Raw genomic sequence first — 71,785 nt, 5'->3', positions numbered from 1 at the left:
TTTAGCTCTTATGTTATATACTGTGGGGTGAACACAAATTAAGGTTCTTTTTTTGTTTCTAACAGAGTTAAAGTCCCTGGAAACTGAGGAAACACTAGTGGCACTCGCTAGTCAGGGTGCATCCCTTACCTGGGTGGCCCTGATAAGCCTCCTCTAGCCGTCATGGCGGCGGTGATCGAGCATGTCAGCTGAATATACCGTGAGTACCACACCGTTTCCCTTCCCTGTCTGGTTTTGGTTGTCCATAGTTGTCCAAGCTAATGTTAATCTTTTTGCAGTGTGGTGTGCAGTTGCTTGCTGCGTATAGGTTGCCTTCATTGGCAGCAGGGGGCTTCACCAATTGTGGGTCAGTCGCTGAAGTATTCGGTGGCTGAGGACATGGCTGGTTTATAGAGGCTGTCATGCAGTATCCCGTGTCGGCTGTTCATTTTCTCCCCCTGTGGAAACCACATGTCTGGGTAAGACTGCTGTCCCACTAAAAAATGATTCTAAGGCCATTGAACTAATGGTTAGTTGGATTTTTGTGTGTTCCAGCAGGCCAGTAAATGAGTGCACATTGAGGCGTATCACACGTCAGCACTGATGGACACGCTGCTGTTTTGTCCTGGGTCAGTTTCCACACAGTCAAGTGAACCTCGCCCACCTGTATACTGACTGTTGATTCCTGACTGACTGTAGTATCCAGGTGTGGTGGATGAGTCTAGTCCAGGATTGGAGACTTGGAGAAGCAGCCTGGTTTGTTGTGTCATTGATTTAGAGGGTATTATTGTGTGCATGTGGTTTGTTTTTTCTTTCTTTTTTCTTTTGATTGATGATTGTTTGTGAATAAATGCTGAGACTAGAGCCTGCCTGCCGACAGACCACAGCTCATGCGTGTCTCCCGTTCTTTCCTGCAAAATACAGGTCAGTAATTGGAGTGTGTCAGACCCAGAAGTCTCATAAAGTTGTATAAACGTTGTTTCTATTGAATGCAGTATCATTACTGTCTTAACTTGGCCGTTCGGGCTGGAGAATACTACCGATAGCTCTTGTATTGTAGAGCTGCACGTCCTTCACGTGGGAACGGAGAAAAATGGTGTACTGTAACGTGCACAGTTTAGCGTAGTTTAGCTCCTTGACTAATGTGATGTTTGTCTGTTTGATGTAAATATCCTATGCTGTTAAGTTGTTCTGGCATTAATCAATTTGAGTTGGAGTTCGTGCAGAGTGTACGTTGATATGTCTGCTATTCTATTAACAGTGATATGTACGGATGTTTAATGTGGGTTGGATAAACTGTTCAGGGAAAGCTCTAGAGGCGCAGGTTAATTAATTACTGCATGAGATGTGCCACAATTATAGTTTGTGCTAAAAGTTGTAATGTATGTTCGAGCAAGTTAGATGCTTCAAAGAAAGACCTGTAAAAGAAAACAGTATACTGTAGGCAAAGACTTTTATTTCTGTTGTACAAGAATGAACCACAAAGTTGAAGTAGCTGTCAGAAATGAATGAAAATATGGCTTATGAGACCTAAAAAAATGCATAATGTCAAAGCATATGATTGTTTGTGAATAAATGCTGAGACTAGAGCCTGCCTGCCAACAGACCACAGCTCATGCGTATCTCCCGTTCTTTCCTGCAAAATACAGGACCCATTTGAGGCCTGTAACACATACGTTAACCCTCTTTGTTGCTTTCAGGATTGTATTGTAACTCCTAGTGGGGCCAGCCATTGTGTCTTGGGTGTATGGTAGAAGTGATTTAGTTTAGTCTTAACCTGTGTATTTTATTGTTAATAACATGGTTTTTTACTTGTGAATCCGTCAGTCCAGTCGTATAATTTGAACCTTCGTTTTGTTGGAGATTAATGGAGGGTAGCTTCCCACCCCTCCAGTTGGCGTTGTCACCCATTAGGTTTAAACAAAACTTTAATTGCCTTGATCTTGCCACACAGGTAAATGGAAGTGGGACTTTAGGCTACGTTCAGACTGCAGGCTGGTGTGATGGTATAAGCCAAATCCGCTTTTTTTTTTTTTTTTTTGCCCCTATGTGACCTGTATCTGAGCTTTTCATAACAGTCTCAATGACACAGAGCAGATCTTTTTTTTTTTTTTCAAATGCGACCCAGGCCACTTGGATATGTGGTCCTAACGCCGATATGTATCTGATCTTTTGCCATGCGGCTTCAGTCTGAATGGCCAAGTCACATTAATCCGACCTACACATCACTGATACACATTGATCACATTGATACAAAATTGTTTTTGAAGTTTTCTCTGTAAAGGCCTCACATCACTCTCCACCACTCCTGGCTGCGACTCCATAGCCACGTTTCTCTGTACAGACGTTGCTGCCGCTGCTCCACAAAATGTCATGGCCAGAAATCTGGCTCTCCTCTTTTATAATCTGCTCCCTAAAACGATGCCATTGAAAATGTGCTGGCTACGGTTGGACAATAATTTTAAAATTGCAACATACCTTCGCTGTTACCGCAAACACGAAGATGTCGCACGTACTCTTACTGTCACATCGTCGTGACTTCTACGCAGGCGGGACACTTTTGATGCGCATAAGGTTCATACAGGAGGTCACATATAAGTTGCATTTAAGTGGAAATGTGAACGGACTCTTAAAAAAATCGCATTGCACAAAAAAATCTGATATCCCAGCAGAGTTGTTGGGATATCTGGAGAAGACGGAGGAGAAACTGCAGGACAGGAAGAACGTTTACCTTTCATTTGCTGCAAATCCTGAAAAAGTTGAGGATAACAGCAGTGCAATGATGGGGGGGCATGGTGTCTGTGAAGGAGATCACAATAAAAGAAATTTATTCTTTTGTGTATGTGTGTGTATGTATGCATATATATGTGTTTGTATGTGTGTGTATGTATGTGTGTATCCAAACTTAATTACTTATTTGACCCCAACCCAAACTTAAATAAAGCCAAAAGCCATATTAAACTGCTTTGCAACTTAGGTTAATCTTTATTGCTCAAATAATACAATAATGGTAAACAAGAAATGATATGCCAGACAGTTACTGCTTGTCATGGTTAAAATTCTCCATTAAAGCCGACACAACGTCAGTCCCTTCAACATTGGCTTCATTCACTACCGGTAGCTCCTAGATGGTGAATTTGGATGGGATACACATTCATTAATGAGTGTCTTCTTTAGAACGGACAGCTGTGGTCGGATCACTGATGTACAGGGAGGACTTCGGGGACATACGGAAGTTCTGCACAAACTGCTAAATGGTAAAGTCTGGAACAATGGAATCCTACCAGAATCTTTTCTTTCAAAGGCCTTTTTACTGAACCATTCACAGATAAACATGAAATGGGCAGACAATTAAACAATGACCATTTTCAAATTTTTTCCCTTAATTGGTGTAACACTCAAAATCAAGGATAGGATAACAATCATATACAACAGACAGCGAAGTGTTCACCTCCCCACCCGCCCACCCACCCATAACCCATGGGGATAACTAGCAGGGGAGCAGCTAGAACCAGGTATGGATGCATGAGCAAATGGACAGCGGAGTTCTTCCAACGTAACAGAATAGCCCTACGGGTTATCAAAGAAGGGAAGGCTAAGATCTCATCTTGGGCTTTTGGCAGGCCTTCATCTAGAGGCAGGCCGAAGACAGCTGTCAGGGGGTTTGGTGGGATTTGATAATTAAGGACTTTTGAGATAGAGTAGAAGTATGATGTCCGAACATTAGATAGGGATGGGCAGGACCAGTACACTTCATTGAGCTTCTCACTTTCCTCGACTCTGTAAGACTGAGTGTCTTCATTTCAGGCCCCATTCCCTCATTGTCCCGTGGCGCTGGCCAGTTTAGCAGAATACTTGGACTTAATACTTGGCTCCACTCAATCTTCAGTTCCCATAATGTTAGTTTTATTGACAATTTTCATTTATTTTGGAACCATGCCTCATTGTTTTGTGGAGATGGCCTTCATCCGAACAGGTCAGGTTGTCGCATACTTGCGGCCAATATGCAACACGCGGTGCAAACTTGCACACGTGCATGACTGTTTACGTTTACATCAAATACCCCCACTGTGAGCTCTGCCTCTTCTTCTCCGATGACTGCACATTGCACCCCTGCTGAGGTCACCTCCTGCTGGCCACTGCAGGTATTTCCCATTTCCCAGTTGTACGGGAGAGAATCCATGATGCCATTGGGTCCAAATTAAAATCATTTGTTCCTTTTTGCCTTAGAAAAAACTTAATTCAGGCTAAAATTACTACTCCTTTTCTTCCTCCACGCACAACTAATTTTTGTCTTCTCAATGTGAGGTCCCTAACAAACAAGTCCTTTCTCTGCCAAGAGTTCATCATGTCAAATAATATTGATTTTTTATTTATTACTGAGTCATGGCTCACACCTGGCTGTACTATCCCCTTAACTGAAGCCGTGGAGGTGGAATTGCGGTGATCTATAGATCTGATTACAAATGCGCCGCCCTCCCTAATGATACGTTTTCTTCATTTGAATCCCTGGTCTTTCTTCTCTGTGGCTCACAACCTACATTCTGTGCTGTTATCTATAGGCCACCTAAAGCCACCAATGAATTCATTGAAGAATTCTCAGATTTTCTTGTGTGCACTGTTGCCAAATATGATAGGGTGATAATTGTTGGTGATTTTAACATACATGTGTGTTGACCCAGTTTTACCACTGATTTTTTTAGTCTTATAGATTCTTTTAACTTAGTCCAACATGTAAAAAATCCAACCCATAGCAGAGGACATACTCTTGACCTTGTCCTCTCCCTGGGAGTTGACATTGATAATGTAAACCTCTTGGATTTCTGTGTCTCTGACCATAAGGGTGTCTCACTCAAAACTAACTTGCATTCTGCCATACAAAAGCTTACATCAAGCAGCCGTACTCGCAGTTTCAAACCCAACTCAACAAACAGTTTTAGTACCATGTTTCTGGCTGCACCGATTAGCAATGTGCAAACAAATGTGTCATCAGTAAATGAGCTCCTGGACAATTTCAATAATACATGCCAGGAAATTCTAGATACTATTGTCCGTATAAAACAAAACCTATCAAAAGGAATTTCCTACCCTGGCTTAATCATCATACTAGGCAGTTAAAACAACGCAAATGGAACTTGTGGTATCTTTAGAAAACCTTAGACACCATATGCTTGCCTACCAATTGGCAGTGGAAGAAGCACGTAAATTGTATTTCTCAGAGTTAATCTCAAACAGCAACAACTCTAGAATATTGTTTAAAACAATAAACTTAGTTACTTGCCCTCCTACCCCTCTTATCGATGCTTCTGCTGCAAAATGTGAGCAGTTTCTCACTCATTTTAATAAAATTGCCAACATTAGGAATAATATTCCACCTGCCCCTGGCAACTTTGATGTCCTGAACCAACCTGGGTCCTCACTGACACATTTTAAACAAATTTCTTTATCCAATTTAAAGGATCTTATTCAGCATGCAAATCCTACTACCTGCAAATTAGACATTCTGCCCACTAGATTTTTGAGGGGCATCTTCGACACCGTGGGTCCCCACATCCTCTCTATTATTAACAGTTCATTGTCGTCTGGTTGTGTCCCCCCTGGTCTAAAGAGTGCTGTAGTTCGACCGATTCTAAAAAGGCCCTCACTTAATCCTCTGGACCTGAACAATTTCAGACCTATATCAAATTTGCCTTTTTTAGCCAAACTTTTAGAAAAGACTGTTGCCACCCAGCTGACCGAGCACATAAAAAATAACAACATGTTTGAAAAGTTTCAATCCGGCTTTCGCTCACACCACAGTACCGAAACTGCCCTTATAAAAGTCACCAATGACCTGCTCTTAACCGCTGATAATGGTCTATGTTCAATTTTAATTTTACTTGATTTAAGTTCAGCACTTGATACAGTTGACCACGCCACTCTGTTAAAGCGTCTCAGAAATTTTATTGGCATTGCTGACTCTGCATTATCTTGGTTTTCCTCTTACCTTTCATCCCAGTCATTCTCTGTAGTACTTGGAGAGTTTTCATCTTCCTCGGCCCCCCTATCATACGGTGTTCCACAAGGTTCCATCTTTGGGCCTATTTTATTTTCCATTTACATGCTTCCCATAGGTCAAATCATTCAAAACCACAATATAAATTTCCACCTATATGCAGACGACACACAACTATACGTCCCGCTGGCTATGAACGACCCTGAATCATTCACTCGCATTTTTAACTGTCTTTCCGACATAAAGGTCTGGCTGTCCCAAATCAAAAACAGAAATAATTTTATTCGGTCCACCTCAAGTCACTCAAAATCTCTCTTCTCTTGGTGGTTTATCCAGTCTGGTAAAACCATCTGCCCATAACCTGGGAGTTATTTTAGATTCGCAATTTGACTTTAGCCCTCAGATTACAAGGTTGTCCAATCTTGTTTTTATCAGATTTGTAATATAGCCAAGATCAAACATTTTATTTCCCAGTCTGACCTGGAAAAGGTGATACACACACTAGTTTCCTCCCGGTTGGACTATTGTAATGCGCTATACTCAGGTTTAGGTCTGAAGTTGCTCAGTCGTCTCCAGCTGGTCCAAAACTCTGCAGCAAGACTTTTAACAGGCACTAAAAAACATGAACACATCACCCCTATCTTAGCTTCCCTACACTGGTTACCAGTCAATTTTAGAATTGATTTTAAAATCTTATTAATTACTTTTAAAGCCCTCCATTGTGTAGCCCCCACCTATATTTGTGACATGCTCTCCCCCTATGTCCCTGGTCGGTGCCTGCGCTCCTCAGGTCAGAGCCTCCTGACTGTGCCCCCCTTCCGTCTCCTCACTAGAGGAGACCGGGCCTTCTCAGTCAGAGCTCCTAAACTTTGGAACTCTCTGCCTAAGGAGCTCAGGGTAGCCAACACTGTTAGCACTTTCAAAGCTAAATTAAAAACTTACTTTTATAGAATGGCTTTCTTATTGTGAATTTGTTTTTATTAATTAATTTATTGTCTCTTTTGAATTAATGTTTTATTGTTTTACCTTTGTGTACGTGTTCTTAAATGCTGTGAAGCACTTTGTAACTTTGTTTCGAAAAGTGCTATACAAATAAAGTTATTATTATTATTATTATTACATATGCATGAGACTGCCAGGGACAGACCTACACCTGTTGCACAAGGGGTCAGCGTCTAGATAAATACTTAGGATTTTTGTTGTGCCAAACGTTGAAGGCCTTATCCATTATTTGAGGGGGTGAAAAAATGGTTGGAGGCAATGGGGGACCTAAGTGACATACCCTGCAGTCCAAAGTGTTTGCGAAACTGAGACCAGATGCGTGAAGAGTGCTTATTCACCACATTGCCACTAGGGCATGGTGGAGATAGTGGGAGCGCAGCACACACAAGGGCAGGTAAAGAAACTGAACTGACTGCGCTGACCTCCGTTGCCACCCAAACAGGGGGGACCCAGTGTAACAAATAGCGAATTCACAGCCCAATGGTAGTGCTGAAAATTAGGGAGAGCCATACTGACATCTTGCTTTGGCCTTTGCAGGAACACTCTAAGCAACCTACGTGGCTTGCCATTCCAATTATAGCATCCAAACAGAGTCTAGTGCTTTAAAGAATGATTTAGGGATAAGAATAGGGAGGCATTGAAAAAGCGATAAAAATTTGGGGAGTATTGTCATTTTGATTGAGTTAATCCTGCCAATAAGGTAAAGTGAGAGGGGACCATTTCGATAGAGTGGCCTTGACTTGTTTGAACAGGCTGAGAAGGTTGTGTTTGTAAAGGTGCCAATGGTCCCTCGTAACACAAATTCCAAGGTAAGTAAAGCTTTGTCACCACTTTAAGTGGAGAAGTCCTGTCACCCAGATCGAGTAATTTCCTGCTGATTGGGAATAATTCACTTTTACCCAGGTTAATCCTGTAACCTGAGATGCAGCCAAAGGTTTTATAAAGCAAGAGGACTTCAGGGAGAGAATTTTTAGGATCTGAGATTAAAAGAAGCAGCTCGTCCACATTAAAATTAAATTTTATGTCCATATTCAGTAATGATATGGGCCTGTAAGAAGAGCATTCCATAAGGTCCTTATCCTTCTTCAGCAACAGGGAGATACAGGCTTGATTAAACGTGGGGGGAAGAGCGCCGGATTTGAATGAATCAGCAAATACCAGAGATAGAAAGGGGTACAAGTTTGGGGAAAGTTTCTTAGAAGTCTGACGGAAACCCATCATTGCATTTTGCATGGATGATATTGCTGAGGAAATCTCACTTTGGGTAGTAGGCACCTCCAATTTAGTCTTCTGGTCTTTAGTCAGGGAGGGCATATTTAGGTTTAAAAAATAGGTTCTCCATCATGCCTTCATCCAATGCAGAATCTGAGCGGTAAAGGTTGGAGTAGAAGGAGCTAAACCTCTCAAAGGACCAACCTCTCTTTTGCTCCAAAGAAACCGAGCCATTGTCTATTCGGATGCCAGGGATAAGCTGCCTAGCTCTCGAGCCTCACATTCGATTGGCCAAAAGCTTGCCCGACTTTTCTCTATTCTCTAGAAGGACCACCTGTCTCTCAAAAGTTGGTCCTCCACGAAGCGGGATGAAAGAAGGTTAAGTTCAGACTGGAGTTTTAAACGTTCTTTGTATAGTGCCGTGGAAGGGGAGGCAAATCAATCAGTTTCTGCTTTGACGTTTTGGATTTGTGAGCTGCAAATAAGATGATTTCATCGCTCAGATAAGCTTTTATAGCATCCCAAATAACTTTTTTGGACATGACTGGGGTACTATTGTCTTTAAGAAAGAGCTTAATATGGTTGGAGATGTGGAGTAAAAAGTTTTCGTCCGCAAGCAACACCGGGTCCAGCCTCCAATGCCCCCTCGCCTGCACTGCATCAGGAAAGGAGAGGTTGAGAACCACCGGTGCGTGATCAGAGATAACTATACTCTCGTAGCTACGGTGTTTAAGGTTCAGAAGTAGAGCATTGTCCAGAAAAAAAGTAGTCGAAAGTAAGTTTGGTGGACATGTGAAAAGAAAGAGTATTCCCTCCCAGATGGGTAGAGGAAATGCCAGGGGTCGGAAACTCTAAAATCGGACGAGAACAACTTAACTGAGCTTGCTGATTTACTCAAAGCAGCAGGCTTAGAAGAAGAACGGTCAAGAGCTTCATCAATAAAACAATTAAGATCCCCCCTGAAGATCAAAGAGTGTGAATTGAGATTAGGGAGCTTGGAGAAAAAATTATGGAAAAATTGTACATCGTCAAAGTTAGGAGTATAAAGGTTAGCTAGAGTAATGTGCCTGTTGCCCAATTTACCTGAGACTATAATGTACCATCCATTCTTATCAGAGACAGTAGTAGAGGGTTGGAAGGAGATGTTTATACCAATAAGGACTGCAGCTCCCCTGGCCCTCCCTGCAAAGCATGAATGGAAAACCTGCCCATCCCATATTCTATCCAACCTCCACCGATCGGAGACACACAAATGAGTTTCCTGGAGAAACACAGTTCCTGCATTAAGGTGTTTCAAGTGTGAGAGTACTTTGGCCCATTTCACAGGATAGTTCAGCCCCTTATTGTTCCAAGTGACAAAATTCAAGTCACCCATCTTCTAAGTTGAGTGTGAGCAAAGAAACCAGGTAGGGCAGCCCTTGGGGGAAGATAGGGGAAAAGGGAGAGGGAGGGGAAACAAAACCCCACACATGCACACCCACCCACTTAAACACAAACTGGATCCCACAATATGACTTGAGTGATGAACAACCAAGGTCCCCTCAAGTCTTACCTTGACCATATCAGAAGTTTGCTTCCTTAGCCCTCTAAGTCCTGAATAACAATTAAACAGATCAACCCAAACAAACAGGAACAACACAGGAACGCCATTCTAGCAAGCAGTATGAGCAGCTTCGGTTAGACAGGAATTAACTGTCAGGTTGAAGTAGATGGGGAGGGGGGCCGATAGCACCCTGGTTCCCGGGGTGTGCGGCTGGAACATCGGGGTGTGTGCTGGCCTACGCCGGGTGGCTGTCTGGGGGGGCCTGGTCCTCCTAGGCATATTGCGGGCCCTCTGCCTTTGGGGGGTGGGGCGGCTGCCTCTGGGCTCCTGGGGCCCTGGGCCCTTCGCTTGGGCTGCCCTGGGTGGGCCGGTCCCTGGCGAGGCCAGCGGCTGCTGATCTTGGCCCACTGGGGCCTGTGCCCCGGGACCGTGGGGGGCTCTTGCTGGGGCTCTCCTCTGCCCCCCTTCGGGTGGGGCTGGAGTCGTCTTTGTGGTGGGGTGGCATGGGTTGGTGCCTCTGGCCTCCGTGGAGGCGAGGTCGCATTTGCATGATCTCACTCACCACTCTTCATCACTGATCACTGCTTGTTTCTCATGCTCTGCATGCTGACACAGTCACTGAGTTGTCTAGTGGGTTTTTAATATTAAGCGATAATTATAAAAAAAAAAATAAAAAAAAAATTTGCATTTTTCCTGTGAGTTAGTATCTGGTCGCTGTTATGTCTTTTTGATTTGATTTGCTTATTATTTAAAAACTCTTAATGACTGGCAGCCCTGTTTTTTTTTTTTTTTTTTTTTTTTTTTTTTTTTTTTTTTTTTTGTGTGTGTGTTTCTGCTTTTGTAAAAGTTGTAGGAAACTTTCTGATGTGTTCATGTACAGGTGTAACAGTTTGTTGTCTGGTGATGGTGTGGATTGAAGGGTCGTTTCCTTCTGTCTGTGATCTTTTTGTCTCCTTTCTTCTTTCCCTTTTGCTCTTTTTTGCTATTTTCCATCTTTTTCTGTCCCCTCCGGTCAGGTCCAGCAAGATTACATAGATTCCGTGATTCAAAGTAAATAAATAAATAAATTAATCACATTATCAAGAGGAGCCTTACCCATAGGCCTCCCCTTGGCAGAGCAAATTTGTTCAGCACGATACAGCAACCAGATTATCATTTTGCTGCTATGATGCTGGACAGGACAAGTTAAAGAAAAAAAAAAAAAAAAAAAAAAAAAGACAGGAATTAACTCTCCCACAAAGTCTAAAATCTGCCTCCTATTTCAGGCAGTGAACTGGCAGGATGGGTATTAAACCAGATTATAAACATAACAGGCCTGCTCGGTGATACTGTAAGAACACAATAAAACCAAACCAAAGTCTCTCAAGGATAAGAGGAGCACAAAATCTGTCTGAAAAATTGTCATTACACACAGAGCCTGGAACATGCCGAGAGCCTTGCAGTAGCAGCAAATAAACAAGCTTCTGCACTTAGTCCTGAAGTCGATGGACCACCATCAAGGCTTTTCAGGAAGTGGGTCGCCTGGGACACAGAGCCGAGCCACCTTTTCTTGTCACTCTGAAGAGTAATGTGTAGCTTTGCCGGGAAGAGGAGGGAAGTGTGGAGACCTCTTTTATAGAGCTCGGCCATAACATCCTTGGTTGGCCATGGCCAGAAACCACGGTCTGAATCTGGATGAGTTTTTGATCAAGGGAGGATGACTAAAAATCATTGCCAGCGCTGCGCAGGGTTGCTCCTGAAGATGGGATATCCATTTTACAGTTAAGCTAGCTGCGTTGTTGGCCTTACTGGCGGAGACATGCGGGTCCTTTTGCGACTGCTTTCTGGACTTAGACATGCCCGAACCGTGTCTTTATGCTGCTTTTAGGGGAGGACAAAGAGGGGCAAGAGCAAAAAGAACAAAAAAAAATGGGTTATTGCTACAGAGAAAAACCTGAAAGGTTTTGGGAGCGTGAGAGCTGCGCACCTACTCCATTAACTGCCAAACCAGAAGTCGTCCCACCAGAATCTTGATGTGGATGTAGCCAACAGGCAGCCTCCACATCAGAATCCACTCTAATACCATCTAATTGAAAAATACATTATTAAGCCCATATCCCATGGTCTGAATCTGCCGTCTCATAGGATCTACGTCACTTACAGCATCAGCACCACCTACATCATTTACCTGCTTTGCGTGCATTTTTTTTAATATATTTTATCTTGGGGGGGGCACAGTTGAGGTTCGCCTAGGGCTCCACATTACCTTCGGCCGGCACTGCACAGTGACATTTATTATGCATATTTATGAAGCTGAGAAACCACACAATGCAAATTTTTCATTTGGGACACTGCGTGACGTTGCAGCTGAGTTTCATTTTGTGCACCCATGACATGCTAGCAAGCACATGTAAACAAACCAGCCATTTTGATTGAGACCGTTGCTGATTCAGCAAAGAAACATTAGAAGACATTATCAGGGGGAGAAAGAGAGACAGGACAAGAGATGAGACAAGAGTCAACATGAGGCTGTTTTTCACTGTCTGGAGTCAGCTAACAGTACAGATAGGATGTAAGTACACAGCACATGGACTGAAAAGGTCAATCTACCATTCACATTGTATTTCCGGGGCATCAACCCTCAAAATGCTTCCAGTTTGTTACTAACTGTTCAGGTACGAGTGTTTATCACTGTGCAACAGGGAAGAAAAATCATACAAAAGCCAGTAGTTGTGGACAAGGTCCAAGAGACGGTCTTCAAAACTACTCACCACTGTGTTTACCTCAGACCTGTTGTGTTCATGCTCTTGTCTGCATGAGTGTCTCTAGTGTTCAATTTAATATTGCAAATTGCGCCCCCGACGTTACCTTGAGTCAATGTAAATGAACTACATGCCAGACGGATGCTAGGAATGCTTGGAAGCCATGAAACGTATGCGGACGCATCGCTAACAGCAAGTATATCACAGCCCTTATTATCAGCAGGTTACTGTTTCATAACTCAGACACAGTATGGAGCCAAAGCAGTAACACAGTATGACGATAATTCCATTGATTTGAAATAAATAACTTTATTAAATTTTGTTTTTGTACAAGATATAATAGTATAGGTATAAAAAAAAAAAAAGTTGTGTTCAGTAGGGAAAATAGGTTTAGCCTGACGAAGAGGTCATTTTTGGGCCATTCAACTGGTCAGAATAAATTTGGCCACAGACTACAAGTAGTTGCTGACTCCAGATTTATGTCATATTTTTGTTCAACCACTTGAATTAAACCTGAAAATCTGCACTTCAGAAACATCTCAGTTCTTTCATTTCAACCCAAGTGTGGTGGCAGGAAAGACTTATGCTCACAATGTGAATATATGTGCACCAGGACCAGCAATGAAACCCTGTCTGAACTGATCTTTGCTTCTAAAATGTTCTTATCTCTCCTTGCAGATTTGAGCAGCTTCGGGTCTCCGTGTATTTCCTTTATGTAAGTGTGCTTTGTGATAACAGAGTCTGACATTAAACATCTGTCATACAGTGTGAGAAAACTACAAACTGTGCTTATCAGGGCAGGACATGCAGCACATTGAGCATAACCCACACCAGCTCACTGTGAGGAAACTCGACCACCACATGTTGGAAATGTGTGGTCAGAAACAAACCGTTCAAGTGTGTCCTAAAAGGTTTGTTGTAGGTCATTATAGCTGTGGAATTTTCTGGATATGAACGGACAAAAACTACATTGTTTCTGTTGTTATCTGTTTTACAACCTTTGACCTTTTCTACACATTCACTCCATCTTATGTCTGAGTGAGGTCACTTTAAACAGGGGTGCCCAAGCTAATTCTTCAACATCTACTATCGTGCAACTTTTAGGTGCATCCCGTCTCCAACAGACCTAAATCAGATGAATGTCTCGTTACCGGCCTCTGACACGCCTCTGCAGCATCGCGTGGACATCGGGAACAGTTCCCCTGGACTGGCAGACTGGGGTGGTGGTCCCCCTCTTCAAAAAGGGGGACCGGAGGGTGTGATCCATCTACAGGGGGATCACACTCCTCAGCCTCCCTGGTAAGGTCTATTCAGTGGTGCTGGAGAGGAGGGTCCGTCGGATAGTCGAACCTCGGATTGAGGAGGAGCAGTGTGGTTTTCGTCCGGTCATGGAACAGTGGACCAGCTTTACAGCCTCTTCAGGGTCTTTGAGCGGGCATGGGAGTTTGCCCAACCAATCTACATTTGTTCTGTGGACTTGGAGAAAGCATTCGACCGTGTTCCCCAGGGTCTCCTGTGGGGGGTACTCCGGGAGTATGGAGTATGGACCAAACAGCTTCTATGAGCTGCCCCGGGGAAGACCTAGGACACGCTGGACGGACTACATCTCTCAGCTGGCCTGGGAACGCCTCGGGATCCCTCCAGATGAGCTGGTGAATGTGGCCGGGGAGAGGGAAGTCTGGGTTTCCCTGCTTAGGCAGATGCCCCCACGACCCGACTCTGGATAAGCAGCAGAAAATGGATGGATGGATGGATGGAACATGGTAGAGATGATTTAGAACAACATATAGAAGTACTTTACATACTGCATTAACTGAATAATAATAATAATAATAATAATAATAATAATAATAATAAATAATAATAATAATCATAATAATTATTATGATTATTATTATTATTATGGCCAGTAAACAGCCACTAATAATCAGATACCCTCCTCATTTCTGTATCTTGTAAAAATAATTTGTTGTAGTTTTGTTTTAAAAACTGGTTTATATTTGGACATTCACTGAGCATTCCCTCCAAAACTTATCCCCACAAACTAAAACACAAAAAGTTGTCCTTGCTGTGTGTTTAGTGAAACTAAATTTCCCCTGAAGTTCTAACCCATTTCTTTCCAGTGAATAATTTTATTCTATGCATACAAATGTTTGAATGCAAAATACATAATAACTGTTCTTACTGCTCTGTGTGGAAGGGCTTCGATCGATCCAAATATCCATAGTATCGATACCAAGGCTAGTATCAGTATCGTTCCATACCAGCGTGATGGGATGGATTTTTTTTCCTGCACAAGGCTTTGGAAGCAAAAAGATAAAGAATGTGAATGAGAGCCAACCAGACTAGTATTAGATTAGAGTTTTATATTTTCCAGTGTAGCTGTTTCTGTAGATGAACTATAGTTTACATTGATGCTCTGATTGATGTCTGACTGAAAAACAAAATAACTCAGATCTCAACTGAAAAGATCAATTCCTTTATCAGTACCTGTGGACCATGGATGTCCATGGTGCTGTCCATGTCCTCTGTAGCAGATATGAGGTCATTAGGCCTCGTCACTGCAATAATGACGCTGCCACAAGATGGCGGAGCACACAAAACAGCTCTGGATTCGTTAGAAGTTTCATATAATTTCCCCTCTGTTCGTCAGTGGAACTGTGAAGATTGTAGGTCACGTTTTATCCACGTCTTCAAACAAGTTCGTAAGTTCTGGGGTAGTACAGTATAAATTAGGGTAGAATCAAAGCAGTTATTCCTCCTGGTAAAATTAATGTGAAAACTACAGACGTTTATTTAAGAAGTAGTAGAAAGTAAACAGGAAAGATGATGGAACAAAACCAGATGCCAGTCTCGCCGTCTAATGATGAAAGCTTTACCTGGATAACAAGTCTGAAGACTGCTGAACTACTGGGTAGACGTGTCTTAACTGGCTGGTCTAGAAAGCTCTGAATGGTTTAGGACCAACATCAGAGACCTTTTGATCCAGTATGAACCTACCAGAACCCAGTCAGGTCATCTGGATCCAGGTTCTTATCAGTTCCCAGAGTCAGAACCAGACATGGAGAAGCTGCATTCAGCTTCTACGCTCCACATGTCTGGAACAAACTCCCAGAAAGCCTCAGATCTGCTGAAACCATCCATCCATCCATCCATCCATCCATCCATCCGTCATCCATCCATCCATCCATCATCCATCCATCCGTCATCCATCCATCCATCCATCCATCATCCATCCCGAGGAGAAAACTGATTTCGGCTGCTTGTATTCATGATCTTGTTTTTTCGGTCACTACCTACAGCTAGTGAGGTGAGGGTAGGAACGTAGATCGACCGGTAAATCAAGAGCTTCTTCTTTCAGCTCAGTTCCTTCGTAACCTCGACAGACTGATGCAGAGTCCGCATCACTGCAGACGCCGCACCGATCTGCCTGTCCATCTCCCGCTCCATCCTTCCCTCACTCCTGAACAAGACCCCGAGATACGTGAACTCCTCCACCTGGGGCAGGACCTCATTCCTGACTTGGAGAAATCACTCCACCCTTTTCCAGCGGAGGACCATGGTCTGGGATTTGCAGCTGAAACACAGTTTATTTAAATCCAGGTTGAAGACCCACCTGTTCTCTGCTGCATTTCAATAGTCCAAAGCTGTATCTGTTTCTTTTAACCCTGTTTTTATCCACGCTCTAACTTTATTTCTTGCATTTTATCTATTTATTTTTTACTTTAGCCTTTTTCTTCGTTTTTTATTTTTTAATTTCATTTAAAGTTTGTTTTTAATGCACTTGTTATTGCTTCCCGCTGTGATGCTTTTAATGTTTTATGTAAGGCGCTTGAATTATACATGAAATGTGATGTAGAAATAAATTTGTCTTAACTAAATTTCCTCATTGTTTCAGTCTGGAGCGATGAGTTGCATTTCTGATGTTGTCATCTCCTCCGAAAAGAAAACCGGCCTGCAAACATTCTCTTGCTTCATTTTTCTTCTGATTTGGACCTTTAAAATTTAAAACATGCAACAGCTTTTTACTTCATTCTTACATAAGTTTTGATGTCCCAACACCAACCACATCAGCTTGTGTTTCAGCATCTATCCGCAGTGTGAGGAAACCTTCTTGCAGCAAACTGAACCACAGATTGTCTACAGCTCCACAGACTCCTTCACAACCGTTTGCTTTTCTTATTTTCATCATCTTGTCTTGTACATAGAGCTGTGGGTCAGATTTCTCAAGACTGAGTGGCCAGAGGCCTTTTTTACCTGGAAAACCTTTTAAAACGTCTGGAATTTGAGGCTTTCCTTGGTAACAACCTCAGCAAAATCAAGCCTGCTGAAAAGCTCAACATGTGGGACGGTCGCCGAACCAGGACCAGTTTAACAATAAAACATGCAGGAGCCCAAATACAGAAAATGTGAAAAATTCAGATGCACATGAGAGAGCAGAGTCTTTGAGCCTGGACTCGTACGGGACTCGTACTACAGAGCAGAATAATTGGCTTTATGTTCAGCTGCTCAAAACTGCTTCACTCCTTATCCAGATGTATCACCATGGCAACCTGTGCTGAAAACCTAAGCTGCTCCAGAGAGGTGTCAAGGTCTGCACCAATAAAAAGTATGGCCTCCTAACCCATCAATGCCAGTAGGAGAGGCTGCATGGACAGGAAAGACGCTTCTCTCTGAGTCCAGTTCTGGAGTCCAGAACCGGGTGCACTGTTATGTGTCAGATTAGGATGAAACATTAAATAATTTCATTAATAAAAAACATCCCATAAATATAAATGATTTCATCTTTTTCCTCATACATTTGTATGTGGGTCATATTTAAATATCTGAACCACCCATGACTGGGTGAGTGGGAACTGAACAGCCAACCTGACCCACTCTACCACCTGAGCCACCGCTGGCCCACTGCTGATGCTTAATATTTATTACCAAGAAGCAACACGGAAATACTCAACCACACACTCTGATGGACTCATGGACTCATTTTTTTTGCTAATTTCTAATGTTTTTTAACTTGAGATTGTACACAGGAAAAATGATCATTTTAATGTGCAAGAAAAATTATTTATGACACCAAAGTCCATTCTTGGTCCCAGTGTCTCCACTGCAGGGCCCCACGTCCTGTTCCACAGTAATAAGAAGCCCTTTTTCTCTCCGGGGCCAGTGAGTTGTGGTCATTTAGCCCTTCGACAGGGAATGAAGTGTCCAAATGGCCCCAAGTCATCCAGGTGACTGATTTAGGTTTTAGTTAAATGATAAAAACCTAACATTACCCTCTTTTCCTAGTACAGTTCACTGATGAATTCAGAAAATAAGTAATTACAGCAGTAAATACTGTCACTTTAGTCAAACTCTTCAGTGTATAAAATACTCCCAGCTCATCAAACAAGCTGAACTTATTATCTCTTTTCACCAGAAAGAGATAATAGTTCAACAGATAGTTCATGCTGTTTAATATAACTTCATTCCTTCATGTTTCACTGAAAAAATCTTATCTTAGGAGAAATGCCATCTTATAAAACTTTTGAGTCATTCTGCCTGATTTCACAAGCATTTGCAAGATCCAGTGTTTGTACCAGAAACAACCCACAATATGGAGAAGTGGCATGAACACAGGCTTTAGCAACTCATTAAACACACAACTTTTGTGTGACAGAAAATCTTAATGAAATATCATGAAAAGGATAAAAATACAGTTAAAGGTATTTTTATTCTTATAAAGACATATTATTTTCTGCACAACATTCAAAGGACGCACTTCTGTCAGATGGTATATACAGCAAATCTCACATTTTATTTATAATCATTAATAAATTTCATTGTGATGATTCATTATGGTAATAGAGATGTGGTCTACAACCACAATTCTTAACATTGGAACACTGTGTAAAATGTAAATAAAAATGCAATGATTTCCAAATCTCATAACTTCATAGCAACTAATCAGGTTACCTGGCAACAGGTCAGCAACATGACTTGGTAAAAAGGAGCATTTCAGAGAGGCAGAGTCTCTCAGATGGAAAGATGGACAGAGGGGTGAAAGTAAGCTGGTACGGTCTGGTACTGCATACCACTAAAAGACTCACCAGCGATGCGCTGTACCAGGAAGATGGAGTGGCTGCCTGCTATGAAGACCAGACCCAGTCACGACTGGTTCAGACAGTAGATCCATTAGCAACATGCAGTTCTGAAAACTGCTTCGCATGTTTAAAAATTCCTTCCTTCCGAATAGTTTGTGAACTGTCAGTGCTGTTTGAGTCCATACTGGACGGAGCTTTGACCGGGAATCTCCCTCTCTCCCTCAAGGCCGAATTAAATTCGTAACAGCGATTAAAATCAGTAGGAGAGGAAGCAGTTGTGTTTCATGTTTTTTTTCTTTTTATTTGTCCTTTTTACTATTTTACAGGCACAGAACAAAAGTGCTTAACAACCGGAGATTTCACTGTGCATGCGCTTCTACTTCCCAAACACAGCGGTTGCTATGGGGATCGGTGTGTTTGATTTATTGGCAGACAAGTCCTGATGAAACTGGTTTAACGAATGAAACCCCACTGCTAACTGCTCGTAACTACTTAATTCAACCCGGAAAATGAACAAAACAAAGAAATCTCCTGCTGCAAAGGCTTTGCGTTTAAACAGGCAGAAAACCTGGGTGAACATACTTATGTTACACCAATGGAAGTCACGCTGGTCCCAACAAATGGAACAGAGATAAGGAGACACCAACAGATACCCCAGAAAAGAACCCACAAGACAAAAAGTCAAAAAGTACCCCTTCAGAAGAAACAAGTAAGCAAACAACTGACGTTGTTTTAAAAGCCATCAACTCGCGTACTCGACCCGTAAACAAGTAGACGAACGCATGGAAGAGCTACACATGCAATTGAGACAACACAGCACCATGCTAGCTACTATCAACCAAAACGGTCGAGCTGAACTCAGGGGAGCTGAACAAATGCAAAACAAAAGTGAACATTGAAGTGTCTTCGTATTAAAGGGAAAAAAGAGGCAGCTAACGAAAACTTAAGAGCGGACATTATTAAACTCCTGGAGGAGAAGATGGACGATGTGGTGCACAGAGTGGGAAGGATGTCTGATGACTGACACTGACAGATCATTCTTTTCTCTGAAAGAATGATAAGAGATGACATCTGGAGATCAAAGTCAGCAACAGTGTGTAAAACTGAAGGAATCCGCTTCTCAGGAGATCTGACGCGGGAGGACTGGCCGGCGAGACAAGCGATGTGGCCGCGGATCAAGCAGGCGAGGAAGGAAGGCGAGGCGACGGGCTTCAGGGGTCCGTACGGCTTCAGCGAAGGCAGGTGCATCGTTGAAGAACCAGCACATGCAGGGTGAAGCTGAGAAAGGTTAAAGCAACGCAGTGAGGACGACTGAACATGGGACTTTCACAAGTCACACTCTACCTCTTCAGCACTTTTCCACAGTAATAGTTTGTGTTTTATATGTGTTCAGCTTTCCAGTTCAAAATTAATATTTCTTTTTCTTCTTTTAATGTAAGGGGACTCGAAGATTCTGTTAAACGTAAAGCTGTTCTTTTTTGTTTCTGAAAGAGCAAAAGTCAAACTGGCTATTTCTTCAAGAAAGGCATTCTACCCAAGAAGATATTAAATTTTGGACTCAGCAATGGGAGATAAAATCCTATTTTAACCTGACACCAGATGAGTGGATGCACAGATGGCCAACAAGACACTCTCAGGTTCACCAAAACCAAATTGTTGAAAATTTCACGACTGAAATTTCCTGACAGATATCTGGAGAACTTTCAATAGAAATCAGAGACAGTTTACTTGGTTTAAAACAAATGGACAAGCTAAGTCCAGGATTGATTATTGGCTAATATTCAATCTATTAGAAAGATGTGTCACAGAATCTCCTTAAGCTATCATTTTAAAATAGAGATGACTATTTCAAATCATAACAAAAGAAAACCTACAGATTACTGGAAATTTAACTCCAGTTTATTCCAGTGAGGAAATTAAAAACCTTATTTTGGAACCCAAATTAATGACAGCTGAGGTTCACCGATACAAAAATGTTTTCTGTTAGAAAATAATCTTTAGCCTTTAGTTAAAAAAAAAAAGAAGAAAAGAAGAAAATAATAAAAAGGAATCTGGACTGGTTAAAATCTTACTCATTCACTACAATACAGAAAACTGGAATGAAGAGGATAAGGAACTTGTTAGTAAAAAACAACTGCAGTTGGATGAGCTATATATTAATAAAAAAGCACAGGGAGCATACATAAGATCCAGAGCTAAGTGGATTGAAAATGGGGAACAAATTAACCTATTTCTGCAAATTAGAGAAACAAAGACAGGAAAAAACAAACAAACAAACAAAAAAAAAATAATCTGAAGAGTGTTTTGATCCTAAAGGAATGTCAGGAGAAATCTGGAAATTCTATAGTAGCATCTACATGTCAGCTTGGAGTGAATCCAAAGCTGAAATATTTTTTAAAGCTACAGAGAAATAGAATCCTAAAATCGATGACTCTTTCAAAGATTTATGCAAGGAAGATTAAAAGATAGAAGAATTGGAGAGTGTGATAAAAAAGACCACATTAGCTCATTCTCCTGGACCAGATCGTATTACAGCAAATTTCTAAAAAAAACAAAGTATTACTCTCCCAAGCCATTAAAGAATGCATTAACAATGAGGAACGGATGACAACAATGAAGCAAGGATTAATTAAACTGCTACCTAAACCAGGTAAAGGCAAAAGAATGTTAAATAATTTCAGTTTCCATCTTCACGGCCATTGTTAGCTTGATTAGCGTAGCCACATCTTCTGGCACGATGTTAGCTCGGTGTTGACGGTTTGTCTCTTGCTTCTTAGTGCAGCCTGGTTCTTTCTTTGAGCTCATGTTTCCCGCTGGGTCTTTGACCAAACTGGACAACTTATTCAAGCTGTGTCTGAGCACTAGCAGGAGAGAAAGGGGGGCTGTGAATCGGAGCTCGGCGCTGTGCTGCCATCTTGCCTCTTGGCTCCTGAGGTGCACCAATCAGAAGGCTATCCTGGATGGCGCGAGGAAAGCCAAACTAACGCTCCCTGATGGCACCCGACTGCAGTTTTTTGCGAATTACAGTCCCGATACAACGCAGGAGCGACAGAAATACAACGACATCCGCACCAAGCGGGGAATACACTCATTTCTCACAAACCCGGCGATCCTGAAAGGAAGAAGGACGAAGGACATAATTTAACTCGGCAGAGGAGGCAACAGATGCCGGAAGCTAGAATTGCAGGGAATCACGGATGAAGACCCCAGGCCAGGATCAAGCACGTCGAAGGTTGAAACGGAGCCGTACATCTGGCTGACATCTGTTATCCTCTGGACTCGGACAAGTTAAGAGTTCACATGTGAAAGGTCAGATTATTCTGGAATGAGAGACACTTCGTCTGCACAGTGTTTATGTTCTTAAGTAAAGGGTCATGTTGAAGCTGAGGTTTATTGTTAGTGGCTCAGTGATTTATTCACACATTGGAAAGTTAAAGTTTGGCTATAGGTATTTTTCTTTAACTCTGATTATTATTTTTATTATGAGGAGTTAATCAATGTTATTTTAGTATTCTCATCTCTTCTGAAAGTCACACGTCGTAAAGTAAGGAGGTATAGTAATCTCACGGGTGAAGAGTTCTTGATGGGAAATTTGCCACCTCCCAGACTGATAAGTTATTTGATTCAGAAAGATCTGCTGTGAGTTTTTGCTTTTTTGATGAGTTTATTAGGGGTCTGTTTACAGATGCTGTTAGTTGCTGATGAAGGGGTGTGGGTCATTGTGTTTTCAGCGTTAAGGAGTACTATTTTATATCTCGAAATATTGTTGGGGGGGGCTCAGCCTGACATTGCTGAGTGATGCTCACAGATGGGGGGGGCAGGGTTCTACCACCAATGGGCAGCAGAACACTCGGGGGTGATGCAGTGCTGCAGGTAAAATTTGGAACTTTAAGATTGTTTCGTTTAATGTGAGAGGATTAAACTCTCCGTACAAATGGCCAAAGATTTTGGATTTCTTACACAGGAAAAGAATAGATATTACACTTTTACAGAAAACGCACCTAAAAATAAATGATGTTCCCAGAGTCCAAAACCCATTTTACAAATCCATCGTTGCCTCAGCAGATGGCACTTGTTCCAAAGGAACAATGATCTTAATGAGACGTGGTATTAGTGCTGCTATTGAAAGAACTGGCTCGGACTGTGGAGGTCGCCGAGCCTTCTGCTGTACATCTATTCAAGGTAACAAGAGAGCGTTTATTTCTATTTATGCCCCAGCTGTATTCAATGCCACTTTCTTTCCCACAGTTACCGCTCAGTTACTGAAGCTTAATGATTATCTATATGTGGGTTCAGATATGAACGCTACATTGAACAGTGACCTTGATAAATTGCGTCCAGTTATTTCAGGCGCCCAGGACTCAGCATCTAAAGTACTAAATCGCTTTTTTAAGGACTTAAATTTGGCTGATGTGTGGGGGTATTGAACCCAACCATTAAAGACTAAGCCTTTTTTTCCTCTAGACATAAAACTTTGAAACTTTAAAATATTAAAATGTTTTTATTTATTTCAGTTTTGAGTTTGTTATTTTAAAGTGCATGAAGTGAGAGACAAATAAAGGTTTTGGGAATACTGTAGTACCAGCAAGAATTTAAAACTACTTTCACCCCTGGGTACACCAACCTGAGACAAACTGGGTCTGAAAATTGTGGAACAATTTCAGAAAAATGTTCCTCAGATTTGAGGATCCACCATCTACAGTGTAGAATATCATCAGAAGATTAAGAGAATCAGGAGGAATCTCTGTGTGCATGGGACAAGGCTGAAAGCTGGTGATCATCTGCATTAAAAGCAGACATGATTCTCCACAAGAAACCGCTGCATGGACTCAGGGAGACTTCCAGAAACCACTGTCTGTGAACACAGTTCACCCTGAAACCCACAAATGCAGGTTAAAGCTCCATCATGCAGAGAAGAAGCCAGATGTGAACAGGATCCAGAACCAGCTTCTTCTGTCTTCTCTGGACCAAAGCTCATTTAAAATGGTCAGAGGCAACATTCCTCTCCTAAAACTCCAGCAACTGGTCTCCTCACTTCCAGACATTTACGGACAGTTGTTAGAAGAAGAGAGGATGCTACAAAAACCAAATCAAATCAAAGTTTATTTATAAAGCACTTTTCATGCTGAATGCAACACAAAATGCTTTACATGATAAAACAGAAATTAATTCATATTAAAATAAAACAAGCCTTTACACACGTTCTGCACACACATGACTCCCAAATTTTTGTCTCTAAACTGAATATATCTAATCTTTGTTTTTTTAAGCACTTGTTTTGTTTTCTGCACCCTGCTGTAATGTGTTATGTAAAGCACTTTGAATTGTCTTGTACATGAAATGTGCTATACAAATAAATTTGCCTTCCCTTGGTGATGTTTTTAAGATGATAAAATCTTGTTAAATTTCTGATGTGTGGAGTAAAATCCAGCTCAGAGTCGAAATGAACACCCAGATTTTCCCCATAACTTTATATGAAAAATACAGTTTAAAAGGACATTAACTGGCTCCAGGTCATCAGGAGACACGGCGATGTAAAGCTGTGTGTCATCAGCATAGCTGTGGAAATCAATGCTATGTCTCCTGATGACATCACGAAGAGGCAACATGTATAAATTTAAAAGTTTTGGGCTTAAAATCGAACCTTGGGGAACCCACATTTTACTTCATGGAATTCTGAGGAGCAGGTATACATATTCATAAAAGACTGTTGATCTGTGAGATAGGAGTAAAACCATTTAGGAACAGTAACTTAGAGGCCCACCAGACTTCTGAGTCTGTCTAGTAAAATCTGGTGATCTACTGTATCAAAGGTGATCCAGTGACATTGTTTTGTTTCTTTATAAAGAGAGAAGAATTTGTACATTACTAACAAAATGTTTGCAACTGAGTTAGGTAGCTTCAGTTCAGGTAGGCTTTTTGCTGCGTGGGATGGGGAGCAAAACTCCTGTTTTGCCGAGGGCACCTGCGAGCTCTATACACCACGCTGAACATCACCCTGGAACTACTTTTTACACCATGCTGAACATCACCCTGGAACTACTTTTTACACCATGCTGAACATCAACCTGGAACTACTTTTTACACCATGCTGAACATCACCCTGGAACTACTTTTTACACAATGCTGAACATCAACCTGGAACTACTTTTTACACCACGGCTAACATCACCCTGGAACTACTTTTTACACCGTGCTGAACATCACCCTGGAACTACTTTTTACACCGTGCTGAACATCACCCTGGAACGACTTTTTACACAACGCTGAACATCACCCTGGAACTACTTTTTACACCATGCTGAACATCACCCTGGAACTACTTTTTACACCATGCTGAACATCACCCTGGAACTACTTTTTACACCATGCTGAACATCAACCTGGAACTACTTTTTACACCATGCTGAACATCACCCTGGAACTACTTTTTACACAATGCTGAACATCAACCTGGAACTACTTTTTACACCACGGCAAACATCACCCTGGAACTACTTTTTACACCATGCTGAACATCAACCTGGAACTACTTTTTACACCATGCTGAACATCACCATGGAACTACTTTTTACACCACGGCAAACATCACCCTGGAACTACTTTTTACACCATGCTGAACATCACCCTGGAACTACTTTTTACACCATGCTGAACATCATCCTGGAACTACTTTTTGCACCATGCTGAACATCACCCTGGAACTACTTTTTACACCACGCTGAACACCACCCTGGAACCACTTTTTACACCACGCTGAACATCACCTTGGAACTACTTTTTACACCACGTGCTGAACATCACCCTGGAACTACTTTTTACACCGTGCTGAACATCACCCTGGAACTACTTTTTACACCATGCTGAACATCACCCTGGAACTACTTTTTACACCACGCTGAACATCAACCTGGAACTACTTTTTACACCATGACAAACATCACCCTAGAACTACTTTTTACACCGTGCTGAACATCACTCTGGAACTACTTTTTACACCATGCTGAACATCACTCCGGAACTACTTTTTACAATGTGCCAAACATCACCCTAAAACTACTTTTTACACCGTGCTGAACATCACCCTGGAACTACTTTTTACACCATGCCGAACATCACCCTGGAACTACTTTTTACACCATGCCGAACATCACCCTGGAACTACTTTTTACACCATGTTGAACATCACCCTGGAACTACTTTTTACACCACGCTGAACATCAACCTGGAACTACTTTTTACACCATGGCAAACATCGCCCTGGAACTACTTTTTACACCGTGCTGAACATCACTCTGGAACTACTTTTTACACCATGCTGAACATCACTCTGGAACTACTTTTTACAATGTGCCAAACATCACCCTAAAACTACTTTTTACACCGTGCTGAACATCACCCTGGAACTACTTTTTACACCACGCTGAACATCACCCTGGAACTACTTTTTACACCATGCCGAACATCACCCTGGAACTACTTTTTACGCCATGCCGAACATCACCCTGGAACTACTTTTTACACCATGCTGAACATCACCCTGGAACCACTTTTTACACCGTGATGAACATCACCCTGGAACTACTTTTTACACCGTGCTTAACATCACCCTGGAACTACTTTTTACACCGTGCTGAATATCACCCTGGAACTACTTTTTACACCATGCTGAACATCACCCTGGTACTACTTTTTACACCACACTGAACGTCACCCTGGAACTAATTTTTACACCACACGGAACATCACCCTGGAACCACTTTTTACACCACACGGAACATCACCCTGGAACTACTTTTTACACCATGCTGAACATCAACCTGGAACTACTTTTTACACCATGCTGAACATCACCCTGGAACTACTTTTTACACCATGGCAAACATCACCCTGGAGCTACTTTTTACACCGTGCCAAACATCTCCCTGGAACTACTTTTTACACCGTGCTGAACATCACCCTGGAACAACTTTTTACACCGTGATGAACATCACCCTGGAACTACTTTTTACACCATGCTGAACATCACCCTGGAACTACTTTTTACACAACGCTGAACATCACCCTGGAACTACTTTTTACACCATGCTGAACATCACTCTGGATCTACTTTTTACAAGGTGCCAAACATCACACTGGAACTACTTTTTATACCGTCCCGAACATCACCCTGGAACAACTTTTTACACCATGCCGAACATCACCCTGGAACTACTTTTTACATCATGCCGAACATCACCCTGGAACTACTTTTTACACCGTGCCGAACATCACTCTGGAACTACTTTTTACACCATGCTGAACATCACTCTGGAACTACTTTTTACAAGGTACCGAACATCACACTGGAACTACTTTTTACACCGTCCCGAACATCACCCTGGAACTACTCTTTACACAACGCTGAACATCACCCTGGAACTACTTTTTACACTGTGCCGAACATCACCCTGGAACTACTTTTTACACAACGCTGAACATCACCCTGGAACTACTTTTTACACCGTGCCGAACATCACCCTGGAACTACTTTTTACACCGTGCTGAACATCACCCTGGAACTACTTTTTACACCGTGCTGAACATCACCCTGGAACTACTTTTTACACAACGCTGAACATCACCCTGGAACTACTTTTTACACTTTGCCGAACATCACCCTGGAACTACTTTTTACACAACGCTGAACATCACCCTGGAACTACTTTTTACACCGAGCCGAACATCACCCTGGAATTACTTTTTTCACCGTGCTGAACATCACCCTGGAACTACTTTTTACACCGTGCTGAACATCATCCTGGAACTACTTTTTACGCCATGCTGAACATCATCCAGGAACTACTTTTTACACCGTGCTGAACATCACCCTGGAACAACTTTTTACACCGTGATGAACATCACCCTGGAACTACTTTTTACACCATGCTGAACATCACCCTGGAACTAATTTTTACACAACGCTGAACATCACCCTGGAACTACTTTTTACACCATGCTGAACATCACTCTGGAACTACTTTTTACAAGGTGCCGAACATCACACTGGAACTACTTTTTATACCGTCCCGAACATCACCCTGGAACAACTTTTTCCACCATGCTGAACATCACCCTGGAACTACTTTTTACACCATGCCGAACATCAGTCTGGAACTACTTTTTACACCGTGCCAAACATCACCCTGGAACTACTTTTTACACCATGCCGAACATCACCCTGGAACTGCTTTTTACACCGTGCTGAACATCACCCTGGAACTACTTTTTACACCACGCTGAACATCACCCTGGAACTACTTTTTACACCATGCTGAACATCACTCTGGAACTACTTTTGACAAGGTGCCGAACATCACACTGGAACTACTTTTTACACCGTCCCGAACATCACCCTGGAACTACTTTTTACACAACGCTGAACATCACCCTGGAACTACTTTTTACACTGTGCCGAACATCACCCTGGAACTACTTTTTACACAACGCTGAACATCACCCTGGAACTACTTTTTACACCGTGCCGAACATCACCCTGGAACTACTTTTTACACCGTGCTGAACATCACCCTGGAACTACTTTTTACACCGTGCTGAACATCACCCTGGAACTACTTTTTACACAACGCTGAACATCACCCTGGAACTACTTTTTACACTGTGCCGAACATCACCCTGGAACTACTTTTTACACAACGCTGAACATCATCCTGGAACTACTTTTTACGCCATGCTGAACATCATCCAGGAACTACTTTTTACACCATGCCGAACATCACCCTGGAACTACTTTTTACACCATGCCGAACATCACCCTGGAACTACTTTTTACACCATGTTGAACATCACCCTGGAACTACTTTTTACACCACGCTGAACATCAACCTGGAACTACTTTTTACACCATGGCAAACATCACCCTGGAACTACTTTTTACACCGTGCTGAACATCACTCTGGAACTACTTTTTACACCATGCTGAACATCACTCTGGAACTACTTTTTACAATGTGCCAAACATCACCCTAAAACTACTTTTTACACCGTGCTGAACATCACCCTGGAACTACTTTTTACACCGTGCTTAACATCACCCTGGAACTACTTTTTACACCGTGCTGAACATCACCCTGGAACTACTTTTTACACCATGCTGAACATCACCCTGGTACTACTTTTTACACCACACTGAACGTCACCCTGGAACTACTTTTTACACCACACGGAACATCACCCTGGAACCACTTTTTACACCACACGGAACATCACCCTGGAACTACTTTTTACACCATGCTGAACATCAACCTGGAACTACTTTTTACACCATGCTGAACATCACCTGGAACTACTTTTTACACCGTGCTAAACATCACCTGGAACTACTTTTTACACCGTGCTAAACATCACCCTGGAACTACTTTTTACACCGTGCTAAACATCACCTGGAACTACTTTTTACACCATGGCAAACATCACCCTGGAGCTACTTTTTACACCGTGCCAAACATCTCCCTGGAACTACTTTTTACACCGTGCTGAACATCACCCTGGAACAACTTTTTACACCGTGATGAACATCACCCTGGAACTACTTTTTACACCATGCTGAACATCACTCTGGAACTACTTTTTACACAACGCTGAACATCACCCTGGAACTACTTTTTACACCATGCTGAACATCACTCTGAAACTACTTTTTACAAGGTGCCGAACATCACACTGGAACTACTTTTTATACCGTCCCGAACATCACCCTGGAACAACTTTTTCCACCATGCTGAACATCACCCTGGAACTACTTTTTACACCACGCTGAACATCACCCTGGAACTACTTTTTACACCATGCTGAACATCACTCTGGAACTACTTTTTACAAGGTGCCGAACATCACACTGGAACTACTTTTTACACCGTCCCGAACATCACCCTGGAACTACTCTTTACACAACGCTGAACATCACCCTGGAACTACTTTTTACACCATGCCGAACATCACCCTGGAACTACTTTTTACACAACGCTGAACATCACCCTGGAACTACTTTTTACACCGTGCCGAACATCACCCTGGAACTACTTTTTACACCGTGCTGAACATCACCCTGGAACTACTTTTTACACCGTGCTGAACATCACCCTGGAACTACTTTTTACACAACGCTGAACATCACCCTGGAACTACTTTTTACACTGTGCCGAACATCACCCTGGAACTACTTTTTACACAACGCTGAACATCACCCTGGAACTACTTTTTACACCGAGCCGAACATCACCCTGGAACTACTTTTTTCACCGTGCTGAACATCACCCTGGAACTACTTTTTACACCGTGCTGAACATCATCCTGGAACTACTTTTTACGCCATGCTGAACATCATCCAGGAACTACTTTTTACACCGTGCTGAACATCACCCTGGAACAACTTTTTACACCGTGATGAACATCACCCTGGAACTACTTTTTACACCATGCTGAACATCACCCTGGAACAAATTTTTACACAACGCTGAACATCACCCTGGAACTACTTTTTACACCATGCTGAACATCACTCTGGAACTACTTTTTACAAGGTGCCGAACATCACACTGGAACTACTTTTTATACCGTCCCGAACATCACCCTGGAACAACTTTTTCCACCATGCTGAACATCACCCTGGAACTACTTTTTACACCATGCCGAACATCACCCTGGAACTACTTTTTACATCATGCCGAACATCACCCTGGAACTACTTTTTACACCGTGCCGAACATCACTCTGGAACTACTTTTTACACCATGCTGAACATCAGTCTGGAACTACTTTTTACACCGTGCCAAACATCACCCTGGAACTACTTTTTACACCATGCCGAACATCACCCTGGAACTACTTTTTACACCGTGCTGAACATCACCCTGGAACTACTTTTTACACCACGCTGAACATCACCCTGGAACTACTTTTTACACCATGCTGAACATCACTCTGGAACTACTTTTTACAAGGTGCCGAACATCACACTGGAACTACTTTTTACACCGTCCCGAACATCACCCTGGAACTACTTTTTACACAACGCTGAACATCACCCTGGAACTACTTTTTACACAACGCTGAACATCATCCTGGAACTACTTTTTACGCCATGCTGAACATCATCCAGGAACTACTTTTTACACCATGCCGAACATCACCCTGGAACTACTTTTTACACCATGCCGAACATCACCCTGGAACTACTTTTTACACCATGTTGAACATCACCCTGGAACTACTTTTTACACCACGCTGAACATCAACCTGGAACTACTTTTTACACCATGGCAAACATCACCCTGGAACTACTTTTTACACCGTGCTGAACATCACTCTGGAACTACTTTTTACACCATGCTGAACATCACTCTGGAACTACTTTTTACAATGTGCCAAACATCACCCTAAAACTACTTTTTACACCGTGCTGAACATCACCCTGGAACTACTTTTTACACCGTGCTTAACATCACCCTGGAACTACTTTTTACACCGTGCTGAACATCACCCTGGAACTACTTTTTACACCATGCTGAACATCACCCTGGTACTACTTTTTACACCACACTGAACGTCACCCTGGAACTACTTTTTACACCACACGGAACATCACCCTGGAACCACTTTTTACACCACACGGAACATCACCCTGGAACTACTTTTTACACCATGCTGAACATCAACCTGGAACTACTTTTTACACCATGCTGAACATCACCTGGAACTACTTTTTACACCGTGCTAAACATCACCTGGAACTACTTTTTACACCGTGCTAAACATCACCCTGGAACTACTTTTTACACCGTGCTAAACATCACCTGGAACTACTTTTTACACCATGGCAAACATCACCCTGGAGCTACTTTTTACACCGTGCCAAACATCTCCCTGGAACTACTTTTTACACCGTGCTGAACATCACCCTGGAACAACTTTTTACACCGTGATGAACATCACCCTGGAACTACTTTTTACACCATGCTGAACATCACTCTGGAACTACTTTTTACACAACGCTGAACATCACCCTGGAACTACTTTTTACACCATGCTGAACATCACTCTGAAACTACTTTTTACAAGGTGCCGAACATCACACTGGAACTACTTTTTATACCGTCCCGAACATCACCCTGGAACAACTTTTTCCACCATGCTGAACATCACCCTGGAACTACTTTTTACACCACGCTGAACATCACCCTGGAACTACTTTTTACACCATGCTGAACATCACTCTGGAACTACTTTTTACAAGGTGCCGAACATCACACTGGAACTACTTTTTACACCGTCCCGAACATCACCCTGGAACTACTCTTTACACAACGCTGAACATCACCCTGGAACTACTTTTTACACTGTGCCGAACATCACCCTGGAACTACTTTTTACACAACGCTGAACATCACCCTGGAACTACTTTTTACACCGTGCCGAACATCACCCTGGAACTACTTTGTACACCGTGCTGAACATCACCCTGGAACTACTTTTTACACCGTGCTGAACATCACCCTGGAACTACTTTTTACACAACGCTGAACATCACCCTGGAACTACTTTTTACACTGTGCCGAACATCACCCTGGAACTACTTTTTACACAACGCTGAACATCACCCTGGAACTACTTTTTACACCGAGCCGAACATCACCCTGGAACTACTTTTTTCACCGTGCTGAACATCACCCTGGAACTACTTTTTACACCGTGCTGAACATCATCCTGGAACTACTTTTTATGCCATGCTGAACATCATCCAGGAACTACTTTTTACACCGTGCTGAACATCACCCTGGAACAACTTTTTACACCGTGATGAACATCACCCTGGAACTACTTTTTACACCATGCTGAACATCACCCTGGAACTAATTTTTACACAACGCTGAACATCACCCTGGAACTACTTTTTACACCATGCTGAACATCACTCTGGAACTACTTTTTACAAGGTGCCGAACATCACACTGGAACTACTTTTTATACCGTCCCGAACATCACCCTGGAACAACTTTTTCCACCATGCTGAACATCACCCTGGAACTACTTTTTACACCATGCCGAACATCACCCTGGAACTACTTTTTACATCATGCCGAACATCACCCTGGAACTACTTTTTACACCGTGCCGAACATCACTCTGGAACTACTTTTTACACCATGCTGAACATCAGTCTGGAACTACTTTTTACACCGTGCCAAACATCACCCTGGAACTACTTTTTACACCGTGCCAAACATCACCCTGGAACTACTTTTTACACCATGCTGAACATCACCCTGGAACCACTTTTTACACCGTGATGAACATCACCCTGGAACTACTTTTTACACCGTGCTTAACATCACCCTGGAACTACTTTTTACACCGTGCTGAACATCACCCTGGAACTACTTTTTACACCATGCTGAACATCACCCTGGTACTACTTTTTACACCACACTGAACGTCACCCTGGAACTACTTTTTACACCACACGGAACATCACCCTGGAACCACTTTTTACACCACACGGAACATCACCCTGGAACTACTTTTTACACCATGCTGAACATCAACCTGGAACTACTTTTTACACCATGCTGAACATCACCCTGGAAATACTTTTTACACCATGGCAAACATCACCCTGGAGCTACTTTTTACACCATGCCAAACATCTCCCTGGAACTACTTTTTACACCGTGCTGAACATCACCCTGGAACAACTTTTTACACCGTGATGAACATCACCCTGGAACTACTTTTTACACCATGCTGAACATCACCCTGGAACTACTTTTTACACAACGCTGAACATCACCCTGGAACTACTTTTTACACCATGCTGAACATCACTCTGGAACTACTTTTTACAAGGTGCCGAACATCACACTGGAACTACTTTTTATACCGTCCCGAACATCACCCTGGAACAACTTTTTCCACCATGCTGAACATCACCCTGGAACTACTTTTTACACCATGCCGAACATCACCCTGGAACTACTTTTTACATCATGCCGAACATCACCCTGGAACTACTTTTTACACCGTGCCGAACATCACTCTGGAACTACTTTTTACACCATGCTGAACATCAGTCTGGAACTACTTTTTACACCGTGCTGAACATCACCCTGGAACTACTTTTTACACCGTGCTGAACATCATCCTGGAACTACTTTTTACGCCATGCTGAACATCATCCAGGAACTACTTTTTACACCGTGCCGAACATCACCCTGGAACTATTTTTTACAGATGTGTTGCTCTATCAGATTTACTATCAGCTCATATTTTCTATTAAATGGTAAAATGTCTCAGTTTCACCATCTGACATGTTGTTGATCTTCTGCTGGGGATAAAATATGGAGGATAAGATTCATAAATCACTGCTTTCTGTTTTTTGAGGGAGGTTTTGTGACTGTTAGGTTTACTTTTTTATTATGACAGTTTCTCTTTGGAATGAGACCACAGGCACTTTTAAGAAATAACTGCCACTTCCAGTTGCATCAGTCTGTGCTGAGCATCGCGCCTTATTAGGATAAAGTCAGTTGGCATCAGCGGATATATAAGTGAACGCTGGCAGTGTTCGTGTTGAGTGTTGACCTGGTTTGCCGCTGCTGTCCAGTAACCAACCATGATCCTCCTGACTGCTGTGCTCAGTGGGCTCCTCTGCTCTGTCTGCAGCTTCACAATACAGGTTCCTAACTTCATCTGTTAATGATTCTATAATAAGAAGTTAATGTACAATTCAAATCTTCCTAAAGGACATATTTTATCCAGGGGAGCTTTTCCAGCAAGTTTGAAGGAAAAAAGGACGTTGTCTTCAATTACATATTCTAACTTTTAAGTGTTTTGATTTCTCTAGGTTGAAAGATGAGCATATAAAATTACAATTCATTACTTTTTGAAACTGTAATTATAGCTGAAGTTGTATTTAATCAGCTTCTTTTATTACAGGCTACTTTTGAAAAGAGTGACCAAACTTCTGGTAAGTCTAGATTTATTTGTAATAAAGATTTCTATATAATCACACGGGTTGCAGAATTGTTGTTTGCTTCCAGCTCTCTTTAACCCTTTCATCCATGATTATAAAAAAAAGAGCCACATATGATTTTTTTTTTCTTCTACAGACATGTTCAGTGATGCTGTTTTCATTAATCTTACTCTTTTTATTCACTAAGATTATGTTGATATATTCTACAAAAACATTTATAAAAGATTATGTTATCATGTTTCTGTCATTTAAATATTCTGTAAAGATTAACTTGATAATTATATGGATACGTGTATGAGGCCCATACATTGTTAAGTTATGCATGGATTTGGATGCAGAAATGGAACAAGGAACAGATGATTATATTTTGATTGATTATATTATATTTTGGCAATGATTTGACGAGGTCTCCATCTCTGAGTGCTTCTAGTTATTTTATAGAAACACATTCTATAAAATAACTTATAAATAATTTTGTGGAATAGATAAAAACAATCAGAGAACAGCTTTAAATAAATGTCCAGTGAGCTGGACACTGTGCATGAAAGGGTTAATTTACAGCCACCAATCCATACATGCACAGTTCTCTACAAATCCGTACTGAGTCTTTTCTGAAACTATATAAAAGAAATGATGTAGTCATATATGATGCTATATAGGATATATGTTCTCTACTTGTATACGCTACAGGCAACACCTTTGACGATGACGAGTTCAGCATCTCCTCCCTGCTGGAAAAGGCCAACGTTAACGTTGGTATGTTCCCGTCTTCTAGAGCTCCTTTCTTCATCTGAAATCAGTGAAACGTACTAATAGCTGAGCTGAAACACAAAGAAGAAACCACAAGTGTGCAACAAAGGATCATTTATATTTTTTCTTTTACCATTTTGCAGGAAAGAACTTGGATGACCCTCTGGTGATGTTTGGAGACATAGCAATGCCGACAGGTCTGCAGAATGCCGATCCCTGCACAGCTCGAGGCTGCCTGTGGCCTAAAAGCAACGATGGAAACGTCTACGTGCCTTTCCGCATCTCCAACCAGTTCTGTAGGTCCCAACAAGAACTTTTCTCTCACACTGCATGAGATGGTGTTGAAGCTCCCCGCAGAAACGCTGCATCATGTTCTCAGACAACATAGACATTTTTCCACTTGTTCTGAAGCTGTCAGGTTATCAAAGCAGGAAATAACAGTTTTTCTTTTCATTCACTTTCTGTGAAGCCCAAAGAGAAAGAGACACCATTATCGAAGGTCTGAGGTCATTTGAATCAAGTACCTGCATCCGCTTCAGACCCCAGCAGACGCAGAGGGACTTTGTGGATATTCAGTCTCTTTCTGGGTGAGGACTGCACAGATGAATCCATCACAGCTCTTATTTACAGCTCAGCAGGCTTGTTACCAAAAAATCCCAGTTTAATGAAGCATGGTGTCCCATGCCACTTTCTCTCAGGTGTTTCTCCTTCGTTGGACGTCGTGGTGGTGGCCAGGCTGTGTCGTTAAGTCGCCAAGGCTGCGTCTTCAAGCAGATCATCCAACATGAACTGCTCCACGCACTGGGCTTTAACCACGAGCAGACCCGGTCTGACAGGGACACTCATGTTCGCATCCTTCTGCAGAACGTGATTCCTGGTGGGTTGGGTTGCTCTGCACAGTCCTCACAAACTGTCTGACAATGGTTGTCTGTAGGCAGAGTACAGAGCTGTAGAGGAAATGGTGTGTTGATATGACCCATAAAAAGGGAAGAATGTTCAGACTTACCAACCTGGAGAAATAAAGAGTTGTGTTTTTCACTGACTGAAAATGATTTGTGCTTCTCCTCTGCAGGAATGGAGCATAACTTCAGGAAAATCGAGACAAGGAACCTTGGCACTCCCTACGACTACAGTTCTGTCATGCACTATGGAAGGTGATTTTACACAAACCATCATCACTGTCACCTTGTCATGTCACACCTGCAATCCTGAAGTCATTTTCACTCCTCCAGATGGATGGAATAATGTGATGATTCATTAGCAAGAAGCAGGAATCAACACAGTGGGTTCACTGGCTTAATGACCAGTCTGGATAAAGTTATGGAGAGAATGATACGAAGAGGGAGAAAAACAAGTTAGGGGTGAAGAGAAAGATGGGAGGGTGGATGAGGTAGAGAGAAGGATCTATTAATGGGTAAATGAATGAAGAACAAGTAGGGAGGATGAAAGTGCGAATGGATGTATGGATGATGGATGGATGGATGGACGGACGGACGGACGGATGATGGATGGATGGATGGATGGATGGATGGATGGATGATGGATGGATGGGTGGATGGATGATGGATGGATGGATGGATGGATGGATGGATGGATGGATGATGGATGGATGGATGGATGGATGGATGGATGATGGATGGATGGATGGATGGATGGATGGACGGACGGACGGATGATGGATGGATGGATGGATGGATGATGGATGGATGGATGGATGGATGATGGATGGATGGATGGATGGATGGATGGATGGGTGGATGGATGATGGATGGATGGATGATGGACGGATGATGGATGGATGGATGGATGGATGGATGGATGGATGGATGGATGATGGATGGATGGATGATGGATGGATGGATGGATGGATGGAGGGATGGATGGATGATGGATGGATGGATGGATGGATGGATGATGGATGGATGGATGGAGGGATGGATGGATGGATGGATGGATGGATGGAGGGATAGAGGGATGGATGGATGGATGGATGGAGGGATGGATGGATGGATGGAGGGATGGATGGATGGATGGATGGATGGATGGAGGGATGGATGGATGATGGATGGATGGATGGATGGATGGATGGATGGATGGATGGATGATGGATGGATGGATGGATGGATGGATGGATGGATGGATGGATAGAGGGATGGATGGATGGAGGGATAGAGGGATGGATGGATGGAGAGATGGAGGATGGGTGGTGATTACAGGGAACTGGGTTTGGTGGGTAGACATGGTACGGCTGTGTTGAACGGAGGTTGTAATGTCCATCCGGCTCATCTGTGGTGCACAATAAGCTGCACAAATGTTCACCTAAACCTTAACTTTTTTTTAAATTTATATTAGTTTTATTTTACGTGTTCATCTCAAGAGACCTTTCCAGATCCAAAAACCAAAGTTTATTTAGCAACAAACCAAGGAACTAAATATTTGCTCTAAGGATGTTGGATGTCTGTCCGTAGTAACTTACAGTTTACTTGTGGTATGTATGAACAGTGGTATAAAAAATTATCCTACATTCACACCTTTAACCCAGCTCTGCTCTCTGCAACCTGCTGAGGGAAGTTCTGGCTCTTCAGTAAAGCAGTGTTTTTATCTTCCTGATCCCTGTGTATTTACTGTGTCTGCAGCTTGGGAGAGATCAGAGTTCTTAACAGGAGTGATTGTTTGCACCACAGGTTTGCCTTCTCTAGGAACAGGGAGCCGACCATCATCCCCATCCCCGACGCCAACGTTGCCATCGGCAGAGCCACCCAGATGAGTCCCACCGACATCCTGCGGGTGAATCGCCTTTATCAATGCAGTACGTACATTTTTCAGAATGTTACTGGCATCATCATCACCATCATCATCATCGTCTTTCTTACTCTTTTAGACACATCTGAAAGTCCTAATTTAATGTCAATAATGCAGGAAATCTGCAGGAAAATCTGCTCAAATTTCATCCTGGAGCTGATCAGGATATAAAGTAGAATGTTTCTGCTCATGTTTTAGTGATGAATTCAGACTTTACAGCCCGTTTCACTCCAACAGCATCATACTGCTGTTTTCTCTCAGCAACGTCACAGGATTTGACTAAATGGGAACATTTAGTCAAGCAGGTCTTCTCAGAGGCTAATCCAGAGATATAAATAATTTTTATGTATGTAAACACATGTGGACACGTATGTTGACTGCGTGTGTGTGTGCATAAAGCATGCAGATGTTAATGAAGGTGTTAAACTGTTGAAATGCACATGTGGTTATTTATTGAGTGAGCATGAGTCCAGCATGTTGTGACTGATTCCCTCAGCTGTCTTCATCTTATCTCCATGCAGACTAATAATCAAGAACATAGAGATGAATCATTTTCTGTGTTCATGTGCTGTACCATGAAGTCATTTCATAAAGAAATCAAGCAGTTATAGATTTTTCTGTGTTATTAAATTATTACAGATACGAGGGCAACCAGGTATGGGGTCAAACCTGTGCCACGACGCCTGTTCCTGGAGGTTTGAAAGTAAGTTTGATAACTTGAAGTAGGACCACATAACGTTCCAGCTCATGACACTGAGCTTCTGACTGGTTTTGACGGCACACGGAAGTTTATTATGTCCGTTCCTGCAGTGGGGGTGGGACCAGGACCAGGACCAGGACCACTCCTGCTCCTGGTCTTTAGTTTATTAAATTCTTTATATTTCATTGATGCAATTATTTTTTTTCATTAATTCACTATTATTTAGTTGTCTATTTTTAACCAGTTTATTTAATTTCTAATTGCATTTTATTTCATTTTTTATTTTTGTTGCATTCTTCATCATTTTTAACTGTATTTATTGCAAATTAATTCAGGCATTCAGGGGTTAACCCCGCTGGACGTTCTCAGTCCTGCAGGTTCTTTATTCAGGCTCACCAGACAGCAGCGATGTTGTCGGGACAAATTAGCAGTTTTACATTTATTTAAAATCTCACGTCACTTTTAACTTGTTTCTGTGTTTTTCCCCAACAGGACCCAATAATGACGATCATGCAGCTTCTTTTTCTTCTTCTGCTTCCTGAATATACTTCAATAAATTTCCCAACTTCCTTGAATGTTTTGTTTGTGGTGATCAAGTAAAGAATTACGAGGAGAGGCAGCATTACTTCATGTTAATAAATCCCAAATATTTACATGTAACTGCCAGCAAGCTTAATGTAATTCTACAACTAATAAAAGGAAATTACTTTCATCTCCAGTGAGCCTGAGTCTGTTTCAACTGTTCACCCTGAAAAACAACCTGTGATGTGTTTATTAAAACATTATTTAAAAAACATAAGAGTACGATGATCTTCAAATAAACTCGTATTTAACCGTAGGTTACATGCTGTTTTACATGGATGATAGGGATTATTCACATTGTGTCCCATGATTTGAACCTACATGAATGAGTCCCGGCACACAGGTGGTCCAACTGGCTGATAAGCCCCCCTCCCTCCCCGACCTCGTTCAGGACAGGTTACGTATGAGTTCACACACCTGTGAGAAGCTCACATTTGTTATAGTCCTGAGTCTGGACACGTCTTCATTCAGGTTGTTTTTTTCAAACTAATTTAATCTATAAATGTGATTATGTTTTTAGATAATAATGATTTAGCCAAACAGGAGAACAGCAGCATGTAAAAAAAGGAATTTAGTTCTAGCAATGAACAAACAAATGGATGAAAGAATGAACAAAAAGGAAACAGTTGATACAATACGGGTTTGAACTGAAATAATGGCTCTGCCCAGATTAAACAACCTTTATCAGAAAATCTTGATTCCCCCAAAGTTGAGACTCTGTATGAACTGTAAATAAACCCAGAGTTTAATAATTTAGAAACCTTATCATCCATCTTTTCTTCCCAGTAGAAGATCAATATGTCAGATGGTGAAACTGAGACATTTTACCATGAGATAGTAAATCTGATGCAGCAACACGTCTGGAAAAAGTAGTTCCATGGTGATGTTCAGCATGGTGTAAAAAGTAGTTCCAGGGTGATGTTCAGCACGATGTAAAAAGTAGTTCCAGGGTGATGTTCAGCATGGTGCAAAAAGTAGTTCCAGGGTGATGTTCAGCATGGTGTAAAAAGTAGTTCCAGGGTGAAGTTCAGCACGATGTAAAAAGTAGTTCCAGGGTGATGTTCAGCACGATGTAAAAAGTAGTTCCAGGGTGATGTTCAGCATGGTGCAAAAAGTAGTTCCAGGGTGATGTTTGCCGTGGTGTAAAAAGTAGTTCCAGGGTGATGTTCAGCATGGTGTAAAAAGTAGTTCCAGGGTGATGTTCAGCATGGTGTAAAAAGTAGTTCCAGGGTGATGTTCAGCACGATGTAAAAAGTAGTTCCAGGGTGATGTTCAGCACGATGTAAAAAATAGTTCCAGGGTGATGTTCAGCACGATGTAAAAAGTAGTTCCAGGGTGATGTTCAGCATGGTGCAAAAAGTAGTTCCAGGGTGATGTTCAGCATGGTGTAAAAAGTAGTTCCAGGGTGATGTTCAGCACGATGTAAAAAGTAGTTCCAGGGTGATGTTCAGCACGATGTAAAAAGTAGTTCCAGGGTGATGTTCAGCATGGTGCAAAAAGTAGTTCCAGGGTGATGTTTGCCGTGGTGTAAAAAGTAGTTCCAGGGTGATGTTCAGCATGGTGTAAAAAGTAGTTCCAGGGTGATGTTCAGCATGGTGTAAAAAGTAGTTCCAGGGTGATGTTCAGCACGATGTAAAAAGTAGTTCCAGGGTGATGTTCAGCACGATGTAAAAAGTAGTTCCAGGGTGATGTTTAGCACGGTGTAAAAAGTAGTTCCAGGGTGATGTTTAGCACGGTGTAAAAAGTAGTTCCAGGTGATGTTTAGCACGGTGTAAAAAGTAGTTCCAGGGTGACGTTCAGCATGGTGTAAAAAGTAGTTCCAGGGTGATGTTTAGCACGGTGTAAAAAGTAGTTCCAGGGTGACGTTCAGCATGGTGTAAAAAGTAGTTCCAGGGTGATGTTCAGCACGATGTAAAAAGTAGTTCCAGGGTGATGTTTAGCACGGTGTAAAAAGTAGTTCCAGGGTGATGTTTAGCACGGTGTAAAAAGTAGTTCCAGGTGATGTTTAGCACGGTGTAAAAAGTAGTTCCAGGGTGATGTTTAGCACGGTGTAAAAAGTAGTTCCAGGTGATGTTTAGCACGGTGTAAAAAGTAGTTCCAGGTGATGTTTAGCACGGTGTAAAAAGTTGTTCCAGGTTGACTCTATGATGTTCATGTGCTTCTTCAAATTTTATGTACATCTTGTGCTGGAGTCCAGTCCTTCGAGACATGGACCCTTATATGGAGAAAATCTAAATGTGCCTTAAATAACGCTATGCTTAGATACTACTAGGAACTTACCAGTCTGTCCCTACATGGAGTCTAAAATCCACAGACTCTTAGCAGTCTGCGTACAGCTGCAACCAAATAAAATCATAATCTATTAATATAATCTATTAATTCTAATTCTGAAATGCTAAGTATCAGACACTTCAGCTGCTCCCGGCCTGTTGTGCTCGGGGGAGGCTCACCTTCTGGGGGGAGGTCTGCTTCCCTATGGACTTACTCTGCTTCTCCGCTCTCTCACAATCAGCTCATATTTTCACATGGTAATAGGATAATTAGTAATAATAATAGTAATAATTAGTTTCATCATCCATATTCTGCCCCTCAGATATGTTCTGTCATTATATTCTGTCATAATATCTGTTTTAAGGTAGTTAAATGAGAGTTTTAAGTCATTTGTTCAGTTATCCTGAAAATGTGCCTTTTTTAGGGATATCCTGATTTTAGTCATAGTTCAGTCATACTGACATAGAGACGTGGTTGTCTTAATTTCTTTTGGTGAAAATAGTTTGTACTTAATTGGTGGAAGCTGACAGTTTTTCTGTTGCACCGGTTAGCATGGTATATGTTAGCATGTAGCATTTGTCTTTTTACTTTGGGTACGTTTTGTCTACCTGTGGCTAAAATGATGATTTTGGATTGATCGTCTAAATGGTACTTATGTTTAATGTTCCCTTCATGCGCTGGTATAGTGACTGAACGTTCTTTATTCTTTTTCTGTATTGCAGTTTTACAAATCAAAGTAAGGAATATGATACGTGAGTAAAAGCTCTGAAGAAGGCGGCTCGTCTCCAGCTTGTTTTACTGAAGCCACGTGTTTAGTTGTCTGTGTGAGCTGAATAAATACATTTAGTCCAGGGCAGTAGAATCTGATATGTTGTTTTTCTTCTACTGGGAATAAAATATGACTTGATGAGATCCTGTTTTTGTTCTGATTTTTTTGGAATTGGGATCGCAAATAAACACGTAATGAAATTAAATGAATTTGTTTAGAAAAATATATTAACGACTGATAAGGTGCAAGTACAGGTTATTTTAGTTAGGTTATTTCTAGGGCTGTCAAATGACTAACATTTTTAATCAGATCAATCACAGCTTACAAATTAATTAATCGTGATTAATCGTGATTAATCATCATGTGTGACCACCACGTGGCCAGGTGCTGCACCTCTGCTCTGTAGGCGGTCTCGTTGTAGTTCCTGATGAGACCAATCACCGTGGTGTCGTCAGCAAACTTGATGATGGAGTTGGATCCATGCACAGGTCTGCAGTCGTGGGTGAAGAGAGAGACGAGGAATGGGCTCAGCACTCAGCCCTGTGGCAGGTGTGGCCTGACCTAACGTGCTGCGGTCTGTTGGTCAGGAAGTCCATAATCCAATTGCAAATTGATGTGTCGGTGCCCAGATCTCCAAGTTTAGTGATTAACTTGGAGGGAATACCGGTGTTGAATGCTGAGCTGAAGTCAGCAAACAGCAATCGTGCATATGTGTTGCTGTTGTCCAGGTGTGTGAGCACAGAGTGCAGCGCTATGGAAACTGCATCATCGATGCTCCTGTTGCTGCGGTAGGCAAACTGGTGTGGATCTAGTGTGGGTGGGAGGGAGTCCATCAGGTGTGCCAGGACCAGCCGCTCAAAGGATGTGAGTGCTACAGTCACAATTATGTTTACATAATCACAATCATTAATCACAATTATGTCGACACATGGGGGTGGGGGTCGCAAACTACTATGAATCTTATCTTGGGGCTCGTGGCTTAAAAAATTTGAAAACCACTGATCTAGAGAAAATGTCCCCTTGCTTCCTTTTGCTGTTTCACTCTCACTAGATATTTGAATCTGATCTAGCTTCAGGTCACCGTGTTATTACTCTAGAACACCGGGTTTGTCACTGAGGCTGGGCCTAACATGCACCTCACACTGAACGAAAGTTATTTAGCATGTTTTTATTGTGCAAGAAATATTAAAAACTAATATATTAATGTTAACAATATGTTGAGAAGACCATGAAAATAATATTAATAAATCAGAGAGAAGCGCATACACAAATCTAAAAATATTTACATTTCCTCGATTACTAAAAGAAAATTAAGAAATTTCGCAGGAAAAAATATTTTCTACTTTTATTAAAAAGGAAAAAAAGAGGATGAGGAGTTTGTTGGCTGCATCGTTTCTACGCAGTACAGCTCAACAACTGTCTACTTCCCACCCTCGGCACCAGTAGGGAGATCTCCCAAACGTCAGTTCCAGCCCAGTACGGGCTGATAAGCCTGGAAGTTTTGCTGATTCTTGCTTTTTCTTGCTTCTCTGAAATTCTCTGGTATCTGGACTGACTGATGCAGCTGAGCATATATAAGCCAACTCCAGGAGTTGAGCCTTCACAGGTCCACACAGGATCCAGGTGAGCTCTGCAGCGGAGGCGTGTGCAGCGTCTTCCTGTTGCTTTGGCTGTGCTCTGATGGGAGGTTGTGGCTGATTCTCTGTCCTACAGGTTTTGCTGGGATGGCTCGCTGGTCTGTTTTCAGTTTGTCTGCTCTGGCTGTGCTGCTGCTGGCCGCCTGCTGTTGGGCCGACAGTGAGGTGGGAACATGAAAAGTCTCTCTTGTCGGACATATTTCATCTACGTTGCTGATTGTTTGGCTGTTTTCATTAACCATTGTTTTTGTCTTCTTATCCCTACCTGAAGCTGCAGACAGGTATGAAATCTCTTGTACTTGTTTTACTCACACACTCAGCATTGTGACTGGTGTGTTAGGGTGTAAAATTACATTGTGTTGTCATTGATGTCCCTGAGCAGAGGACAACGCTGAAGAGCTTTCAGTCTCTGAACTTCTGGAGAGAGCCAACAGAAATCTGAGTGAGTTCCAGCTGATGCAGTCTCTGATCGTGGCCAGTGTGGACCTGTTTCCATCCTTCATCAGGCCTGAAGTTTCTGTGTGATGTGTTTCAGTCCGTTCTGACGATGATCCCATCCTGACTGAAGGAGACATTGCTATCGACAGTGAGGCCGAGAGAAACGCTGATCCCTGCACCAGCAGAGGCTGCCTGTGGGGCAAGTGGACTGATGGGATGGTCTACGTGCCTTATTTCATCGCCAGCCACTTCTGTGAGCGTCACACTGAAGCTGGACTAAATATCCAGCCATCCAAATAAGACTAAATATTCCCAAATACAGTCGTCTCTGATGCTGATCTAAGTCTGCTGTCATCCTGCCAGCCGACAGAGAGAAGGCTATCATCACCCGTGGACTGGAGTCCTTCTCCTCCTTCTCCTGCATCCGCTTCAGGCCCAGCAGAAGCAGCGATCGTGATTGGTTGAGCATCGAGTCTAAGAATGGGTACCAGTCTGAGATGAATAAGCAGCCTCAGCTGAAAACTGTCCTCAGCCATCACAAAACTTCACTTCTCTCTGCTTCCATCCAGCTGCTACTCCTACGTTGGCCGTAGTGGCGGGAAGCAGGTGGTGTCTCTGGCCAGGAGTGGATGTCTTTACCACGGCACCGTCCAGCACGAGCTGCTCCACGCTCTGGGCTTCAACCATGAGCAGACCCGCTCGGACAGGGACAACCACATCCAAGTCCTGCTGCAGAACGTCCAGTCTGGTAATGGAGCAGCATGCTGTTTACACACACAGATACATCTGATTTACATAAACCACTGAACAGACGGTGGTTCATCAGTTTCTGGAGATTGTCTCCTGCCTTCTGGCAGGCAGAGCCCTAAAATCAGGCTGCAGGTGGTGTACTGAGGAACATGACTGATCAGAGCAAATGTTATGAATTCGGATATAAACTTTGTCATTTCATTTAACTTTTTTCTCTCTTAGGAATGGAGCACAACTTCAGGAAGATCGCCACCCTCAACCAGGGCACTCCTTACGATTACAACTCCGTCATGCAGTACCACAAGTGAGAACAGCTGAACTCTCTTCAGCCTTGTTTGGTGTGTGTGTTTTACCCCTGAAGGAAACTAACAGCTCTGTTCTGTGGTAGGTATGCCTTCTCCAAGAACAACCAGCCAACCATGCTCCCCATCCCTAATCCCAATGTCTCCTTTGGCAATGCTAAGGAGATGAGCCGCAATGACATCGACAGGCTCAACAGACTCTACAAGTGCTGTGAGTCCACGTGAGCTGGTTGTGAATTTACTGTCCAACAGACCCTGATGGTCCTTTCCACTCAACTCTGATTTGGTCCACTGCTGTTCTCTTTTGCAGAAGAACCTGTCCAGATGTGCTGGAAGACGGATCAGAGAGAAGACTGAACGCAGCAGATCTTACTGAACAAACTCAGACTACTGTGTGGACATTTAACTTTACCATGTGGTGGAAATGACTCTTCCTCCTCTTTAGTTGAGGTCTAAATTTGTCCACCACTGAACAGGATTAGAGGAAACCTTGATCCAGACTTTGTATTGTATTCCAGACCATTGTGTTGTCTTTGCTCTGACAAATAAAATCTGTCTTCCAAGCATGCAAAGGCCTTATGTTTTTGTATTCATGCTTCATTCCTGTCAGACTGAAAAGGATTATTCTCTAAAACTTAATGATGACATGAGGATATTCACACCTGAAAATGCAGGATAATTAACCTGTTCTATGATTAAAAAAATGCAGCACATCAGCCTATTTAATCAATATAAAACAGTGATGTTAATTATCAGAAAATATCACATACTTGTCTTGCTTTTAGTCAAGATGTTGTAGGGTTCTTTGTTTTTCCCAAAGTGACATAAATTGTCATAAACTACAAAACTCTTTGTTGGCCTGCTTCTTTTCTCCCACTCTTTTAAATATATAGAAATATATTAAATAAATTGGGTGGATTTATACTAACAAAACAACCTGATAAAACCTAAAGAAGACCATGTTTTATTTTAAAACCCATATTGAAATCAAAATCAATATTTTATTGTTTATTTAATATTTTATTTGGTCATTTTACTTAGATAAAACCTGACAAAAGTCCAGGGTGTCAGCCCCAGATCCCCTCAACTTAATAATAATAATAATAATAATAATAATAATAATAATAATAATAATAATAATAATAATAATAATTAAAGCCGCAAGCGGCATCCATCGGGTCCGAGCATTCTGGACCCCGCCACCCATCCCATACACCTTTTCCTAGCATGGTAAGTAACCTGTTAACATGGTACGTAACACAGTAAAACGTCCAGCTGAGAATCTGAAATGTTGATATACCTAGTTAGCATTTATTGCTAGCATGCTAATTTGCTAGCTAACATGCTATGTTGCCATGACAACGGGTCTTGTAATGTGTTAGGGACCCAACAAGTATGAATCATGTCAAGTTTGGTGCAGTTCTCATGTATTCCTATGGAGATATGAGCAAACCGTGTTTCATGGCGAGAAGGCTTTTTTCATGGTTGCCACGGTAACACGCTTTCTCCTATTAGAAAGATTTGAATAGCGTTTGGTCCCCAACTTGTCAGGAAGCTTCCCACCAAGTTTGGAGTCAGTCGCACGAATCCCCTCAGACTAGTTCGTTCAAATACGATGTGTGTAAAGTGCAAAACATGGCAAAAAAATGGCCGCACACGCCAAGATGGCGGGCACACCGTTTCCATGGCAACAGGTGTTTCATTGACTTTTTTGCTCGACTCGGGGTGGTACACGTGGGTGCCAAGTTTCGTGTTCCTACGTCGAAGTAGACTTTTGGGACCCCATTCATTTGGGGATTTTTTTTGGACTCTAGGTGGCGCTGTTGAGCCACTTTTGCATTGAAGTGTATGCGGACCTTAGAATATCGCGATTTTCGCCGGGCTTTACGTGTGTGCCAAGTTTCACAACTTTTCATGGGTGTTTAGGGGGTCAAATTTGGGGTCGAAGCGCTTAGAAGAAGAACGGAGGAGAATAAACATTTCAGGAACAATAGGGCCTTGCCATACTTTGTATGGCTCGGACCCTAATAATATATTTTTCATAAACATTTACATTTGTAAACGTGTCTTACCATCTGTTACCACTAGAGGGCGGTAACATTTAAATGCGGTCAGATATGGCTGCTATTATCTCCCAGCGCGAGAAGAAAGAAGAGAATTTCCTGTCTCCCCTGTCTCTCCAAAGATGGCGGACACGTGTGGACAAGTATTGCTGGGATCAGGACTTACCGTCCTTTCCCACCCGCTGATGTACATCAAAGTCCTGATCCAAGTAAGGGGAGAATGATGCGTGCACGCGGTCCGGAGACGTTGGTGGTCCAGGGGCTGCTTTAGCCATGTTAATATGGCTTTTAGAAGTAGGAATTACTCAAATGGCTAGTGGCCTGAGGCGAAAACTGTCAGGCTCCACTGAAAATAATGTATTTGATTGTTGGATTGCATATCAGAAAATTATTTTAAGGGGTTGATAACGTCTTAAATCTATTCACGAATGACTTTCACTCTTAATTTCTGCATATTATGTCCTGGTTTAAGCTACACTGCTGGTTCCTCTGATGTCCCTGTGACCTTCTGTTTCCAAAACACCGTGGATGTCGGAAGCGGTGTTTAAAAGCCTGCTACAAATCATATTCCTCACTGAAATGCTCTGCTTTGTTCGTGGCTCGATAGCAGAGAATAAAGCAGCCCTTCGCCCTGGCATGGACCTTCAGAAAGCTTCTTAACTTATTTATCAGACACAGGGGCGTTAGGTGGCCATGTAACAGATAACAGCTAGCTAGCATTCGGGTGGCTAGCTGTCTTCTGCTGTCCAGCTAACAGCTTCTTGTGTTATTATTATTATTATTATTATTATTATTTTCAGAAACTTTTTTATTTTTAATTTCTGACAGTACAAAAGTCAGTATGTTCATCTGTAACATTAAAATGTCCGAACGAGTTATAGATCTTTACTGTTGACATGCTGGTTGTCAGTAAACTGTTGGCTTAGGGTTAAAGTTCGGGTTGTTCCGGTTCTTAGTGACTTAATGTTGTCATGTTTTTAGAACGACACATGACAGCCATTCTGGGATCCGGGTTCCTGTTTCGTTCACGGAACATTACCTTTGACCGACTGAGATAGCCTGTAGGCTAATCTTAGCAGCTGCTAGCTGGAAAGCTAATCTGAACGGTTATCATTAAGCTAACTTTTAAACTTGTGTTTTAATATTAATGGCGATTAAAAGACAAAACGCATAGGAAGTAAGCGTCTCGACACAGTGCAGGTAGCAGGGAAGGAACATGTCAACAGGTCGGTGTATGGAAATGAAACCAGGACGTGGAGGAGCCATGTTTGTGGGGCTGGAACTGAGCTTCACATGTTGTTTGTAATGTTACTGATCTTAATACCCATGTTGTCAGGTAGGGCACGAGCCGCTCCCTCCCAGCCTGGGCCGGAACCTGTTTGGCAGACAGGTACATCAGCTGCCTGGGTTGTTTGCCTATGGTGAGTCAGACCCTCCAAAGGTCCTTTCAGATATGGAGTGAAATATTTATTATCACATTGTTTTAAAAGCGTCTTTGGGCTTTCGGGATTGTAGCTTTTATTATTTGAACTTATCAGGAAAGGTAGAAATGTTATGAATCAGGTTTAATTTAAAGTACTTTTGTTCTTCAGTAAATTTAAATGGTCTGCTAACCAAAACACAACAAAAAACTTGTCTTTTAACTTGTCATTTAACTTCCACGCTATTCTTGGGATTTGTGTGGAGTTTGCTGGACTGCATGCCGTGTGTTGCCGTAGTGACACTGAGGGTTGGCTAAATTAGTTGTTTGTTAGACTTTTAGCTTGACTGTAATCTGCTGCTGTACCACCACAGATACTAGCTGTTGATCTGTGCACTGACATAATGTGTATTTTCTTTCTTCTTCAGCAAAACACATCATTAAGATTGATGGAAAAGCAGGTCTCTTCAAAGGGCTCGTTCCAAGACTCTGCGCCAGTTCTATTGGCACAGTCGTGCACGGCAAAGTTGTGCAGGTATGTCTGAATAGAAGAAGTGCAGCTTGGGTGATAGTTGTAATCAGACCCACAGCTGACGTAGGTTATGGTTTGCTTTTTCCAACAGATACAGATTTTTTTGTCATGTAGACATGATGTTTTTTCTTTATTGCACACCTGTACCTGCAGAACTCCAACTGATTCTAATGTCACGTTTAAAGGAGTTTTATCATGGACTGTATATAAAAGATGGGCGGAGCCTCCGTGACGTCACCTGTAGGTTTCTGAAGAGCTGAATTGAAGCTCATTGGGCGTTCCCACCGTCGCCATCTTGGTAGCGTCACGCGTGTCGTTAGTCCTGGAAAATCCCAAAATGGGCAAAGAGGTGGAGCTGAGAGGGGGACTGTGAAGGTGGGGGTGGATGATTGACACCCATCAAACTCCGAGCTGTCTGTAGCTAAGAGCTAACCGAGCTAACCCAGAGCTAACGGTAGCTAAACAACTAACGGAGGTAGGCAGGCTAAAGCTAAGACGTGCTGTTAGTCGACTAAAAACTGCGGTTGTGCTGCACTCTCCCTTCTTTTCGTGGATATTGGATACCTGTCAATCAAAAGGACACGCCCCTAATTATGCCAAATTTCAACATTAAATAACATCCAAACGGATGAGTTAGAAAAAAATTCACCCCCCTCACAGTTGTCATGAAGGTAAACATGACCTTTTAATCCTAAAATGGACTTTTGTACCAGGCTTTAAACATGTTTATTTCTGCTGTGAAATTGGTCTTTTTAACATGGGAGTCTATGGGGATTTGGGAGTGGATGAGGGGGGAACTGCAGTTTTTTGCACTTCCGTATAGGCTTCACATTTCACCGGCGGAGGTTGCTGCTTGAGTTTTATGCATGAGTCATGGCATTGAACAGAAGAATAAACTTTTGTTAGGCAGGTTATAAGTCTAATGCACAAAATCTAGATTTGCATGGCCTTTGGATCATTTTTCCTCTGCTGTCTCCTTACAGAAATATCAGGAACAAGGTACATCGCAGGTAAGACATTTTATCTTCACAGAGGAACTGGATGCTGATAAAAAACAGTTTTTGTCTGATTGTTTCTTTCTTCACTTGTTTTGTGAGTATCAAGAAATTTGATCAAACTTTGAAGAATCAAAATAGGAAGCATGTGGTCCCAGATATTTCCTGTTGAACCTCAGATTTAGGCCATATAGGTGATTAGACCTCCTGTTTATAATTGAATCTGCATCAACATAGTGGTCAGAGACAGAAAATGCATCTTAATATGTGTGTAGTCAGAAACAGGCAGCATGGCAAAAATACCATCCACATGCAGTCAAGTTAATGCTTAAATATCAGAGTAATGCAGAGTCTACAGCATAAGTTTATCCTGCTGTATAGCAGACATATGTCGTAGTAACACAGACCATAACGGTTTTGACTGGTCCATGTAGCATGTTTTTACAAAGCTGACTTTTGTCTGCATTGCATGTAAAGTTGTGATTTCTCCATCAGTGCAACAGCTGAGGCAGAGAAACGTTTTCAGTGCTGTTTGCAAGCTGGATTGTCCACAAACTATCAGGATCAATTAGGGCTGGGGCAGTGCTAGCTTAGTAGTTACAGAGGTGGGCTTTGGTCTGGAGAACCTGGGTTCAAGTCCCTGGCTAGCAACTAAGGTAAACCACAGTGGGCCCCTGAGCAAGGCCCTTCTGGAGTCTGCCAGTCCACTGCAACCAGGATGGGTTAAATGCAGAGAAAGAATTTCCCAGCTTGGGATTAATAAAGTATAATAAAATGGGAAAAAAATTCAAAAGAAAAAAATTTAAAACTTAAATATTGAGAATTTCAAATATATCGAGACTTTATCACACGAGATATAGAATGTGGGAAAATTATTTGTACTAAGACAGCTTTGAGTTAAAACAAATGTAATTTTGTTACGATCATTGAAAAGTATTAATTTTGTTTTAAGAGCATTTAATTTTATATAAAGCTACTTAATAAAAGGGCATTTCGTAAAGTATCTTTAGTAAAGTTGAGTTTGATCTCTGTTGTCCAGGTACTGGGTGGCCAGCAGAAGGCTGCAGAGGGCTCTCTGCAGCACGTTGTCAATGAGGTAAGACACTGACACCATATCAAAAATTTATCTTCATCAAGTTATTTGCCTACGGTAGGCGCCTACGGTCCCGTGTAGAACCAGAGCACATGCAGTGGGCATTTAGATGGTGGAAGGTAACGAGAGGAGCGAGGAAAATGTGGATGCAGAGGAACTTGTGGCTAAACAGAACAGCTAGTCGGTTATTTGGAACTACGCTGGTCAGAAGAGAAATGAGACACAACAAACACAGAAACTCTGCAAGTTGAATACTTCTGCCGACCACCAGGGGACACAAGCTAAATCTCTGCTGACACCTAGAGGACGACCACAAGGAGCTATAGACAAATCCAGCCCATGTTTTGTGTGTTGCGGCGGCGCCTTTACTGCGAGTCCTAATGACTTCATATCTGCAGACAAGGACAGAGCTGTGGATATCTGGACTGATGATGGTGGACAGCAGGCCCACCGTTACTGATAAGGGCAGCAGCTTTATTTATTTTATTTATGGTAGATCATATCGTCATCGCAACGTTTAACAGTGCTATCACATGTTTTCCTGATATTATGCAGCCCTACTACACAGTTCAATTTAGTGTTTTTATGTAGCTCCATATGTGAACATTAGTCAACTCAGAAGATCTAACAGAGCCAAACTCAGTAAGGTCAGTTTGTTAAAGGAACTGAACACTCACTCTTTAATGGTTGTTTCAACTATATTGTAACGTAACGCCTGGATAAGTCACAGAATTATTCAGCTGCTTTCAACATCATCACTGTAAGAAGCTGCTATCTGCCTTCTTATTGGACAGTTTGATTTGTGGTTGGCACAATTTTTCCTGCACACAGATTGTTTTCTCCAGGCAGAAACTTGTTTTAAAACCATGATGAGTTTCCTCATGAGTCCCTCAGCACTGATGCATGCTACTCCATGAGCTCAGAACCCAATCCAACCAATAATCAAAGATCAGGCTACATCCCAAAAGCCTCATTCAAACTGTCTTTCACTATAAAAATAAAAAGAAACCTTTTAGTACTGAGCAAATACTTTTTATTTTAAATAAGATAAAATAGAAATAATGTTTTTAAAGTCTTGTAATCCAATATCACAACAACACCCTTCTCTGTGGTTGAAAATGAAAATTTCCAAATATTTCAATGCCCAATAAAGGGTTAAAGTCTACAACATATTCAGGGTAATTAAAGCAAAGAGAATGTGTTTGGCAAAGTAGTGTTTTATTCATATAGATTGGGGGGGGGGGGGGGGGGGGGGGAGGTAGTTAACATTGTTCAGAAGTTGATTCCAGACTTAACCAGTAAAATCCGACCAACTCAACTTTGAGGTCTGAATCCCGATGCAGCTTGTTTTTCTTCAACCTCTGCGGCCCTGAAACTCATCATGTGTATCCAATGAGAGTGTGATGGCGACAAAATATAAAATTATTTCAAATTGCATCATCCAACATGATATTAAATGTGATGTTGATGAGTTGGAAAAAATACTTGGGGTTAAATATGGAGCTGGGATCAGTTTGTTTGTAGTCCAGCTATGTTGGCATGATCTGAGTGTTTCTGTCCGCACTCCTTTTTTTTTCCTCAGACAACCAAAGAGATGCTTGCTCGCTCCTGCGCCACCATCGTCACACATCCGTTTCATGGTACGCCGTTCCTGTCTGAGCTTTGACATGAATTAGAATATTCTGGCTCTGTGTGTCTGAATGTCACATTTACTTTCCCTGATTTGTTCTCCAGTGATTACTTTGCGATGTATGGTCCAGTTTATTGGAAGGGAAACAAAATACAGGCAAGTTTTTCATCTTTTCTGTACAAACCTGACTGAGAAGAGCCATAAAACTAATGAAAAATCTTTGTCCCCAGCGGTGTGTTTGACTCCATCGTCACCGTCTACAGAGAAGAAGGCGTCCTGGGCTTCTTTGCGTGAGTAATTTATCTTCTGAAGATTTACAGTGATGAACCCAGTGGAAACTGTTGTGTGTTTCTCAGCATATAAAGAATTACTTCATCCTTTGTGGTTACTCATACACTTAGCTTTTTTTGTTACGCACAAATTATTAACGTAAACAACGCAGGAGACAGACAAAAGTGTTTGTCCATCTGCGTATCGATCCATCTGCGTATCGATCCGTCTGCGTATCGTCCATCTGCGTATCGACCCGTCTGCGTATCGTCCATCTGCGTATCGATCCGTCTGCGTATCGTCCATCTGCGTATCGATCCGTCTGCGTATCGATCCGTCTGCGTATCGATCCGTCTGCGTATCGATCCGTCTGTGTATCGTCCATCTGCGTATCGACCCGTCTGCGTATCGTCCATCTGCGTATCGATCCGTCTGCGTATCGTCCATCTGCGTATCGATCCGTCTGCGTATCGTCCGTCTGCGTATCGTCCGTCTGCGTATCCGTCCATTTGCATCAGGCATAAATGGGCCTTTTAAGCTGGATTTTTACTGGGACTGCGTCTGCATAAGGTTGGTTATGGCGAAACTGCCATGAGTCCGCAGAGGATTGATGTCCACCTTTTCTAGACCTGATGTGCACTCCTGCTACATAGCATGGTTATGTGGAAGTACTCCATTGTGACTGGTCAGTTTGTGATTACTCAGGGGTGATGGGAATCCAGCATTGTGCCGAAATTCTGGCATTTGGTGGCACTTGGTTATTGGAGAAACAAAGGGGATACTTGTGTGCAAGAAAAAAAAATCGCAGACTGCTTAATGGAGACCTGTGGCTCTCAAGCAGCCATCATTTAACTGTCGTTGTTTCTCAACACTTCCCTCCATTGGTGTCAATGCTGTGCTTTTCTGCAACCAGTTGGCTTTGCAGCTGCAAGTGATGAAACTGCAACGTTGGCTCTAAATTAGTCTATTAGTGGCATTTATGGCGAGCCTTGCGGGAGCTAGTGCAAAAAAATATATAAATAAATGAACCGGATAGCTGTTTCTGCAGATTATGCTTTAGGGAAATTGACATACGCCAAAAGTGGAAAAAGGCTTTTTCCCAGTTGGGACACGTTCATAAAGCAGCTGTGTGAGCTTAACATGTGACCGTTTTCCAGGGGCTGCAGTCACCTCAGACATGCCGTCCGCCTCGCACCCATGGGGGTGTGGGCGTTTCATGGGGAGAGGGTCCGACGACCGCGGCGTTCATGGGGAGAGGGTCCGACGCCCGCGGCGTTCATGGGGAGAGGGTCCGACGCCCTGGCGTGTTGATGGGGAGAGGGTCTGACGCCCTGCGCCGTTCATGGGGAGAGGGTCCGACGCCCTGCGCCGTTAATGGGGAGAGGGTCCGACGCCCTGCGCCGTTCATGGGGAGAGGGTCCGACGCCCTGCGCCGTTAATGGGGAGAGGGTCCGACGCCCTGCGCCGTTCATGGGGAGAGGGTCCGACGCCCTGCGCCGTTCATGGGGAGAGGGTCCGACGCCCTGCGCCGTTCATGGGGAGGAGAGGGTCCGACGCCCTGGGGTGTTCATGGGGAGAGGGTCCGACGCCCTGGGGTGTTCATGGGGAGAGGGTCCGACGCCCTGCGCCGTTCATGGGGAGAGGGTCCGACGCCCCAGGCCTTTCACGGGGAGAGGGTCCGACGCCCTGGGGTGTTCATGGAGAGTGGGTCCGATGCCTGGGGCGTTCATGGGGAGAGGGCGTTGTTCATGGGGAGAGGGTCCGACACCCTGTGCCGTTCATGGGGAGAGGGCGTCGTTCATGGGGAGAGGGTCCGACACCCGCACTTATTTAGCTGTTTGTGTTTTATTTTGTTTTTTAAACAAACGTGTCTCCAGTCACTCTGCATCTCTGTGCTACTCCCTGTCCTCCTCCTTCCTCTTCTCTTCCTGCCCTGTTGCTCCTTGAATCATGACGTGATCAGCTGATCGGCTTTTCTGTCCCAGCATAGTCTCTCTTGTTGTTTATCGTTCAGCTCGTGGAAAGTAGCAGGGTGTTGACGTAAAACGGTAGCCCGTTTAATCAGACAGCCTTTTGTTTGCATTTATTTTCTATTATTTTCATTACTAGCTGAGGTTTGCTGGTGACACGGCTGTAAAACCTGCTGGTCACAACCAGTTTTACTATAAAAAAGTAATTAGTTAGTAGTTACTCATTACTTCTGTAAATTGTAACGAAATTACTCGTTACTGCATTTGAAAAGTAACATCACTACTTATTACTTTACCATTTCTTAATTCACCGTGTAGACATGGACAAACATCACTGCCTGTCTGCAGAGTGTTTACTGTATACTGTAAACAAAACGGCTTTAAAACCACAAGAACAACGTCCCTGTCTGTGGGAAGAAATGGACACACTTGTCTCATCATTTTATCCAGTATTTTCTAAACCTTGGCCATTCAGTCCACAGGGGGAGCATGTCTCCTACAATGAACTCTGCAACTAGCTTGTTCATTTCTGTCTTACCGGCTGCTGCTCTCCAGGAAATGTTTAAAAAAAGGCGGGTCGGCTGCTTGTTTAGGCGGGTCGGCTGCTGTTTAAGCGGGTCGGCTGCTGAAGGACTCCTTCCACTGACCGGCGAACAGGATCTTTCACCACAAGTTTGGATTGAACTGAAAATAATACGAATATCGCCACTGCCCAAAAGCCTGTATCTCCATCTCTCCAGCTTAATTTTTCTTTTCTTTGGTTGACACACAATCAGCTACGTCACGCAAATTGATCTCTATGGCAACGTGTCCAGACAAGCACACACACAGGCAGCAGCATGCGTGTACCACCTAAAACAGATCAGAACTTTACACATAGGCAAACACCGCTCGAGTAACGCAGAAAAACACCTTACTGTAGTCCAGTAAAGTCATTTCATTACCGATATTTTAAGTGTAACGCACTACTTTACTTCGTTACTCCAAAAAGTAATATTGTTACTGTAACGCGTTACTTTGTAACGTGTTACTCTCAACACTGGTCACAACACAGCCAGATGGATCAGGATCAGATATCTAGTGAGTGTCAACATTAAAGAGGACGTCTTCTGTGAATCGGTGGTGCTGTGCAGATGTTGTATCGGCAGATTTTACATTATGAACAGGTTCTCAAATCCAAATCAGAGCAGGACCTTCTCTAACCAGGTGGTTGACAGGTGATAGGATTTATGTGCAGGGGCTGGTCTAGAGTTCTAAATAATCATCTGATTATTACAACTGAAGCGGCCATCAGATGTTAAACGTGTAAACACAAACAGCCGATGCTGTTTTCAGTGTTGATGTAGAACAACATGTAGAAGAGCATCACTGCTGCTGCAGTCCAGGTGTAAATGTAGAGTTCTGTAAATTAGTGACACATTTTTAGCCTTTATCAGACTTGATAGGATGTATTGATCAGTGATGGATGCTCCTCCATCTGACGTAGCTGGCTTGACTGGATTGAGGCCTCCCAGTACAGAAAAGCTGCTGGTTACTGATTATTGACCCAGTTACTTTCATCTCTGTGAGAATCTCGTCTGAGACTGACCTGTTAATGTGCCGAACCCTGCAGCCGTACCGTATCTGATGATGCTACCCAGAACAGCCTGATAGAAAATGAGCCTGATCTTAGGTTGGACCCCAAACAGCCTGAGTCTGCGTAAGAAACGAAGCCTTTGAGCTGTCTGCAGCACAGATAATTAACATGGTTGCTCCATCACAGGGTACAGTAGAATATTTACTCTGTCAATGACAACTTGGAAACCGTTATTTTTGGATATTAAAAGCATTACGTGTGTGAGGACCATGTTGTAGTTACATGGAGCGTTGCCATCTTTATTTATATTGCTGTACTATAACCACAGATCTGCCTCTGCCTAAGGACAGGTGAGAGGTTAACACGCTTATTTTTATAATAATCTCTCACACATTTTAAAAGTGTACATTTTTGCTTTTTTTAAGTGTGACGTGTTCTGTGTGATAATATTGGGCTGAAATTTCAGATCAGTTATCACGGCGTCCATCGAGGAACACCTTAAATGTTCAGGCTCATGATTTTTTTTTGTCATCACTCCTGATTGTGTTTCTGGATTTCTGAATCCTCTCACTGAATATGTGCCGTAACCGCCGTTTTTAAAAACTTACAGTGGACCAACTAAATGAGGCTGATGGGGGAGGTTAGGAAATACAGACATCTAAATGATGACACCTCCAGGAACGACCTCCAGCCCGTGGAAAGAGCCGGAGTCGTCGGGTTGGAGGTCCCTGAATTTATTAAACCACAACAGGACAGCGTAACCCTACGCTTGAGTGTGAGAGCACATTTCACCAGCGTGGGCTGCGCGGGCCCTACCGTACGCAGACGCCTCACCAGTAGGAACCCAGCTTCAACCAGCTCATCATCCTGCAGACAGGAAACGGTGATCTAAAACCTGCAGCTTCATAGTAACAAACAGATAAACAAGCAGTAACTCCAACCTTCTCTGATCAACTATTATTAAATCCACAGAATACAGAGTTTAAATGTTTCCCTTAGTTTTATTCTTCCACCACATTTGGCAAATTTAAAACAAAAATCAGACGTTTGGACCATCATTTCTTAATTGAAACACCCTCTGGACTTTTCCCGTTTTATGCGACCTTTTACTCCTATGAAACCAAATAAACTTCTATATATAAATTTAGCAGATTTTTTTTTATTTATTTAGTAGAGTTTTCTGTCATTTAATAGAGATTTCTTTTTTCCTCTGCAGGGGTTTAATTCCTCGCCTGTTGGGTGACATCTTGTCTTTGTGGATTTGTAACCTGCTGGCTCACGTCATCAATACCTACGCCATTGATGACTCAGTAAGTCGCCCCCGTCTTCATCACTCAGTCCAGTTCAGAGCTGGCATCTGACCACTGGTTTGGTTTAAGGATTTATTTGTCCTGAAAGATTACCTTTATTGTTTCTAAATGACAATAATTTCAGTCTAACCGTTTCCTAACCAGGCCTTCAACTACTGTGATGAAGATGCACAGGTTTGCTGCTGTCCACATGTTACCACACACAATTAGTGGGATAGTTTACTACAATTATTTCTTTACTATTATTCAATCAAATGTTTGTTGCCACATTCAGATGTTATTTGTCTCTGGTTATTTGTCGTACCCAACAAATAATCCCTCCTCATCCAAACAGTAGGTCTGTTTGATCCAGGACGGCACTTCTATAAATGTTGGGAATAAAAAACTGTAACTGCTTAAGCACCATAGAAGAAGAGCTGGTACAGGACAGAATCAGGGTGTAGCGCTCTGTGCAGCCTGCAGCGCTGTGATGTTTCTAATTCTGTTCTTCCATACAAATTTATAAAGCATTTTATTAATAGAATCAGCGGCGTGTTTGTTTACAGCGAGAGACGAGGCTGCATAGGTCGAACAGGAAATGCCCTCTGCTTTGGTTCGTAATATTCTACCCCTGACTAGTAGATCCCTCTGGGGGCATGATTTTGGAGTCAAAGTTAAAAAATATCTTGTATCTTAATTTTTGTTAGTTATAACAAAGATAGGTAACAGAATCCTTCACAGGAATGCCACAGATGGAAGAGGCGCTACGGTTTTTAAGGGCTAGCAGTTCACATTTACGGAGCCCAGAGGCACAGGAAAATGCTTTAATAATGGCAATGGCTGCTGAAACCTGAAAGGTATCCTGCAGAAATGAGGTTGTAACGTCAGCCAGCTGACTAATGGTGATCTCTTTCTCAGCTATAGTGATGCCTTTCAAGTGGTTCATTTTAATAAATTCAGAAAATATCACGTACAGTGCACCCAGAAAGTATTCACAGCGCTTCACTTTTTCCACATTTTATGTTACAGCCTTATTCCAAAATGGAACAAATTCATTTTTGTCCTGAAAATTCTACACACAATACCCCATAATGACATTGTGAAAAAGGTCTTTTTTTTTAGATTTTTGCAAATTTATTAGAAATAAAACACTAAGAAATCACATGTACGTAAGTATTCAGAGCCTTTTTCTCAATACTCTGTTGATGCACCTTTGGCAGCAATTACAGTCTCGAGTGTTTCTGAATATTACAGCTTGGCACACAGCTTGGCACACAGCTTGGCACACAGCTTGGCACACCTATCTTTGGGCCCATTCCTCTACAGCACCTCTCAAGCTCCATTAGATTGCATGGGAAGCGTCGGTGGACAGCCATTTTCAGATCTCTCTAGAGATGTTCAATCCCTGCACATTGCTGCATTCATCTTTCCTGAATAGTCTCCCAGTTCCTGCCGTGGAAAAACACCCCCTCAGCATGATGCTGCCACCACCATGCTTCACTGTAGGGATGGTATTGGCCTGGTGATGAGCGGTGCCTGGTTTCCTCCAAACATGATGCCTGGCATTCACACCAATGAGTTCAATCTTTGTCTCATCAGACCAGAGAATTTTGTTTCTCATGGTCTGAGTCTTTCAGGTGCATTTTGGCAAACTCCAGGCGTGTTGCCATGTACTTTTTATTAAGAAATGGCTTCCGTCTGGCACGCTGCCATACAAGCCTGATTGGTGGATTGCTGCAGAGATGGTTGTCCTCCTGGAAGGATCTCCTCTCGCCACAGAGGAATGAATTAGGGCTCTTCTCCCCGGATCTAAGTTTAGGCAGCCAGCCAGCTCTAGAACGAGTCCAATCAGCTGAATTTACCAATTAAGCTGTAGGAACATCTCAAGGATGCACCTGAGTACTTATATAGCGCTTTTACCCAAAGCTCTTTACATATACATCACATTCACACACACACTGATGGCGGAAGCTGCCATGCAAGGCGCTCAACCACGACCCATCAGGAGCAAGTAGGGCTTCGGGGTCTTGCTCAGGGACACCTCCACATGAGCTCTCTGGGCCGGTATCGAACCGGCAACGACCACTAACCCACTGAGCCACGCCGCCCCCATCTTACTACAGTTGAGGCCGTGACGCGGGTCACACCCACTGTGTACTGCTCAGGGCAAAGCAGATAGAGGCGGTTTCAGCTGTTTGCAATCAAGCAAAGTGAGCTCAGCTGTGTCAGCTGCAGGTTCTTACCACACATGGTTCGCTGAAGCGTCAGCGAGGCGTCAACCACGCCGCGTTAAGAGAACACACAGACCTGTGAGTCTATCTGCTCGAGTCTACCAAGCAAAGGCACGAGCTTGAACCTCCTCACAGCCAAATCAATGCACAATGTGCTTTTTTGTGTTTTTTCTAAAAACGAGATGGTATGGATTGAACAGTGGCCTTTCTGTGTGGACTTTCCATGTTCTCCCTGAGTACTCCGGCTTCCTCCCACCGTTCAGAGACATGCAGGTTACGTTAATTGGTGGCTGTAAATTCTCCCTAGGAGTGAGTGTGAGTGTGAATGGTTGTTTCTCTGTGTTGGCCCTGCAAAGGACTGGTGACCTTTCCAGGGTCTACCCTGCCTCACACCTACTACATGCTGAGTTGGGCTCCAGCGGCCCTGCCACCCTTCATTGGACAGAGCTGTATAAATAATTAATGGATATATTAAGGATGATGTCTATATTTATGCATCTTTGTGTTTTTTTAAAGCACTGTTTAGATGTTTTAAATGTGCAGTTTAGTCTTTTAAATTCTGTCACCAAGTCATCTTTATTGATTCAGTTAAAGTTTAAACTGGTCCTAAAAGATTTTAAGTCCCATCACCAGTCAGTGTTTCTTGTGGACAATGTTGGTTTTGAACCCTGCAGACCTACATGTGTGGATTTTGACCCAGCTTAATTTTAACACCTATAAACATGATTTTTCATAACTTCAGATCCATCTGACTTGATTTTCTTTTACTCTCGACCAGATGTTAACTTGTTTAACTTTGAATGCTGTTTCTCTTCCTCTCTGCAGATGAGTCACACGGGAGAAATCAAGAACTGCTCTCAAGCTGTGACGGGGGTGAGTCTGGAGAGCATCAGCAGAGCCACAGAGTGTCTTCACGCTGTCCTCTAATCATGTTCTTCTGCCCTTTCTTCCAGTTCTTCGCCAGTATGCTCACATATCCTTTTGTTTTGGTGTCCAACCTCATGGCCGTCAATAACTGCGGGTGAGTTTTCAGCTTATCTGCTGTTGTGCGGTCTCTTTAATGCCATCAGGAGACTCACATTTCTGCTCTCCTTCAGGCTCGCTGGAGGTCTGCCTCCCTATGCATCCGTATATCCAACGTGGGTGGACTGCTGGAGGCATCTAAGCACAGAGGTAACAGAATCCAATACACAGCTCACACTTTCTCTTTTAACTAAGCTTTAACCCCTAAAACTCTGGCAGATCTTCCCGAAGTCGCTCTCCTCCACCAGGAGCGGTGGTGTGTAGCTCTGTGGGGTAAATGTGGTGGATATTTAACCCTTTAGCTGATCTACAGACGTTTTCCAGGCATTTCTATCCCGTCCAGGAGGTTTACAATCCAGCCACTAAATGTAGTTTTATTCAGAGACTCTATCTGGTAAATCTACAATGATCCATGATAACAGCATTATTTATCACATTTCACCATAAAAACATCACCATCACTACTATGTTGCTAAGAGACCTCTATTTAGACCTGGACATGATGATGAAGCCACTTCCTGTCAGACTTTCCACCAATCACACTGGTTTATACTGGGATTAAAAGCTGCTACAGACTGGTTTATACTGGGATTAAAAGCTGCTACAGACTGGTTTATACTGGGATTAAAAGCTGCTACAGACTGGTTTATACTGGGATTAAAAGCTGCTACACACTGGTTTATACTGGGATTAAAAGCTGCTACAGACTGGTTTATACTGGGATTAAAAGCTGCTACACACTGGTTTATACTGGGATTAAAAGCTGCTACACACTGGGTTTGATTAAATTAAAAAATAAATAACTAAGAAACTGTGGGCTGGAGTTTTAAGGTTAATTCATGTTTCTTTTCTCCTTTCATTCCAGGGCAACATGAGCAGGGGCAACAGCTTATTTTTCCGGAAGCTTCCAACAGGAAAGATGTACGCAATCGACCAGAAGAGATTTTTTTAAAAGCTGGAGAATGGAGATGAACATAGTTGTGATAATAAAAACTCGGCATGGCTTGATCCGGGTCGGAACAGCTGGCACTAATCTATTTTGTATGCACTTGTTTACAATGACTTTTTTTTTTTTTAAACAGCCTGCATCGTCTGAAATGCTAATGTTTCCAGTTAATTCAGCAGCTGTTTAAATGAAGAGAAACCTAAACATTGAATAATGTAGTTTATTATTTTTAAAGCCCCACGTGTTGACCAACCTGAGGGAAGTGGACCATGGTGTACCCGCCCCGTTTTTATAGATGATTCAACCATAACGACGTCAACATGACATGATACGGCGTCTCTGTCTGCATGTGGGAACGTCTATTAATTCACGTGTGAGTGGTCCGGTGGGACTTGTCATGTGTCCTGTAATTTTCTGCAAAGCTGGGTGGGTTTGTAATTTAATTGAAAAGACGTGTTGGTTGGAGGGATGTTTGGATGCACAGAAACGTGGAGCTGACTGAAAACCGGCACTCTGAACAGTGCGCTTGTATTAACTCTGAACCAAATAAAACCAGATTTTTTGACCTTGTCTTTCTTGTAAAACCGGGTTTGTATCCAACGTGGTTCTAGTTGTCTGGTCTGGTTTTAACACAGTCGATCCAGATCTGCTGGCCAGATTTCACCTCATATTTAGTCGAAGAAAAATCTGAATCCGTTTTATTTGCCAGGTATAAACACAGATGTCTCTAGAGCAGGAAGTGCCTGAAGTAGACGAGCAGATGTTGGTCATCTTAAAGGGATTTGACATTTTTATTAGCTGTGATTAGAACTTTTAATCTTCAGTAATCACAGTTACAAAATTAAATCATTTAAAAGTATTTATTGCAAAGCTGCAAGCTGCTTTTTATGTCCGAATTAAGTTAAAATCCACTAAAACCTTCACAGGTGAACTTTGACTTTCTCTGAACGGCTGATGTCCAGTTATTCAAAGTTAAGTATTTATTGCATAACAAACCACAGCGAACCGTGTAAACGTGGAAACCCAATTCTTCCACTTGTGAATTACACGTTGACAAAGTATCTCATACCTGTGAGATTTAAAGTACGAGACATAACTGACTTTCTCTCTCATAATGACTTTAAATCATAACTGATTCTGTTGGTTATATTAATTTGAATGGGCCTCTATAAACAACCATATATATATAATACACTGCAGTATTAATCAGGTCATTTATGTGTTGAAACGTCATCTGCTGGGGTTTAAATTACTAGCTGTAGAAATATCTGCATGTTGGAATATCAACGCAGACGTTTACACTGGGAACACTGGTTATCGGTTCCAGTGACCTTGTTCTCTGTACCTGATGGAGGGAATGAAGTCCATGCAGGGACCAGGAAGAGACTGAAACTCGTCACTATGGCGACAGAGACGAGGGACTCAAACATCTGCAGACAAATAGCACTTTATTTAGAATAAAAGCAAAAAACAGGTTCAAACAGGTTAAAAACATGAAGCACAAAAGAAACCAGGTAACAAAACAAATGAGGCAAAGCAGAAACTTCTTTTTTTTCTAAATAATTCTTAACCTGACCTGCTGAAATACTTTGTGACCAGAGATTTTACAAAGCTGATGAAACTACGGACTAAATCCCACTTTACTCTCTGAACATACTGGTTCTGCTCTGACTCAGTAATCAGGGTTTACTTCCTGAGGCAACGACAGACTAATCAGTCACGTGATTCTGTCAGATCGTTTGGCTTTAAGCTGAAACACAAATAACAAAATTGTTTGTCTTCATAAATAAAAAGGAGCAAAAATCCTGAACAGCTTCTTTTTTAATCATGTTGTGATCCTGGTGCACAAACCAGTTTACAGGAGAAAAACCAGGTGGTTTCTTTCCTCCCCATCAAACTCCTCTCCCCCACGGCGTTTCTGTCTCCAGCGGAAGTCAACGAGCAGACATTTACAGGACTTTTTATCTTCCGCCTGTTTTTGCAGACGTGGGTGAAGGACGGTGCCGCCGGCGCTTCCCTCAGGAACACCGGTCCGCTCTACGAGCTGCCGGCAGAGCTTCCGGTGGCTTCTGCAGCCTTGCTGCCGCTGTGCTGGCCCTTGATGTGCTGGGTCATGTCCTTGCGGTTGGTTACCGTGTGGCCACACTGTATGCAGGTGTACCGCCCTCTGGTGTGCTCCCAAAGGACACGTCTGCTGCACGCCGTGCCTAACACACAAAGGACATTTTGTTGACTTCAGAGAGGAAACGGAAAGCTTCAGATATCAGGCACACAGCCGTCTCCCGGGGGATTTACATACAGACCATCTGAAATGTGGACTACTCATGAAACAGCTACCTTCCACACAGACAGGGACACACGGAGAAATCAGCCCCAGAATCTCACCTTGATTCTTCTTCCAGACCGCTGAAGGCCCTGGAGGAGAGGAGGCCGCTGCTCCTGCAGCAGGGGGGGCGGCCTCGGCAGACCTGCTCTGTGTCTGGAACTGACTCTTGTTGTCAGGAACCTCAGGAGCAGCGGGGTTTATAGTGGGAGGGGTTTTAGAGGCTTCCATCCTGACCAGAGCCTGAGAAGCTGCTTCAGCGAGCTGCGGGGGTGTAAGCTTGGGAGGGGATGGCTCCTGGAGAGCCAAAATAGGGGGACCAAGAACAGGGGGTTCTGAAGAACCTGGCTGTGGAACAGCACCGGGAAGGGATCCATTTGGGTTTGCAATCTGAAATGGGACTTGCTGGGGTGAAGACACTGATTCCAGCTGGGGGGGGGGCTGGTCCATAGCCTTGGGGTTTGTATTTGGAGTTACAGGAAATGGGGGTGTTGCTTCAGCTGCTTTTGGTCTGCCTCGTGGCACTTTGGAACAGGTATGAAGGTGTCCCAGAAGGTTCCGATAGGACCGCAGCTTGGTACGGCAGCTCTCACACCTTCAGGAACAGAAGCAACACTTTGTGAGTCACAGCATGAAGAACAATAAGTCACATCAGAGTTAAAGTAGGGCGCAGGACGACTCACTGGAAGTAGATGTTTGGCTTGTGGTGCTGCCTCGTATGCTCCATGAGCTTCTGCATGTTGGGGAAGGAACCACTGCAGCCGCTGGTGGAGCACCGCAACACCTTACCTGAGGAGAAGACACAGCGCGGACCTGATGAGCCATGTCTAATCTGATCACATATGAAATTGTTCAACTACCTGAATGACAACTAATCAAACAGAGCCTGAGTGGAGCGTAATACAGAAATGGCTGCATGTGAACGCAACACTGAAACTGCTCCAAGTGTTTTAACAGGTGCTTTCAACCAGCGGAAGGACAGCTGACTCACTGTGGAAAGTATGGAAGCAGTGGTTTATCTACACGGTGCAGCTCAGCAGTAAACACTCGTCTCCTACCAGGACCAGGCCTGCAGCAGAACAGGTGAAGATAACAGCATATCCCAGAAAAGTAATGCTGGGTGCTGGACCGAAAAGGCAGCATCACGTTAATAAAGTCCGCACTGGAACACACCAGAAGCTGCTCCTGGAATTTTAAACAAGTGACGTTTCGGGAGCTTGCTCTTCTTCAGACATTAAATAAAACTGGAGACACAACTCCAAAAATGCAATCACAACCGGTCACCTGACACAATCAGGTGATTTTTTTTAAATAAAACATATTTACAAACAAATCTGCCGAGGAATGTTTACCCCTCTGCAGATCTTTGTAAATATGTTTTACAAAAAGAAAGAAAAGGGAAAGTAAAAGGAACGAGGGGGAAAGCCCACCTGCGGTTCGTCACGTGACCGTGTGATTGCATTTATGGAGTTGCGTCTCCAGTTGTATTTAATGTCTGAAGGGCAGGCGTCCTTGCATAACAACAGTCCAGTGAGTTATAAAAACCCACTTTTTCATATTTCTCGTGTGCATTTCTGAAATAAACATCTAAAACCTGAAGGACCAGAAGTGGATATCACTGAATGAATCTGCCAGTCAGCCACGACCGAAGCAGCACGCAGATCACAAGCGCCAGAAAGCAGGCATTATTATTGTTGTTAACATGCATGAGCCTTTCCTTGTTTTGTCTGTAAGGAAAAAGGTTTTGCATCTTGCATCCCACAAAATGGACTCACCAGGAACAGACTGAGCTGGGATCTCATGGTCCTTAATGTGGCTTTGCAGAGCGCCGGTCTCGGTGTAGATCCTCTTACAGCCGTACCACGGACACGGCATCCTTTGGATCCCTGAAACGGACGAATAAGATAAAAAAAAATGTATTTGCATTAAACGACGTCAATAATTTAGCGACCCTCCTAGAACTACTAGCATCCTAGCCATTCAGTATGCTAACATGGTGAGTAGGATGCTAGCAGCTAGCTTGAATTCCGCTAACGTTAACTGAGCGCAGCAGAACCCAACAAGCAAATTACGCGTCTTTCTGTTACATAAGAGCCAAATTACAAACCTCCGTTTCCATTTTCAGGTGTTTGTAAGACGGTGGTGCCTGCAGACATGACTGTAGACTGGCGCAACAACAACAATAGAGGGCACTCAGAAACGGACTACAATACCCAGAAGCACGTGCGATTTAAAACTGAACCAATAAAAACAGGGCGCAGCGTCAACGCTTTTAACTTCCGCAGCCGGTGTGCTCATGAAAAGCAATTTTTTATTTTTATTTAAAAAAATTTTTTAACAGTCCTATACAAACAACATGGCATACTTTTTTATTTTACATTTTAGAGAAGGTGCATGAGAAGAACACCGACAACAATAACCTGAGAAAATAATGAAATAAAATCTTAAAATAAAAAAGGTTTTGCTAGGACTTTTGTTGTAGATATTTTTCCAATAAACTGAAATTTTGCATCGCATTTTTACCTTTCATTAAGTTTTGGGCTTGGTGAAAAAATTCTTATAATGAAACGTATAAAATCTAGGTTTCACATTCACAATAACACCATAAATAATGTCCGTTGGAGAAAAGGGCTGGAGTGGGATCTTTGCATGCAGCCAGCCATGTATATCAGTCCCGAGTGCTTCAGAAAACATAAACTAAAAACAAATCTCTACCATAATAAATAATAATGGATACACGCTATTTAAAATTTTCAAATTGATTTCTTTTTTATTTGTGGAATTTTAAGTATTTAAAGCACAAAGAATAAATAGTATCTTTGGAGAAGAAGATATGTTTGTTGGAGTTTCAGAAAGACAATAAAGGGCGTGAAACATCATCAAATATCTTTTTAGTTGTTTTATTTGGAATTTTAATTTTCAAAGTCTCAGCTTTCAACTAGACATGGAAAATTCGGAGCAATGTGAGTCGAGTATGAAACAATCCCTTGCATCAACTTAGGATTAGGGATGGCTTTCATTATGGATACACAGGAAATGCGATTGACAGGTAGTTGAAGGTGAATCAGTTTCAGAAGTGCTGGGAATTAATGAAATTTGAAATCAGAGCTATGGCAAGAAGAATAGGATATCAGCTTCCTCTAAAGAAAAGAAAGAGAGAAACCAGAATAATCACCAAAATAATGACATGAAAAAATCTTTCTCCACAGGAAGTGAAAAATACTCAACATTACAGCTGGACCTTGATCAAATTTAGCAAAGTCAGAGGAGCTTTTGTTCCAGAAGGAAACAGTTCGAACAGGGAGAAACATGCGCAAAATACTTCTTCAGTTTAGAGAAAAGACATTTTTAACAAGCTTTTATTGATAAACTTAGAATAAACAATTTGATATTTGAGGATGAAAATCTTATCTTCGAGAACTACCCCCAACTCTTTGTCAAGGCTTAATAAAATTCATTTTAAAACCCAAAAAGGACAAATTAAGTTTAGAAAATTGGAGACCAGTTAGTCTTTAAAAAAATTATGCCAAACTATTTGCACTCATTTTTGCTAGAAGATTAAAGTTGGGTCTAAATGACATTATTAGTGAAGAGCAATCTGGATTTATTCCTGCAAAAAATATAAGTAATAACTTTGATCCAAAAATGAGGTGCTTGATAGTCTACTGGACTTGGCCCCACCAACAGCACTCCAAACACATTGCCTTATTAAGGATGGCCCTCCAGGATACCGTGCGATGGGAACCAGACACATCACAGTGTCCCTTTTTGAGCTCCACACCGAAACACCAGCTTAGGTCGGAGGTGGTCTGTCGCATAGAAAGGGCAGGGGTAGACTTGCTCTCTCCAAATGCTTCAACGCTCTGTCGGCTGAGGAAGGGCTGACCGCTCCACCACCCAGCTGTGATCCAGTGGCAACCTGGAATGAGGACCCAAAGCAGGGTGGTACTTGGCAGGCGACTGCTTCTGTCGGCACCCGCGCCAACGTCTAGGCGCTTCATCTTCAGCAAAGCATCGGCAGCTCCTGAAAGACGCAGTGAGTAATCACACCGGGTCTCGTCACTGTTCAGGCAGAGAGCGTGCTCCTGCAGGGGCTGGAACCCCCACATTTCCACCCACGTTTGCTGCAGCGGGTATTTCTGCCTCCACTCCCGCTGTCTGTGCAAAGGAGAACATCACTTCCACCCGAGCAGCAGAAAATTCAACTTCAACTCCAGCCATTGCTCTGACGAGGAACACGGCCTCCACTCCAGCGGTCACTAATGCAGGGTCCTTGGCCTCTACTCCCACCATCGCTCCAATGAGGAACACCTCTAACACTGCCGCTCCTGCAAAGACCTCCATTTCACCCTATAGCACTATGGGCACAAAGGCACAGAGGCTCTCGGTGCCAGAAGCTGGTCCCCGCATGCTCATACTGGGAGACTCCATTGTCCGGCATGTCCGCATGAACAGGTGCCTCTCAACTGAGTTCTCTCAGTTAAAACCACTTGAGCTTCTGCAAGAATGGCTGATAAACCAGACATCACTGAAGTCATTACCTTTGACAAAACCAAGTTGAAGAAGACGGCGACGCACAAGAAAAAAACACCTACGACCAAAGAACCCATCGAACAGGAGAAAGCAGCGTCATAATGAAGACCAATCCTCCCATGCTCTGTACATTCCTCGATCTTTACCTCCCTTTTCAAACATGCATTTAAATTGCAGTACTACATGACATTTTAACAACTGGTGATTTTAACTTGCATATTGACAAATGTGATTCTTATGAAAACAAGTTTTTAAATCTTTTAAACAGTTTGGGTTTTAAACAGCATGTAACACAGCCGACTCACAACAGAGGACACACCCTGGACCTGGTCCTAACCTATGGCCTGTCCACTGGTGTGTCCTCTGTTGTTGACCTGGCTGTGTCAGACCACTACGGTGTTTTTTTTTTTTTTTAACATCACCAGTTTTATCCAACAGGAGGCCCCGGTGAGAACTGGGAGGAAACAATATATTACTCCTGAAGTAGCTGCACATTTTATTGACATTTTAAACTAAACTCCTTCTCAGATTTTACCTGCTTCGTGTGATTTTATCATTGATGTTTTAAAAACAAACTAAAATCAGTCACTGACTTAGCAGCTCCACTTAAATCAAAAACATCATGAACTAAATCCAGAACACAGTGGAGAACCTGTTTAATTAGTTAAAAAGAAGCTGCAGGAGAACAGGAGACGAAGAAAAACAAAACTGACAGTCCTTCATGAAATTTTAAAGGAACAACTCAAAATCTACAATAATTCAGTAAACCAGGCAAAAAAACTCTACTTCTCAAACATAATCACAGATTATTGTTATCAAACAATCCAAAATTCCTTTTTAAAACCATTTATCTTTTAATAACCACAGATTTTAACAAGTCCTCCATGCCTGCATCAGACGCTGCATGTGAGGACTTTGCAGACCACTTCATCAATGCTATGAGAACCAGTCTTTAATCTCAACAAAATGTTGATTTTAACAGATCTAAGGCATTGTCTTTACCCGAGGAAACACTGGAGAGTTTGTCCTGGTTGATGCAAAGATGCTTGACCGAGTTTTCTCCCAACTAAAGCCAACAACCTGCCTTTTAGACCCAATTCCCACATCACTTTTAAAACATTTTATGGTTTCTTTGAGCCTGAGCTTTTAAACATGGTAAATTACTCCCTTCAGACGAGTGTCTTCCCATCTGCTCATAAAACAGCAGCAGTGTAACTTAAATCCAAAAATTCTTAATAATTAATGTCCTGTATCCAACCTACCATTTTTAAGTAATATGACAGAAAAGGCTGTTTTTATTCAATTGCATAGTTTTTAAACAAACACAAGATTTTAGAAAAATATAAAATCTGGTTTCAGGACAAACCACAGTACCGAGACGACCCTTTTAAAAATTGTTAATGACCTTAATGTCTACTTAACATTCTACTGGATCTTAGTGCCTCCTCTGATACAGTATGTTACGGCCCCTGCTGTTTGCAGACAGCTGTGGCCATTTGTGTTTTGATTTGGGACTGCAGAGCGCTGCCCGGAGTGGCTAAGGCCAGCTACTCTGTCCCCGCCCCGTTTGATTGGCAGCCCTCTGGGCCAGTCAGGCTGCAGCCCAAGGGAAAGCTGAGGCTGAAAAGGCTGCAGCCGAGGCAGGTCTGGAGGGGGAGATGCCAGAAAGGCTCAGGCCGCTCTCCCCCTCATGTTGTGCACCGGGTGTGTGTGTGTCGCGACCACCTCCTTTTCCACAATGGGTGCTTACCGTGTTTAGTTGTGTTAAGTTTACTTTGTGGTTGTTCTAGGGCTGGGCTAGGTTAGCGTTTTATTGTGTTGTGACGACGGTCACTTTAGTTATGGGCCTGTTGCTTATGTTTGGTTTTAGTTTCCTCACCGAGTTGCGGCCGTGTCTGTGTGTGCACTCGGTGAGTGTTTGGTATAGGTTTTGGTTTGTTTCTTTCTGCAGGTCCGCTAACCCCAGCTCAGCTTTATTTTGTTTTACAGGTTGTCCATCACTTTCACGGGAATTGTAAATAAATGTGCTTTTATTTTGAAGTACCACCTGTCCATGCCGTGTTTCTTTGTTACGCCCTTCCATATCCCTGAGTCGGGTCGTAACACAGTAGATCACCATATTTCACTAGACAGACTCAGAAGTCTGGTGGGCCTCTCAGGTAGTTATTAAATGGTTTTACTCCTATCTCATAGATCAACAATTTTTTTTATAACATCTGGAATGATCGGACATATATATTCTTTTAATGAATCCAGCAAGTAATGGATGATGTAAATTGAATGTTTTGAACATTATGTGCATAATGACAAA

At 42.6% G+C, this 71,785-nt stretch overlaps 4 protein-coding genes and 1 long non-coding RNA gene across 8 annotated transcripts in view; 4 read left to right on the top strand and 1 right to left on the bottom strand.

The window, feature by feature from the left end:
- LOC121643916 overlaps positions 1-101 on the top strand; it is a 918-nt gene extending 817 nt beyond the window's left edge. The window contains exon 3 of the long non-coding RNA XR_006011196.1: positions 66-101. This is a non-coding gene — a long non-coding RNA (uncharacterized LOC121643916). The remainder of the gene's footprint in view (positions 1-65) is intronic.
- A 34,064-nt stretch (positions 102-34,165) lies between these two features.
- On the top strand, positions 34,166-39,543 carry LOC121642865 (low choriolytic enzyme-like). The gene is made up of 10 exons (XM_041989915.1): positions 34,166-34,282; positions 34,543-34,573; positions 35,270-35,335; positions 35,473-35,625; positions 35,799-35,916; positions 36,028-36,206; positions 36,402-36,483; positions 38,014-38,138; positions 38,771-38,834; positions 39,324-39,543. Exons 1-9 carry the CDS (start codon positions 34,220-34,222, stop codon positions 38,830-38,832), a joined length of 879 nt encoding a protein of 292 aa, XP_041845849.1. The 5' UTR covers positions 34,166-34,219; the 3' UTR covers positions 38,833-38,834; positions 39,324-39,543.
- Positions 39,544-44,166: 4,623 nt separating this feature from the next.
- Positions 44,167-46,146, top strand: LOC121643001 (high choriolytic enzyme 1-like). Of its 3 annotated transcripts, none has more exons than XM_041990329.1 (9): positions 44,167-44,255; positions 44,368-44,371; positions 44,470-44,532; positions 44,626-44,781; positions 44,892-45,012; positions 45,098-45,276; positions 45,501-45,582; positions 45,667-45,791; positions 45,891-46,146. In XM_041990329.1, coding segments are annotated over exons 1-9 (810 nt in total). In that variant the 5' UTR covers positions 44,167-44,177; the 3' UTR covers positions 45,893-46,146. The 3 variants fall into 3 exon arrangements, with proteins under 3 accessions (XP_041846263.1, XP_041846191.1, XP_041846100.1); XM_041990257.1 differs by having other exon boundaries at positions 44,362-44,371; positions 44,473-44,532; XM_041990166.1 differs by having other exon boundaries at positions 44,362-44,371.
- A 1,580-nt stretch (positions 46,147-47,726) lies between these two features.
- On the top strand, positions 47,727-63,188 carry mtch2 (mitochondrial carrier homolog 2). The gene is made up of 13 exons (XM_041991252.1): positions 47,727-47,852; positions 48,980-49,064; positions 49,492-49,598; positions 50,579-50,605; positions 51,630-51,686; positions 53,266-53,323; positions 53,418-53,469; positions 53,544-53,603; positions 58,346-58,439; positions 61,475-61,522; positions 61,603-61,670; positions 61,747-61,822; positions 62,538-63,188. Exons 1-13 carry the CDS (start codon positions 47,766-47,768, stop codon positions 62,622-62,624), a joined length of 906 nt encoding a protein of 301 aa, XP_041847186.1. The 5' UTR covers positions 47,727-47,765; the 3' UTR covers positions 62,625-63,188.
- Positions 63,189-64,049: 861 nt separating this feature from the next.
- Positions 64,050-67,197, bottom strand: znf414 (zinc finger protein 414). 2 transcript variants are annotated; one of them, XM_041989729.1, is made up of 5 exons: positions 67,049-67,197; positions 66,717-66,827; positions 65,625-65,730; positions 65,004-65,536; positions 64,050-64,825 (listed from the first exon to the last, which is right to left on the bottom strand). In XM_041989729.1, exons 1-5 carry the CDS (start codon positions 67,095-67,097, stop codon positions 64,656-64,658), a joined length of 969 nt encoding a protein of 322 aa, XP_041845663.1. In that variant the 5' UTR covers positions 67,098-67,197; the 3' UTR covers positions 64,050-64,655. The 2 variants fall into 2 exon arrangements, with proteins under 2 accessions (XP_041845663.1, XP_041845731.1); XM_041989797.1 differs by having other exon boundaries at positions 65,625-65,725.
- Between the last annotated feature and the right edge of the window lie 4,588 nt (positions 67,198-71,785).

The sequence above is a fragment of the Melanotaenia boesemani genome, chromosome 1 (assembly GCF_017639745.1).
Source record: "Melanotaenia boesemani isolate fMelBoe1 chromosome 1, fMelBoe1.pri, whole genome shotgun sequence".
Lineage (NCBI taxonomy): Eukaryota > Metazoa > Chordata > Actinopteri > Atheriniformes > Melanotaeniidae > Melanotaenia > Melanotaenia boesemani.
This window is presented reverse-complemented; position numbering and strand designations above follow the sequence as displayed.

Bases quoted from the DNA above. Each gene is read 5' to 3' on its own strand.
- mtch2 (XM_041991252.1), top strand. From the start codon at position 47,766: ATGGCGGACACGTGTGGACAAGTATTGCTGGGATCAGGACTTACCGTC. The intron at 47,853-48,979 runs GTAAGGGGAGAA...CCATGTTGTCAG, and splicing joins ACATCAAAGTCCTGATCCAA to GTAGGGCACGAGCCGCTCCC. The intron at 61,671-61,746 runs GTGAGTTTTCAG...GCTCTCCTTCAG, and splicing joins ATGGCCGTCAATAACTGCGG to GCTCGCTGGAGGTCTGCCTC.
- LOC121643001 (XM_041990166.1), top strand. From the start codon at position 44,178: ATGGCTCGCTGGTCTGTTTTCAGTTTGTCTGCTCTGGCTGTGCTGCTG. The intron at 44,533-44,625 runs GTGAGTTCCAGC...GATGTGTTTCAG, and splicing joins GAGAGCCAACAGAAATCTGA to TCCGTTCTGACGATGATCCC. The intron at 45,013-45,097 runs GTACCAGTCTGA...GCTTCCATCCAG, and splicing joins AGCATCGAGTCTAAGAATGG to CTGCTACTCCTACGTTGGCC.
- znf414 (XM_041989729.1), bottom strand. From the start codon at position 67,097: ATGTCTGCAGGCACCACCGTCTTACAAACACCTGAAAATGGAAACGGA. The intron at 66,828-67,048 runs GTTTGTAATTTG...CGTCCGTTTCAG, and splicing joins ACCTGAAAATGGAAACGGAG to GGATCCAAAGGATGCCGTGT. The intron at 64,826-65,003 runs GTGAGATTCTGG...TTTGTGTGTTAG, and splicing joins GGTCTGGAAGAAGAATCAAG to GCACGGCGTGCAGCAGACGT.
- LOC121642865 (XM_041989915.1), top strand. From the start codon at position 34,220: ATGATCCTCCTGACTGCTGTGCTCAGTGGGCTCCTCTGCTCTGTCTGC. The intron at 36,484-38,013 runs GTGATTTTACAC...TTTGCACCACAG, and splicing joins TCTGTCATGCACTATGGAAG to GTTTGCCTTCTCTAGGAACA. The intron at 38,139-38,770 runs GTACGTACATTT...AAATTATTACAG, and splicing joins GAATCGCCTTTATCAATGCA to ATACGAGGGCAACCAGGTAT.